A 72,089-nucleotide genomic window follows, 5' to 3' on the forward strand; every position below is an offset into this window, starting at 1 on the left:
CGCACCGCCGCTTCTGTTTCTCCCTGTTGTCAGGGGGGAGCAGCCAATGGCAGGCGGGGAAAGGGACGAGCCTCCCTAGCGTCACCTGCGTTGCTAGGGAGGCTCATCCATGTCCCTGCCTTACATTGGCTGCTCCCCCCCCCCCCACCCCCGACGTTTTCATCCATGTACAGGGAGAAGCAGCAGCGCAGGGGGGGACCAGGACCAGCGCAGGGAGCGGGGTAAGTATATTATCTGTGAGGGGCCCGGCAATTGGGGGGGGCTGTTGGAGAAATTGGATGACCCCTTTAAATTTCTGAATTTTAGAGTTGATTGGCTCATCTCTACTTCTGACGCATACCTCAGGTAAAAACAAAAAACAAGGCCTGCATAGAGACTAACAATGTTTTCTTTTTCCTGGTATTTTTTTTTACAGTTTTTAAAAATTCTACATCTGAAAATGTTCATTTGAACAGTGATATTGTTATTTTAGTTACTATTGTATTGTGTCCTTACGAAGCACACAACAGAAATGTTCAATACAGTTTACACAAAGTAGGAGAGGCTTACAGAAGAAAGTGGAAGACGGCCAGCTGGACAGTTTACAGTAATACCACAAGATGGCAGCCCTGCATCTTATCACATTGGCAAGTGTAATGATGAATAGCAAAAAATAGCGTGGTCCTGCGTTAGATAGAAAAATCTATAATAATAATCTTTATTTATAGAGCGCCGACATATTCCGGACTGCTTTACAATCAGGGGGTTCATGTACAAAACAAAAGACATCCCAAAGTTACTGGCTAATATACAACTGACACACTAGGGGTGAAGGCCTCGTGATGTTAAAGGGGTCACCAGGGGTAGGCTTGGCATTTCTGGGGCCCCAAGCAAAGTTATGTCTGGGGCTCTAATCGGGACAGCCAGCCAGGAATCACTATTGCCAGAAGCAGTTCCCTATATGTCCACAACTGTATCTGTGAAAGTTGAAAGTTATGGCCTGGTCTAATTCCAGCTTTCTGCTGCCTGAGGTAAAAATTCAAATGGTGACCCCTACCCCCAGGCAAAATTCTCAATTCAACCCCTCCCCCAGCCCTACTGTTAAAGGCATATTTGAATTGGACATTACATACAGCACTACTTACCTCTTACATTCAAAGATGTTTCCTCTCATGCAGAAGTTCTCTTTCCTCATCTTCTCCATCTGGACCAGACCTCCATGATGAATTATTACATAGACTTATTATATTCCTCAGTTTTCCATAAGCATCTCCCTCCTGGTGCTTCATACTGCTGCTACTCCCAACACTGTGACTACTGTGCTCCCCAATATCCCCAAATACTATTCATATGTTAGTAATAGTGCCCCCTACAGTGACAATATGCCTGCAGTGTGTCCTATCAGTAGTACTCACCCTCATGGTAAACCCCCCCCCCCCCCATTGATTGTCTATCTTAGGATAGGCCATCAATGTGTGATCAATATGGATCTAAGGGAGCAGAGCAAAGGGACTTTTCAATGTTCCGACCCCATCTGGTATTTGACTCTGTGTTTGTATCTTGTCTTGGTTCTATAACAATTAAAAATCAGAGTAAGCAGCACTACATACCCCACATTATAGAAAAGTCCAATTCATCTGGTACCAGCAATAACCAGGCATGGTGCTCGCAGGTCGAGATCCAGGTTTGATAAAGACTTATTATAGTCGAAACGTCGCAATTGTATGGTGCTTTGTTAAATAAAGTCACTGGAATTTTCTATCAAAACGGAGGAGTGCTCCGGATTTTTCCAAGTAATGTCTTGGTCTTTTCCTTCTGGATTCCGATCCAGTCCTGGTTTTGCCTGTCTGTCATTACATTTATTTTCTCCATTTGTATTTTCCCTCATAGGGCCCAGCACCTAGGCAGGAAGGGACTGTCGTCCAGTTGTGGACCATTTCTTTAGGACGGATTGTGCAATTAGGTAGGGACAGTGCTGCTTATGAGTTCAGGAGGCCACCATTCCCTAACTTGACACACAATAGGTCAGAGCTTATCTATTCCTTCCTTGTACAATGACCTCGTCACAGAGCATACCTAGAAAATCCTCCCATAGAAGTCAATGAGGTTCCCTCCTGACCATTGTGTCTATGGCCCATGGGGCTGCCATTTCTTAATATTTTCTAAATTTTTTCCGATACATGATTGATAAAAGGAAACTAAAACAAGGAATTACCAAATTAAAAACAAAAGAAGGAAGGTATATGGAAGAAGATAAAGAACTAGCTGACTGCCTCAATGAATACTTCTGTTCAGTTTTTACAAAGGAAAATGAAGGAAAAGGACCTCATTTAGGAAAGAAGACTAATGAATCTTTTGATGCGTGTGTCTTTACAGAGGAAGAGGTTCTAAGTCAGCTGTCTAAAATTAATACAAATAAGTCACAGCGGCCTGATGGGATACACCCAAAGCTATTAAAAGAGCTCAGCGGTGAACTAGCAAAACCATTAACAGATTTATTCAACCAATCACTGGTAACAGGAGTCGTCCCAGAAGATTGGAAATTAGCAAATATTGTGCCCATTCACAAGAAAGGTAGTAGGGAGGAATCGGGCAACTATAGGCCAGTAAGCCTGACATCAATAGTGGGGAAATTAATGGAAACCATACTTAAGGAGAGGATTGTGGAACATCTAAAAGCCCATGGATTGAAAGATGAAAAACAGCATGGGTTTACTTCAGGGAGATCATGTCAAACTAATCCTATAGATTTTTTTGAAATTGCAGAAGGCCTCGATGGTAAGGTGTGTCTTTTTGCTGATGACACAAAGATTTGTAACAGGGTTGATGTTCCTGGAGGGATACACCAAATGGAAAAGGATTTAGGAAAACTAGAGGAATGGTCAAAAATTTGGCAACTAAAATTTTATGTTGATAAGTGCAAGATAATGCACCTGGGGCGTTAAAACCCAAGAGCAGAATATAAAATCAGTGATACAGTCCTAACCTCAGTATCTGAGGAAAGGGATTTAGGGATCATTATTTCAGAAGACTTAAAGGTAGGCAGACAATGTCACAGAGCAGCAGGAAATGCTAGCAGAATGCTTGGGAGTATAGGGGGAGGCATTACCAGTAGACAGAGGGAGGTGCTCATGCCGCTCTACAGAGCACTAGTGAGACCTCATTTGGAGTATTGTGCTCAGTACTGGAGACCATATCTCCAGAAGGATATTGATCCTTTGGAGAGAGTTCAGAGAAGAGCTACTAAACTGGTACATGGATTGCAGGATAAAACTTACCAGGAAAGATTAAAGGACCTTAACATGTATAGCTTGGAAGAAAGACGAGACAGAGGGGATATGATAGAAACTTTTAAATACATAAAGGGAATCAACAAGGTAAAAGAGGAGAGAATATTTAAAAGAAGAAAAACTGCTACAAGAGGACATAGTTTTAAATTAGAGGGGCAAAGGTTTAAAAGTAATATCAGGAAGTATTACTTTACTGAGAGAGTAGTGGATGCATGGAATAGCCTTCCTGCAGAAGTGGTAGCTGCAAATACAGTGAAGGAGTTTAAGCATGCATGGGATAGGCATAAGGCCATCCTTCATATAAGATAGGGCCAGGGGCTATTCATAGTATTCAGTACACTGCGTGCAGAATTATTAGGCAAATGAGTATTTTGACCACATCATCCTCTTTATGCATGTTGTCTTACTCCAAGCTGTATAGGCTCGAAAGCCTACTACCAATTAAGCATATTAGGTGATGTGCATCTCTGTAATGAGAAGGGGTGTGGTCTAATGACATCAACACCCTATATTAGGTGTGCATAATTATTAGGCAACTTCCTTTCCTTTGGCAAAATGGGTCAAAAGAAGGACTTGACAGGCTCAGAAAAGTCAAAAATAGTGAGATATCTTGCAGAGGGATGCAGCACTCTTAAAATTGCAAAGCTTCTGAAGCGTGATCATCGAACAATCAAGCGTTTCATTCAAAATAGTCAACAGGGTCGCAAGAAGCGTGTGGAAAAACCAAGGCGCAAAATAACTGCCCATGAACTGAGAAAAGTCAAGCGTGCAGCTGCCAAGATGCCACTTGCCACCAGTTTGGCCATATTTCAGAGCTGCAACATCACTGGAGTGCCCAAAAGCACAAGGTGTGCAATACTCAGAGACATGGCCAAGGTAAGAAAGGCTGAAAGACGACCACCACTGAACAAGACACACAAGCTGAAACGTCAAGACTGGGCCAAGAAATATCTCAAGACTGATTTTTCTAAGGTTTTATGGACTGATGAAATGAGAGTGAGTCTTGATGGGCCAGATAGATGGGCCCGTGGCTGGATTGGTAAAGGGCAGAGAGCTCCAGTCCGACTCAGACGCCAGCAAGGTGGAGGTGGAGTACTGGTTTGGGCTGGTATCATCAAAGATGAGCTTGTGGGGCCTTTTCGGGTTGAGGATGGAGTCAAGCTCAACTCCCAGTCCTACTGCCAGTTTCTGGAAGACACCTTCTTCAAGCAGTGGTACAGGAAGAAGTCTGTATCCTTCAAGAAAAACATGATTTTCATGCAGGAAAATGCTCCATCACACGCGTCCAAGTACTCCACAGCGTGGCTGGCAAGAAATGGTATAAAAGAAGAAAATCTAATGACATGGCCTCCTTGTTCACCTGATCTGAACCCCATTGAGAACCTGTGGTCCATCATCAAATGTGAGATTAAACAAGGAGGGAAAACAGTACACCTCTCTGAACAGTGTCTGGGAGGCTGTGGTTGCTGCTGCACGCAATGTTGATGGTGAACAGATCAAAACACTGACAGAATCCATGGATGGCAGGCTTTTGAGTGTCCTTGCAAAGAAAGGTGGCTATATTGGTCACTGATTTGATTTTGTTTTGTTTTTGAATGTCAGAAATGTATATTTGTGAATGTTGAGATGTTATATTGGTTTCACTGGTAAAAATAAATAATTGAAATGGGTATATATTTGTTTTTTGTTAAGTTGCCTAATAATTATGCACAGTAATAGTCACCTGCACACACAGATATCCCCCTAAAATAGCTAAAACTAAAAACAAACTAAAAACTACTTCCAAAAATATTCAGCTTTGATATTAATGAGTTTTTTGGGTTCATTGAGAACATGGTTGTTGTTCAATAATAAAATTAATCCTCAAAAATACAACTTGCCTAATAATTCTGCACTCCCTGTATATTGGGCAGACTAGATGGGCCAAATGGTTCTTATCTGCCGACACATTCTATGTTTCTATATTTCTAAATGCCTAAGGCCCCTTTCACACGAGCGTGACGGATTGGCTCCAGATGCGTTCAGTGAAGCTGACACCATTTTGCAAGCAAGTTCAGTCAGTTTTGTCTGCGATTGCGTTCAGTTGTTCAGTTTTTTCTGCGCGGGTGCAATGCGTTTTGATGCGTTTTTCACGCGCGTGATAAAAAACTGAAGGTTTACAAACAACATCTCTTAGCAACCATCAGTGAAAAACGCATCGCACCCCCACTTGCTTGCAGATGCAATGCGTTTTTCACTGAAGCCCCATTACCTTCTATGGGGCCAGGGCTGGGTGAAAAACGCACAATATAGAACATGCTGCGTTTTTCACGCAATGCAGAACTGATGCGTGAAAAAAAAAGCTCATGTTCACACAACCATTGAAATGAATGGGTCTGGATTCAGTGTGGGTGCTATGCGTTCACGTTACGCATTGCACCCGCGATTAAAACTAGCTCGTGTGAAAAGGGCCTAAATGTCTCTTTTACTTAAGTGCAAAATAGGAGTTGTAGTTCATCCAATTACAGCAGACACAGTTCCAACTGTACACAATGCAATTCTCTCCCAGATAGAAGTGTATGGATTTAGGCAAGGATGGGAGTTATGGCACTCTTTATACTGTCCACTATCTTGCTAAAGCCTCTCTCAGCAGAGCCTATGGCTGGCAACAGCACCTTGTCAATAATGGCTGTAGTGTGCACTGCGGGATACAGGGGTTTGACATGTCCAAATGTGAAGAATGTCTTAACTGTGTTCCCCACAGCAGCAAAGTCTGAATGGCTGTCGTGGCAGATCACCTTACTGTCTCATGTGCTTGGCCAAGCAGATTGTAAGTTGTTCTCCTTTTCTATTTCTGTTAATCTTGCAGTAAATCACACAGAAATCTGGTCTGAGGACCACAAACTCTAATTCTCCACTCTTTCAAGCTAGAGGTGGAGCCAGTTAAAACAGACTCCTACAAGGATTGTTAACCTAGGCTATGCTATCCTTCCATAGCTGTACTGGGCACAATACATAACATGACATTATATAACAAACTATTTGCAGATAACCCCTGCTCTGGGGTACTTCACATGTCCCCAGTTGGCACACGACCTGCAGCGTCCCACTCAGGACACGTGGGAACTGCAAAATTGATGTAACCATGTTGCACATCATTCTGCATTTCTACACCTGTTGTATCCCTGTTCATAGGCTGGTTAGGTGCATTATATACATCCCACCACTAGATGGGGGTAGCATTTAGTCTATATAAATACTTAGGTCAGGCCTAGTGTGGTGAGGAGAGAGGAGAAGGTAGAGAGTAGAATGTGGTTGTTGAGAGGAGTAGAGTCAGTTGTTAAGCTGGGGCTACACACCACAGAGTAGTGAGTGAAGTCAGATGCAGCAATGAGGTAGAGCCAAGGTATGAGGGGCAGGAGAGCATTTTCCTCCTGTGGTCCTCTTAGTTCCTACATCCTACAACCAGAGGATAGAGTTTGCGTCCCTGGAAGAAAACCAAGCTAAAAGAGAGACATCGGTGATAACAGCCACTACCTAAGGATTACTGGGCACCTTTGCACATGGTGGAGGACAATCTAGCTACAGGCAGCCTCACCATACATTGAAGAATACAGATTAGCTACCTGTTCAAGGGCTTGGAAGATACAGAAACAATAGGACTAAGCATACCAGTAAGTACTACAGGCAACCTCACCAAATTACGCTGGTTTAAAAGGGACCTTCAAGCTAAGTTAAAACCCAGCCAAACCTATTAACAGTGGATCAACAGAATTCCTCTAAAGAACAAAAGACTGTATTCTGTCTGGATGTATATGCCGCAACTGGAACCAACTTCAGTAAAAGTTGTGAGTTGTATCCTACCACTGTCTACTTCATTCTTCAATTTAATTACAACTGGTTGTACCACCATTAACGGTACTGGCGTCACGACAAATACCACCAAGGGACCCAGCCGCCACAATCACCCTAAACACCGCCGTCATCAAGGGCACCTCAACCTCCATCTAGGCTGGTGCTCCACTACCACAGAGCGTGCCCCAGAGGATTTCGTGCTGTCCACCTCAACACTGTGCTGCTGGCCCAGGGAGGCTTTCTGCTAACCGTGAGTAAACCGATGAACTGTATTATTGCTGGCCCCTCATCGGCCCACCGTGCACCTCACGTGTAGCCCCTGCGGTACTGCCACGCCAAAGACCCAGTAGTGACATGCCACTTGGGGACACATCATCACTGAGGCCAGTCATTCGTCTTTGCAGAAACTTTACATATGGGAACATGAAGTACAATGAAGACAGCCAGGAGCCATTGAGCCTGAACAGAGCGGCAAGAAGTAGGTGAGTATATTTTCTTCACAGATTCCACTGGGAAGGGTCATTTGATTTTTTTTAACAATCTATAGAACCTCCAATAACACATTTCACAATGAATGTATAATTGACAATTTTTTGCTCCAGTATATGTGGAAATCTTTCCTTCACTATTTACAAGGGTGCACAAGTCGGTTCACGCTCATACCTGTCATATCTTTCTTTCCTAAAATGATCCTGCATGCTTCTCTTGTTTAATTTCAAGGTTCACATAGAAGAATGTTTGCCCCGAGGCCTCTGAAATTCCGGAACAAAAGAGTAAAAAAATGTAGCCTGCAGGCTCATGTCATTCCAAGAAATGTGTGCCAGGAAGAGAGTTGCGCAAACGCTCCAGTCATGTTTACATTGTACCTGAAGAAATCACATTAATTAAAAGAAGCAAAACAGAAATGTTCATGCGAAAACTGACATTTATGAGAAGGCAGCATGGTTCTCCTGTGGTTCTTCAGTTTCCTAGTAGTGAAGGTCTACATTGTTGAGCTGGTACCTGTGACAGGAGTGGTCTATGATCCAGCAGACTCTAAAGACCTCACTAAGGAGGACTTAATAAAGGCTCAGGTAAGTGCTTGAATGTATTGATAAGTAGTTATTATAGTGTATTATACGATTACTCCAGAATACAATTCAAAACTTTGGTCCTCACCTACAAAGTTTTTCACAGTGTTCCCCTTCTTACATTTACATCTTATATCTTTCACTCCTGGCTCCTCATTGTTCTTGACTCAAACTCAAACTTGTAATATGTCTCCAAGTGTATTATATTTATGTATGAAAAATATATCAACCTGATTTGGTAATCCTCTCCAAATCTAGTGTATGCTTATTTGGAGTAAAGAACACCCAGAGGACTCATCACCAGGATTCAACAAGAATCATATAAAAAATTAATAATGTGATTTATTTTCAGTCTTCATAAGAGTTGATTACTTACAGAAATAGTTTAGGAAAAGTCTTAATGTCCTTGAAGTCAGAGGCGGCTCTAGACTTTGTGAGGCCTTAGGCGAAACTCAAACATGAGGCCCCCACGAAGATCGTTGGGATGCCCGTGTTCTCCCATACGGCACCCCGGCTCAGTCCAAAAGAAATAAGCTGTGTCAACCACCGCATGGAGCAGTGGTGTGGTCAACACTCCCCCTCCATGTACCTCTATGGAAGACTCGGAGATACACAAGTGCTGTATCTGCGGCTCTCCCATAGATACATGGAGGGGGAGTGTTGACCACCTCCGGGCACAAGGAGATCCGGAGTACCATACAGGAGATCGTGGGGGATCCCAACGGCCAGACCCCCCCCCCCCCCGCCCCCCCTGATCAGACACTTATCTCCTATCCTTTGGATAGGGGATTTATTTTCCTATCCCGGAGTACCCCTTTAATATGAAGTGACATCACAGTAAAGGGTTAATATGCACAGTGACAACACAGTACAGTGCTTATATTCACAGTGTATATTAACACTTTGCATTAACCCTGGCCCAGTTCTCTAAATCGACCCTCCCCCCACACACCGCATTTTGCTGTATTTGCTATACAGCAGCACATACCTGTCACAGCCAGGGCCTCCCAGGTGACGTCTTCTCGGATGTAGATCTTCTCTGTCATCATCTTCTGCATTCAGTCCGGACACTTCTCTCAGCCGCCTTGTCTCTGCAGAGTGTGACACACGGACATCTTAGCTTCCTCACATTTCTATCATCATCCCCCAACCTGGAGTCCCCACAGTGTTATCCTGCTGCTCGCTGTGCCCCCCAATACCCCCAAATACTATCCTGAAGAAACAGGCCCGTCGCTAACAGACAGGCAAAACAAGCAATTGCTTGGGGCCCCGAGCTGGCCCGGGATGGTATATTCTAACCCCCAGGCGTTCCCATGGTGACGGGGACGCTTGCCTGCGGGTTAGAATATACCATCGGATCTGAGTTTTACGAGCTCAGTGAGATCGTAAAAACTCAAATCCGATGGTATATTCTAACCCCCAGGCATTCCCATGGTGACAGGGACGCTTGCCTGGGGGTTAGAATATACAGGGCCACGCCGCTCACAGCAGTATATTTATAAACTAATCAGTAACTACTTTAACTTTAATCATTGCTCATTGCTGAGCTCTTTACTTGGATTATTTGGATATCTTATCTTACTTTGTCTTAGCTCCGGTAATAGCAGGCAGTGCGGGGGGCGGCGCTCACTCACTGATGTCACGCGCCTGCTCCTCCCACTAGGCGGCGCAGGCGCGTGACGTCAGTGAGTGAGCGCCGCCCCCCGCACTGCCTGCTATTACCGGAGCTAAGACAAAGTAAGATAAGATATCCAAATAATCCAAGTAAAGAGCTCAGCAATGAGCAATGATTAAAGTTAAAGTAGTTACTGATTAGTTTATAAATATACTGCTGTGAGCGTCGGGGAGGGGGATCTGTGGATGGCACTGTAGGGGGATCTGTGGATGGCAGTGCCATCCACAGAACCCCCTACAGTGCCATCCACAGATCCCCCCTCCCCTAAACAGTGCCATCCACAGATCTCCCCCCTAAACAGTGCCATCCACAGATCCCCCCTAAACAGTGCCATCCACAGATCCCCCTAAACAGTGCCATCCACAGATCCCCCCTCCCCTAAACAGTGCCATCATGGCACTGTTTAGGGGAGGGGGGATCTGTGGATGGCACTGTTTAGGGGGGATCTGTGGATGGCATTGTTTAGGGGGGATCTGTGGATGGCACTGTTTAGGGGGGATCTGTGGATGGCACTGTTTAGGGGGATCTGTGGATGGCACTGTTTAGGGGAGGGGGGATCTGTGGATGGCACTGTTTAGGGGGGATCTGTGGATGGCACTGTTAAGGGGAGGGGGGGTCTGTGGATGGCACTGTTTAGGGGGGATTTGTGGATGGCACTGTTTAGGGGGATCTGTGGATGGCACTGTTTAGGGGGGATCTGTGGATGGCACTGTTTAGGGGGGAGATCTGTGGATGGCACTGTTTAGGGGGGAGATCTGTGGATGGCACTGTTTAGGGGGGGGATCTGTGGATGGCACTGTTTAGGGGAGGGGGGATCTGTGGCTGGCACTGTTTAGGGGGGATCTGTGGATGGCACTGTTTAGGGGGGGGATCTGTGGATGGCACTGTTTAGGGGAGGAGGGATCTGTGGATGGCACTGTTTAGGGGAGGGGGATCTATGGATGGCACTGTTTAGGGGGGAGATCTGTGGATGGCACTGTTTAGGGGGGAGATCTGTGGATGGCACTGTTTAGGGGAAGGGGATCTGTGGATGGCACTGTTCAAATTTCATGCACATTAAATGCAACAGCAGTATTTGCACTGTAAACCTCCTTTTTTATTTATATAAAGTGTGGGTGAACTTAAACTGTATGGCTATACTGTGGTTCCTGTAGGCTTTGCGTGGGGAGGGCATGGAGGGGGGGGGGGGCCTCCATGTCTATTTTGCTTGGGGCCCCCAAATTCCTTCAAACGGCCCTGTGAAGAAATAATAGTGCCCCCCATAGTAATAGTGCTCCTCATAGTCCCACCAATAGTAATTCCCTGCTAGAATGCCCTCATTAGTAATACTGCCCCCTACAGTGCCCCCATTATGTAATCTGCCCCACACTATGTAATTTGCCCCCATTAAGTAATTGGTCCGCCACACTGCCCCATCATGTAATTTGCCTCCCACACTGCCCCATTAAGTAATTTGCCCGCCACACTGCCCCATTAAGTAATTTGCCCGCCACACTGCCCCCATTAAGTAATTTGCCCCCCACACTGCCCCCATTAAGTAATTTGCCCCCCACACTGCCCCCATTAAGTAATTTGCCCCCCACACTGCCCCCATTAAGTAATTTGCCCGCCACACTGCCTCACAAATTGCCCACACACTAGTGCCTCATATTATGTAATTTGCCGCCCACCTTGTACTCGGCAAGGACATCCAGGAACATCCTGGCAGAGATACATCTGGACCTGCTAGACGTTTTAAGTCATCCGGTGGTCTGCAAGTAGTTAAAGTAAAACTTCAGAGCGCAACCCCGTCCTGCTGCGCGTAATCCTGCGAGACCCGTGACCTCCCGCGAGACTCGCGGGATTATGCGCCGCAGGACGGGGTTGCGCAGTGCTCTGAAGTGACTGAATTCATGAGTGCGCAGCAGCCTGGCCCTGGCAGATCAGTGGACAAGTACCGGGGCGGGGGGGGGGAATAGCATTCGGGGCACTGGAGCTCAAGTCCAGAATGTTTTGACCTAAGGATGCTCCCACCCTACATCGCCACAAGTACAATTTGTACTTGCGCCGATTTCGGGTGGGAGCCAGAGCGAGGCCCCCACCAGCGCGAGGCCTTAGGCGGCGGCCTAAGTGGCCTAATGGAAGAGCCGCCTCTGCTTGAAGTATCATTGTTGAAGGTTAGGAATCTTTAGGCTCCATGTGTCTTCATCTCTAGCCAGAGTGAGTGTAAGAAGACCCCCCCTTGTCTGTCCCTGTCAGTTATTTATACCATAGATACAGGCGTGTCTTTACTAATGTATGGGCTTATACAGTCGTGGCCAAAAGTTTTGAGAATTACATAAATATTGGAAATTGGAAAAGTTGCTGCTTAAGTTTTTATAATAGCAATTTGCATATACTCCAGAATGTTCTGAAAAGTGATCAGATGAATTGCATAGTCCTTCTTTGCCATGAAAATTAACTTAATCCCAAAAAAACCTTTCCACTGCATTTCATTGCTGTCATTAAAGGACCTGCTGAGATCATTTCAGTAATCGTCTTGTTAACTCAGGTGAGAATGTTGACGAGCACAAGGCTGGAGATCATTATGTCAGGCTGATTGGGTTAAAATGGCAGACTTGACATGTTAAAAGGAGGGTGATGCTTGAAATCATTGTTCTTCCATTGTTAACCATGGTGACCTGCAAAGAAACGCGTGCAGCCATCATTGCGTTGCATAAAAATGGCTTCACAGGCAAGGATATTGTGGCTACTAAGATTGCACCTCAATCAACAATTTATAGGATCATTAAAAACTTCAAGGAAAGAGGTTCAATTCTTGTTAAGAAGGCTTCAGGGCGTCCAAGAAAGTCCAGCAAGCGCCAGGATCGTCTCCTAAAGAGGATTCAGCTGCGGGATCGGAGTCCCACCAGTGCAGAGCTTGCTCAGGAATGGTAGCAGGCAGGTGTGAGCGCATCTGCACGCACAGTGAGGCGAAGACTTTTGGAAGATGGCCTGGTGTCAAGAAGGCCAGCAAAGAAGCCACTTCTCTCCAAAAAAAACATCAGGGACAGATTGATCTTCTGCAGAAAGTATGGTGAATGGACTGCTGAGGACTGGGGCAAAGTCATATTCTCCGATGAAGCCTCTTTCCGATTGTTTGAGGCATCTGGAAAAAGGCTTGTCCGGAGAAGAAAAGGTGAGCGCTACCATCAGTCCTGTGTCATGCCAACAGTAAAGCATCCTGAGACCATTCATGTGTGGGGTTGCTTCTCATCCAAGGGAGTGGGCTCACTCACAATTTTGCCCAAAAACACAGCCATGAATAAAGAATGGTATCAAAACACCCTCCAACAGCAACTTCTTCCAACAATCCAACAACAGTTTGGTGAAGAACAATGCATTTTCCAGCACGATGGAGCACCGTGCCATAAGGCAAAAGTGATAACTAAGTGGCTCGGGGACCAAAACGTTGACATTTTGGGTCCATGGCCTGGAAACTCCCCAGATCTTAATCCCATTGAGAACTTGTGGTCAATCCTGAAGAGGCGGGTGGACAAACAAAAACCCACTAATTCTGACAAACTCCAAGAAGTGATGAAAGAATGGGTTGCTATCAGTCAGGAATTGGCCCAGAAGTTCATTGAGAGCATGCCCAGTCGAATTGCAGAGGTCCTGAAAAAGAAGGGCCAACACTGCAAATACTGACTCTTTGCATAAATGTCATGTAATTGTCGATAAAAGCCTTTGAAACGCATGAAGTGCGTGTAATTATATTTCACTACATCACAGAAACCACTGAAACAAAGATCTAAAAGCAGTTTAGCAGCAAACTTTGTGAAAACTAATATTTGTGTCATTCTCAAAACTTTTGGCCACGACTGTACACTGTCATATATAGAAGACTTCAAATATAGGTCTTGACGTTCCCATATAGACCTCCCATCACCCTTGTGTATCACTATAAATGGTGTCACTGTGTAGTGTAATACATACTTTATATTAAATACCAATTAATATTATATCACATATTATTTAACAAAACTTTAAACCCAGAGTGTGAATATACATAAGAAAAATCTGCAGTTATTGCCTCCAAACCCACCCATTAATAGCCATACTTGTGTGGGACGAAAGATGAAAAGAGTAGGACTGGATCATAAACATTTGTGAGTTATTGTACGTGTAGTTACAAAAAGTAACACCTGTAGATTAAAAGGGGTTATCCAACCTCTATAATGACCCCTCTAATGCCTGGACCGCTCATATAGGTTATACTTACCCTGCTCCCCGGCATCTACATTGCTCCTGATCCCTGCATGGCCGCTGCTCCATATCCCCGTCCCGTGATGCTAGGGAGGCTCGTCACAGCCTCCTATTGGCTGTTGACGGATGTTTTGATCCACGCGACAGGGAGCTGCAGCGGCGGCTGATCAGAAGCAACGCGGGTGCTCGGGTGCGGGGTAAGTATAACCTATATGAGGTGTTAGGGCATTGGTGGGGTCATTATAGGGGTTAAATAAGGCCTTTAGGCTCAGTTCAGACCTGAGCGTTTTGAAAGGAGCGCTCTGTATGCGCGATTGTACAGGCGTTTACAAGCGCGCATACAGAGACAAGCGTACACACAGTGTCGCGCGTTCCCGAAAGTCTATGTACGGGAACGCGCGACAAGCGCCCAAAAAAACGCTCCTGTACTTGTTTGAGCGTCGGGCGTTTTACAGCGCGATCGTACGCGCTGTAAAACGCCCAGGTGAGAACCATTCCCATAGGGAAGCATTGGTTTCTCCTTGTTGAGCGTTTTACAGCGCGTAGGAACGCGCTGTAAAACGCTCAGGTCTGAACTGAGCCTTAAGGAATGAGATATTAGCAGTTACATAGTAATGTGTGTAGGTTAATTTGTATATGCTGCTAATCATTTAAAACTGCTAAAAAGGTAAGAACACTATAATAACAATCTATTTCTTTAAGAGATGGGCAAATCGATTCTAAACTAATCAAATTCAACCCAAATTTTAAAAACATTTTGGTCAAATATGAAGCTGTACTTTTGAAGATTCAGTTTGAGCAAATTTCTCAAAAAGGCATCAGCAAATTATCAGATCAGAAGGCAGGAAAGATGAAGAAGCAGGAACACGTGACCCCAGGAGGTTTGTGTACACACACAGCAGGCATTTGCCATCCAAGAGCGAACATTTTTTTGGACTGTTTTTTTTTTTAATGTAAAAGATTTTACAGTGCAGTTTGTTTTTAAAAAGGCTGTTTGTAACCACCAGCAGCCCTGCTTTTATCCATAGCCATATACAGTATGTCACTGTCAATTTAAGATTACTAATGCAGTCTTGAAATGAGTTGCATAAAGAACTAGGAGACCCCAGAATGTCATTCACATCTTCTGAGGGCAATTGGAACACTTTTGATTCAGGTCAAATATATTTGAACCCGAATTGAATCACCCAACCGATTCTGCCAAATCGAATCCAAATCAAATTTCAAGAAATTCGCTCATCAGTAATTTCTTTATTTAAAGGGAACCTGTCATCCCCACATTGCAGTCAAATCATGCTTTTTATAAATTATTTGTTGCACCGTGATGGCAGAGCTGTGAGGCAGTAGTGCAATGGACTCATGAGATGTAGGTTCTCCTACCCACCCCCGATACTGATTGACAGCTTCTCCCTATTATGGTGCACAGGGAGAAAGCTGTCAATCAGCAGCAGGGGCAGGTGAGCCTGCATCTAAAAAATACACAGGATTCCTGCTGGCATTTTACTGCGATTAATAAACTGTATGCTCTCTAAACCTCCTGCACATTCACACATAATTGGCAGATCGATGAAATTAGCATGTCCGTCATTATGCTTAAAGGGGTTGAGCAAGAATCGGAGGGTTTGGCGAGACCCCCACCCACTCGCCCAGAGCTGTAAAGTGAAGATTACTTACCTGCTTCCCGGCGCTGGCTCCACGCTCCTTCCCCTCCCGGTGTCACGGATGATGTTGCAGATAGCTGGAAGTTATGGATAAACATCCGACTGGCTTGATCCCAAACTAAGGAGCATATGGGTGAGCCCTATAAAACCCTAAGAGCTCACCCTGACTGCTAAGGACATACAAGGGTCTCAAAGGTAGACGATTGCATGCCCTCGTACCTAGACTGTGTGACACCTGAAAACCCTATAATAGTGAGGGGACACGGCCACCGGCTCCCTGCACTTAATACGGAGGGAGTCAGGGTCACCTAGAATCAAGCCAGCAAGGAAATATAATACATGAAAGCACTTATCTGAACAAGCAGCCACAGAAGTCTCCAGCAGTGGACACTTCAATCCAGGAAGTAGTATAAACCGCAAAGTGAGGCAGTATGGGAGGAAATATAAAGGAAAGAGGATTAGTCTAAATAGGTGACACCTGGGAGAAGGAAATGAGATGACAAAGTGAAACCAAAACAAAGAACATCATGCAAGAGGTAAAAAAGGACGTCTGTCAGAACTTCTCACAGAAGTGGCGGTGACCCCCGGCCTGCGATGCTCCGCTGGGCTTCCTCTCCTTGACACCACCTGCAGCCAATCACAGGCAGCGGTGATGACCAGATCCTCTTGCGTCATATGACCATTTGTCGTGACGCTGGTTGGACTAGAAAGTATGAGACACCATATATTGTAACTACATCATCCTAGGAGTTTACATCCAGACCTGGGACAGATCGATGTAAAATTGTAATGAATGTTTTAAAATCAGAAACTATCAATTAAATGCATCTGTTGTATCAGGAATACATAGATCGATTCTACAATGCATCTACTAAGTCAAGAAAGGTGACCAATCTAACTGAAGACAAAATCAAGGCCATGCAAACGTTTTTTGGACTTCATGTCACCGGAAAAATAAACCAGGAAACTCTGGAAGTTATGAAGAAACCCAGATGTGGAGTCCCTGACGTCCAGAGGTTCAGCCATTTTCCTGGGAAGCCTAAATGGGAAAAAACATCCCTGACCTACAGGTAGCTTCATTGTTCTTGCTTCAATACTTTGCCAATATCAAACTATCATTTCATGTATGCAGCTTCTAAGCAGATCTTTGTGTTTCCATGGTTACAGACTTGCGTACTCATACTACAGTGATGCGTTATCCCTTGACTTGTAACCCTTACATATCCCCCCATATCTGTTGCGCTGGGGCCCTGTGCCCACTACTGTCTGCTCCTCCTCGCAGGCACGGGCGCTACACTACTCACCCAGCTACTGTCTGGGTCTGTCCATCCTGCTCCTTTAGCCTGCGGTGGTCCAACAGTTACTTCTGTGCTTTCTGCATGCTGCAGCCCAGTGTGAAGACCCTAGTCTTGTTCCACAGGGTGTCCGCTCGCCCTTGGCCTCTTGAAGGGCCAGCACACGCATGCCTAATTTCTTCTGCTGCCTATGGCTAGCTGTTGCTGGATATATAAGGCACCATCCCCAGTGGGAGAGTGCCTGAGCTTTAGGTTTTCTAGTCTCTAGTAACCAGCAAAGGTGCATACTTTGTCTGACTACTCGTGTACCCCACTCAAGCCTGACTACCAACTCTGACTTCTTGCCACTTGCCCTGACCTTTGCCTGTTTCTTAGATTGCCCTACTGCCATCTGCCCTGACCTTGGACTTGTCTCTTGGATACTCTTGTATGCTGCCTGCCCTAATCTTTGTCCGTCTCCAGAATATCAATGCCTGATCATTTGGTGCTTCACACTAGTGTCTCTGAGTCCCATTAATCAACCGCCAACCACACCAGGACTATCTCAAGAGGTAGCAGCCTGGTGTGTCATCCACACTGAAGTCCAGATCCCTGTATAGAGGCTAAAGGGTGAATATCGGAGAATTGCCAGAATAATGCCCTTAGAGTTAGCTCTAAGCCAAACCAGTTGGTTGATGCAGTGGGTCTACACCCACTGCACGTAATAATAATATCTAAGCTACAGACATAGAAGTGGGGGTGGATTATGCAGAGGGACTGTTTAGAGACACATATTTTTGCATAGGAGCTGCCTGCAGAAAACGGTTCATTATTTTTAATCAAGACTATTTCCTAAAAAAATTTAGATACATTGGCACAATTTAAAATAATCTTGATATGGTTTTTAAACCTCTACACAGAATTGTCAACTACTCTCCAGATATCCCCAACTCAGAAGTTGATTATGCAATTGCACAGGCCCTCAGGCTATGGAGTGAGGTTACACCTTTAAAGTTTCGCCAGATTTATAGTGGTGAAGGGGATATTATGATATCTTTTGGATTCAGAGGTATGTATCACATTACATTATCTTTGTGATAATTGGATTTCATTAGTAACAACAAGAATTGCATTATTTGTGCAGACCATGGGGATTTCTTTCCATTTGATGGACCACTTGGAATCTTGGCACATGCTTTTGCACCAGGTAATGGGATTGGAGGAGATGCTCACTTTGATGAAGAAGAGACATGGACATTGGGTCCCCAAGGTAAGACTAGAACTTCAAGAATCCTAACATGTTCTCATTTTAAAGGTAGCTTGAATTAGTTCTGGACATTTATGGCATATCAATAGGACATAAATGTCCAATAGGTTGGGGTCCCACTCTTGGGACCCACTCCTGTCTCAAGAATGGGGCCCTACCGTGTATGAAGAACAAGCTAATGGACTTGCGAAAATAGCCAGGCGAGTGTGCTTGGCTATTTTTGAAAGTCTCATTGCAGTGAATGGTGACCATAGTAGTGAATGTAGAAACTTGTGCATAAGCAGCTCTCTCTCCTTTCACAACAGGACTCTGTACTTGAGATAGGAGCAGATCCCAGAGGTGGTACGCACACCCATCATATATATATGGCATATTCTATCGATATGCCATAAATGTCCAGATGGGAATACCCCTTCAATTCTCCTCCTACTTTGGACCATATACAAATTAAGGGAGTCATTTATTAAACAGCAATACGCCTAAATTAGGTGTACTTCTGGCGCAGATTGCGGCGCGAAAGTTTGCAACTTCTCCCCGCTCACGCCAGGTCTAATAATGTGGGTGTGGCGGGGAAGAGTCGGCAGGCCCGTCTCATTTACCATTTCCTACGCCTGTTTTAGGTGTAGAAAATGGTCAAAATGTAAGACAGCTAGGAAACTGCTAGGAAATATTTAGAAGCCGCAGTGAACCCACCGAAGTTATGTAGAGGTTGGCACCTCTACATAATTGCGGTGGATCCACCGCTAGAGGAGGGCTTTATTAAGACCGGTGTCTAAAGCGCCGGTCTTAATAAATGTGCCCCTATGTATAATCTGCAAGTGACTGAAACCTAAGGATAGATTCTTAACTGTGTACATTTTTATTAATTTTAGAATTATGGGTGTTCCGTGCTATTTATTAGGTTCATCTACTTGCTAGCAACACACGCTGGAATTACAAGCTGTGAGCATGTCTGTTGAGAGAACTAGTTAGCTAATAAAATCCTGTGATCACAGCAGCATCAGCAAGTCGGATTCAAGCAGACCATCTCTCTAATATAAGAGAGGAGGGGAAATGTAATATGAGCTAGTAGGAATGTAGAAACAGTGAGTGGGCCCAAGCTCTGTGAGGTTTAGCTTTTTCACTGCATGTGTTCTTTAGATAAGGGTTGTCTTCTCAAAGAGGGTGTCAAGAGATATACTATTACATGGCAAAGAAAGATGTCATTTTTTAAAATTAGTAATAACTAGAATTATTTTTTATTTATTTTGCTTTTCAGGTATCAGCATTTTCTTAGTCGCGCTTCATGAACTGGGCCATGCTTTGGGACTGGAGCACTCAAGATATGAGCAGGCCATAATGTATCCAACTCTATCACAAAATTCATTTGTGGACCCAACCAAGTTTAAATTATTTAAAGATGACATTGAAGGCATCCAAGCTCTCTATGGTATAACTATTTATTTTTACCATATTTGGCAGGTTCAGGACCAAAGGGGTTCACTTGAGCGTGGGCTTTTCCCAGCCATTGACATTTTAAATAAAAAGTGTCCTACATGTCTTTGAGGCATTCCACTTGAGAGATTACATAGGCACAAACCATGCTGCTCTGTGATTGCCTCTTACTACTCTAGACTACCAAGAATATTGGGATGGGCCACTCTGGTAACTTAGGCCACCTGGGATATTGCTATAAAGCTTCCTCATTACCCTAGACCACATGGACATTAGGAATTAACTGTTAATCAACCATAGACAAGAAGGGATAATAGGCGTTTACTCTTAAACGCCAGTAAAGCATCAGATGTATTACGTATGAACCTATAAACCATGTTAGACCACCAGATACTTTAGCTATTCACCACTGTACAACCTTATGCTACCTGAACTATTACCTATTATTAGCTTAAAGGCAGAGGAAAGACAACATTTTTGCCCTTGGTGACCTTTGGCAAACCAGTTGGTTCTTTATGATTATGCACTATTACTGGTTTAAAGTGAAAGCTAATGCTATAGATATCAATAGTAATCATATGAAAAATTAGTAAATGAGATCTAATAGCCATGTCCACCAGTTAAAAACAATAGTTGAATATTCATTGATGAATGACTGTATTTTTTGTTTAGTCATTCTTGTAAATGTGAGACGGGTGTATGGTAGTATGCTTTCCCTGGCACACCATTGGGAAGAGGCACCACACACTTTTTTTTTGTAGAAGTCCTCTGTTTTGTGTCCCCCTTTTAAAAATACTTTACTTAATACAAACCGGATTCCAAAAAAGTTGGGACACTAAACAAATTGTGAATAAAAACTAAATGCAATGATGTGGAGATGGCAAATGAAAATATTTTATTTGTAATAGAACGTAGATGACAGATCAAACGTTTAATCCGAGTAAATGTATCATTTTAAAGGAAAAATCCGTTGATTCAAAATTTCACGGTGTCAACAAATCCCCAAAAAGTTGGGACAAGTAGCAATAAGAGGCTGGAAAAAGTAAATTTGAGCATAACGAAGAGCTGGAAGACCAATTAACACTAATTAGGTCAATTGGCAACATGATTGGGTATAAAAAGTGCTTCTCAGAATGGCAGTGTCTCTCAGAAGCCAAGATGGGTAGAGGATCACCAATTCCCACAATGTTGCGCAGAAAGATAGTGGAGCAATATCAGAAAGGTGTTACCCAGCGAAAAATTGCAAAGACTTTGCATCTGTCATCGTCAACTGTGCATAACATCATCCGAAGATTCTGAGAATCTGGAACAATCTCTGTGCGTAAGGGTCAAGGCCGTAAAACCATACTGGATGCCCGTGATCTCCGGGCCCTTAAACGACACTGCACCACAAACAGGAATGCTACTGTAAAGGAAATCACAGAATGGGCTCAGGAATACTTCCAGAAACCATTGTCAGTCAACACAATCCACCGTGCCATCCGCCGTTGCCAGCTGAAACTCTACAGTGCAAAGAAGAAGCCATTTCTAAGCAAGATCCACAAGCTCAGGCGTTTTCACTGGGCCAGGGATCATTTAAAATGGAGTGTGGCAAAATGGAAGACTGTTCTGTGGTCAGACGAGTCACGATTCGAAGTTCTTCCTGGAAATCTGGGACGCCATGTCATCCGGACCAAAGAGGACAAGGACAACCCAAGTTGTTATCAACGCTCAGTTCAGAAACCTGCATCTCTGATGGTATGGGGTTGCATGAGTGCGTGTGGCATGGGCAGCTTGCATGTCTGGAAAGACACCATCAATGCAGAAAAATATATTCAGGTTCTAGAACAACATATGCTCCCATCCAGACGTCATCTCTTTCAGGGAAGACCCTGCATTTTTCAACAAGATAATGCCAGACCACATTCTGCATCACCACAACATCATGGCTGCGTAGGAGAAGGATCCAGATACTGAAATGGCCAGTCTGCAGTCCAGATCTTTCACCTATAGAGAACATTTGGCGCATCATAAAGAGGAAGGTGCAACAAAGAAGGCCCAAGACGATTGAACAGTTAGAGGCCTGTATTAGACAAGAATGGGAGAGCATTCCTATTTCTAAACTTGAGAAACTGGTCTCCTCGGTCCCCAGACGTCTGTTGAGTGTTGTAAGAAGAAGGGGAGATGCCACACAGTGGTGAAAATGGCCTTGTCCCAACTTTTTTGGGATTTGTTGACACCATGAAATTCTGATTCAACATATTTTTCCCTTAAAATGGTACATTTTCTCAGTTTAAACTTTTGTTCCGTGATTTATGTTCTATTCTGAATAAAATATTAGAAGTTGGCACCTCCACATCATTGCATTCAGTTTTTATTCACGATTTGTATAGTGTCCCAACTTTTTTGGAATCCGGTTTGTACTTGTATTGGTCCTTTCTACACTTTCACCTACTGTATATTTAAAGCAGAATAATACATTTATTTTATTTTATAAACAGGACCAAGAATTCCCAATGTGCAAAAACCAACAGTGAAACCCCAGCCTAAACCACCAAAGGAACCCCAGCCTAAACCACCAAAGGAACCCCAGCCTAAACCACCAAAGGAACCCCAGCCTAAACCACCAAAGGAACCTCAGCCTAAACCACCAAAGGAACCTCAGCCTAAACCACCAAAGGAACCCCAGCCTAAACCACCAAAGGAACCCCAGCCTAAACCACCAAAGGAACCTCAGCCTAAACCACCAAAGGAACCTCAGCCTAAACCACCAAAGCTACCTCAGCCTAAACCACCAAAGCTACCTCAGCCTAAACCACCAAATAAACCGGTTCCTAAGCCTACAAAGCAACCTCTACCGCAGCCTCCAAAGAAACCTAAACCGACAAAGAAACCTGAATCTAAACCAACAAGGAAGCCAGAGGGAAAACCAACCAAGGCATCAAAGCCAGCTGATGTCCCACGAAACCCAACAGCACCCAGAAAATGTGACCGAGAACTAAAGTTTGATGCAATAACTAGCATGAGAGGAGATCTGCTGTTTTTTAAGGAAGGGTACTTGTCAACTGATATTTTACCTGATAGTATAATACAGACAGGGGCTGACTTGGAGCTTAATGTAGCCCTGGAAAAAAACCTAAAAGAAGCCTCATATTGTAGATGGGTCCAGATTGACAAAAGACCTGGCAACACAGGTAGACAGGGACAATAGAAGAAGGCAGGATCGGCAATACTGTAGTGTAGTACAAAATGTCAAACCAGCAGAACCAAATACTACAGTGCAGGACAAAATACTGCCACTCCCGCTTCAGCATTCAACTGTATGCACATCTTGAAGGCAGCAATACAGTTGAATTTAGGTGGGCAACTACAGCCACCGGCCAGGTGCATAAGTACCTGGTGATCCTAGCATTAAAGGGGTTATCTAAGAGTATAAAATTCCCCCCATGTGCCTGGGCCCCCCCCCCCCCCCACACTGAATATACTTACCCTGCTCCCCGCTCCTGGTCCCTGCACCGCCACTGCTTCTTCTCCCCGTGCGCAGATGAAAACATCCAGTGTCGGGGGGGGGGGGAAGAGCAGCCAATGGCAGGCGGGGATGGGGATGAGGATGAGCCTTCCTAGAATCACGGGTGACACTAGGGAGGCTCGTCCCCGCCTGCCATTGGCTGCTCCGCCCCAACAGATGTTTTCATCCATGCATGGGGAGAACCAGCAGCGGTAGTGCGGGGACCAGGAGCGGTGCCGGGAGCGGGGTAAGTATATTCAGTGTTGGGGGCCCAGGCATATGGGGGGAATTTTATACTCCCAGATAATCCCTTTAATCACTACTGAGAACATCAGATCATTAGGTATCCAGCTGGCAGCCATGAGAAGGGCTCGGATAGACCCCTGGGCATTAGCCCACTGGGAAATTTCCCTCTAGGATCTATGGTCACTCACCGATGATTAGCTGCTTGCTGTGGGTCTTGCAGCTGCACTCACCAGTATTCAACTGCTATTGCTGGGGGAAGCAAAAGGTGTCCAAACAGTTCTGCTGCAGTGGCATTATGCAGTGTCTTACATTGCACATGTTAAAATGAACAGGGGCCATGCAACACAGTTACGGTGTACAGTATCTGCCAGAGCAGATGCTGCTCACTGCAGCAGCTCTCTCCTTTAGCTTATAGAGTAGTGTCCTAATTTGGAGGACTACCTTTCTTTGGCATCCCTTTATTCTCTAATAAGGCCTTTTGCACACGACCGTATGGCTTTTTCAGTATTCTGCGGTCCACAAAAAACGGATCCGCAAAAAATACGGATGTCGTCCGTGTGCATTCCGTTTTTTGCGGAAAACAAAACAGCTGGCCCCTGATAGAACAGTACTATCCTTGTCCGTTATGTGGACAATAATAGGACATGTTCTATCTTTGAATGGAACGGAAATACGGAAACGGAATACATACGGAGTACCTTCTATTTTTTGCGGATCCATTGAAATTAATGGTTCCGTATACGGTCAGTATACGGAAGGCAAAAAACGGAACATAAATGGAAAAAAAAAAAGTTTGTGTACAAGAGGCCTAAGACACATGAAAAGGTGGTGTCCAAATTGGGTAACCCCTTTTATTTGACATGTATCCCCTAGCTGGTGTAGCTTCACTTTAGAAGCTTACACAGTTTTAGCATCCATTCACACGTCCGCAATTTTTTTCTGGATCCGTTCCGGATTTTGCGGACCCATCCATTTTTAATGGGGCCGGAACAGATGCTATGTGCTGTCCTACACTTCCGGATCCGCAATTCCATTCCCAAAAAAAAATAGAACATGTCCTATTCTTGTCTGCAACTGCGGACAAGAAAAGGCATTTTCTATTATAGTGCCGGCGATGTGCGGTCTGCGAAATGCTCTGAAAAAGCTTTTATGCACACGGATCTGCGGATCCGTCTGTGTGAAAGTAGCCTACGGCCACGGAGCACGGACGTGGATGTCAATCTTGTGTGCATCTGTGTTTTTCACGGACCCATTGACTTGAATGGGTCCGTGAACCGTTGTCCGTCAAAAAAATAGGACAGGTCCTATTTTTTTGACGGACAGGAAACACGGATCACGGCCGCGGATGAACAACGGTGCATTTTCTGAGTTTTCAACGGACCCATTGAATGTCAATGGGTCCACAGAAAATCACGGTAAACGGAACAACGGACACGGATGCACACAACGGTCGTGTGCATGAGGCCTTAATAAAATGGGAATGGTTGGTGATATTAACTTCCTGTTTGTGGCACATTAGTATATGTGAGGGGGGAAACTTTTCAAGATGGGTGGTGACCATGGTGACCATTTTGAAGTCGGCCATTTTGAATCCAACTTTTGTTTTTTCAATAGGAAGAGGGTATGTGACACATCAAACTTATTGGGAATTTCACAAGAAAAACAATGGTGTGCTTGGTTTTAACGTAACTTTATTCTTTCATGAGTTATTTACAAGTTTCTGACCACTTATAAAATGTGTTAAATGTGCTGCCCATTGTGTTGGATTGTCAATGCAACCCTCTTCTCCCACTCTTCACACACTGATAGCAACACCGCAGGAGAAATGCTAGCACAGGCTTCCAGTATCCGTAGTTTCAGGTGCTGCACATCTCGTATCTTCACAGCATAGACAATTGCCTTCAGATGACCCCAAAGATAAAAGTCTAAGGGGGTCAGATCGGGAGACCTTGAAGGCCATTCAACTGGCCCACGATGACCAATCCACTTTCCAGGAAACTGTTCATCTAGGAATGCTCGGACCTGACACCCATAATGTGGTGGTGCACCATCTTGCTGGAAAAACTCAGGAAACGTGTCAGCTTCAGTGCATAAAGAGGGAAAACATCATCATGTAGCAATTTCGCATATCCAGTGGCCTTGAGGTTTCCATTGATGAAGAATGGCCCCACTATCTTTGTACCCCATATACCACACCATACCATCAATTTTTTTGTTCCAACAGTCTTGGAGGGATCTATCCAATGTGGGTTAGTGTCAGACCAATAGCGGTGGTTTTGTTTGTTAACTTCACCATTCACATAAAAGTTTGCCTCATCACTGAACAAAATCTTCTGCGTAAACTGAGGGTCCTGTTCAAATTTTTGTTTTGCCCATTCTGCAAATTCAGTGCGCCGATCTGGGTCATCCTCGTTGAGATGCTGCAGTAGCTGGAGTTTGTAAGAGTGCCATTTGTGAGTAGCTAATATCCGCCGAAGGGATGTTCGACTAATGCCACACTCCAGTGACATGCGGCGAGTGCTACGCTGTGGGCTCTTGCTGAATGAAGCTAGGACAGCCACTGATGCTTCTTCATTAGAGACAGATTTCATGCGTCCACATTTTGGCAAATCCAACACTGAACCAGTTTCACGAAACTTAGCAAGCAGTTTGCCAACTGTAGCATGGGAGATGGGTGGTCTCGTAGGGTGTCTTGCATTGAAATCTGCTGCAATGACCCGGTTACTGCATTCACCAGACATCAACACAATTTCTATCCGCTCCTCACGTGTTAACCTCGGCGACATGTCAATGGCTGTAAACAAAGAGAAACTTGTAAATAACTCATGAAAGAATAAAGTTACGTTAAAACCAAGCACACCACTGTTTTTCATGTGAAATTCCCAATAAGTTTGGTGTGTCACATGACCCTCTTCCTATTGAAAAAACAAAAGTTGGATTCAAAATGGCCGACTTCAAAATGGCCACCATGGTCACCATCCATCTTGAAAAGTTTCCCCCCTCACATATACTAATGTGCCACAAACAGGAAGTTAATATCACCAACCATTCCCATTTTATTAAGGTGTATCCGTATAAATGGCCCACCCTGTACTATGTTACTATGTAATAGTGGTTTACTTTTGCTAAAGTTCTTTTTCATTTAGAGCACTTATCCTTGGGACAGATCATCAATATGGTGGACCAACTCCAGTCACCCCCACCAATCAGCAGTAGCTGCTATGTACTGGAACCAGGCACGAAATGGTGCAGCTCCTGTGCCTGTTTACTGCAGCGCTGCTCCTGTGAAATGCCTTTAAGATGAGATATTTCAGGTCCTGAATTGGTGTTTTAGCGTTGTCAGTGGTGAGGTGGGGGCTGATATGACAAATGTTGTTTAAGAGAAGGAATAAATCTCTGTGAATATATCTTAAAGCTGGCTTAAAAATATTTTTATTTTATTATATATTATATATTATTTTTATATTTAATTTTTTTATTTAGGATAATATGGAGGAAAAGTGCAACAAAAAGCAATATTGATACCCTCTTACTTAACGCTACTTGGCCAAGATTACAAAGTGTGGATGCAGCCTATGAGGTTCCACAGAGAGACATTGTCTACCTTTTCAAAGGTTAGTTATCTGTTATGTTTATTGGCTATTAATTTAATCCCAAGGAGAACTGCACAATGGGGCAGATTTACTACAGGGGAAAGATTATAATTATCTGATCGCCGGGGGTCCGACATCCAGGACTCCTGCTGATCAGCTGTTTGAAGAGACCACGGCACTCTGGTGAGTGCTGCTGCCTCCTCACAGCTTACCAAGCACAGCTCCGTACATTGTATAACGGCTGTGCTTGGTATCATGGAGATGGGGATTTGCATTGTATTGTAAATTGTCTTAGTAAATCCCCCACATTATAACTAAAAGAAATGTTTGCCTTTAACAAATCAAACGGAACATTAAACTCTTTGTTTTGCGCAGGCCGACACTTTTGGATTACGAGAGGTTTTAGCATGGTCCTGGACTATCCCCAAGATATCTCCCAGTTTGGTTTCCCAAGTTCTGTTAAGAAAATAGATGCTGCATTGTTCTTAAAAGAAGAAAGGAAAACCATTTTTTTTGTGCGAGATAAGTACTGGAGGTAAGTGGACTTTTGTCAAGTACTTTGGGTCGACATCAGTTAATCCCAAAACTAATTATACCTATGAGCATATGGGGTACAGCGTAACGATGAGGGAATTGTCACGTCATTAGAGTAGATATGAACAAGGACAGTGAGGCCCTGGACTGCAACCCCACACTATCCCTACCTGCTTGCAGTACAAGCCCTAGGTGGCTAGCCCGCATCTGGACAACGGTCCCTACACTACTTAAGTGCAGAGACACACAAACAAACACAGACAGACAAATACAATACCAGAGTTAACAGAAATGGGTTAGAACCAGAATGGAACGGGAACAGGAGACGGAGAGTTGTCAGAAGACAAGCCGAGGTCAGAAACACAGGATATCAATAAGTGAAACAGGAACGAGGATCAAGGAACCTAGCTAGTGAGCCAAACAAGACTATCACTGGCAACGGTGTATGGCAAGGAAGGGATTTAAATAGAGAGCGGTGTCCCTGGATCAGAACCTGATAGGTCCATTGACTCGACATTCCATTAGTCAGAAACAAGTAGACAGTAATAGAGCAGCTGAGCTAATCAGCCAACTGCTAGTCCCCTAGCACATGCCCGTTGCGGGGAGACACAGAGCATTGTATCCTGTTACTAAGGATGCGGTCACGTCACAAGGGGGAGTGACTCAGCAGTGCGCCTCATGCCATGACAAGGCTGAGGATCGCGCCGCTGAAGCCCGGATAGGTAAGTTTATTACTGAAATTCTTGAAATTTGTTTTGGGTGCGATTCACTGAATTTTTCAAAAAATTCACTTTGGGAACAAATCAAAAGTACTATATGAGAGTGCAAGTCTATACACATGACAGCTGCCCCAACACACCCAGCACTGCTATATCTCTATATGACAGCTGTCCCAGCACACTCAGTTCTGCTATATCTCTATATATGATAGCTGCCCCAGCACACCCAGCTCTGCTACATCTAATACACATGACAGCTGCACCAGCACACTCAGCTCTACTATATCTCTATATATGACAGCTGCCCCAGCACACCCAGCTCTGCTACATCTATATATCTCTAAGTATTGCTATACAGTAGATAGATATATAGAGATATAGCAAAGCTGAGTGTGCTGGGGCAGCTGTCATGTGTATAGATGTAGCAGAGCTGGGTGTGTTTGGGCAGCTGTCATGTGTATAGATGTAGCAGAGCTGGGTTTGCTGGGGCAGCTGTCATATATAGAGATATAGTAGAGCTGAGTGTGCTGGTGCAGCTGTCATGTGTATTAGATGTAGCAGAGCTGGGTGTGCTGGGGCAGCTATCATATATAGAGATATAGCAGAGCTGAGTGTGCTGGGACAGCTGTCATATAGAGATAAAGCAGTGCTGGGTGTGTTGGGGCAGCTGTCATGTGTATAGATGTACACTTAGCCAGCTATAACAGTAGAAGTCTCATATTTTTTCAGTCAGTGGCAAGGCAGCCTTTATGGCTGTGTGGGTAAATGCTTTGCCTCTGATACATGAAGGTTGTGGGTTCAAATCCCAGACACATCAGGAGACTTCAGGAAATAGTAAGATTAGATAACATTATCGAGGGGCCCCTTAGACAAGAATCGATCATATTTAACTAACTTGAAAATAAACTGTCACACACGCTGCCGGGCGTCGGGCCCCGAAGCAGCTGCTTCCCTGGTAGTTACGCCACTGGCTCCAGATAATCCTGCTCTGTGTTTCTGGGAAAAATATAGGCAAATTAGCATATCTTACTTGTACTGGCATCAGATAGGCTTAAAGGGGTTGTCTCACTTCAGTAAGTGGCATTTATCATGTAGAGAAAGTTAATACAAGCCATTTACTAATGTATGGTGATTTTCCATATTGCCTCCTTTGCTGGCTGGATTTATTTTTCCATCACATTATACACTGCTCGTTTCCATGGTTAGAGACCACCCTGCAATCCATCAGTGGTGGACGTGCTTGCACACTATAGGAAAAAGAGTCGGCCTCTCTGGTGGCCAGGACCATGGGAGCGCATTTACTGTTTTTTCCTAAATTGTGCAAGCAAGTGGCTTATATTAACTTTCTCTACATGATAAATGCCTCTTACTGAAGTGAGACCACCCCTTCAATGTTCTTTTCTTTTTGTAAGAAAAGCTAATTTTAATATCTTTCCCAGAAACCTAATGGTATGTAAATTAACTTTCCTTTATGAAAAAGCACTGATTAAACAGTTCGAGGCTACCACCAGGGGAAAATCTTATTATGAAAAAGCACTGATTGAACAGTTAGGGTTAGTCTCTTCCTCCCTCATATTCACTCGAAAAGAACGACAAAAAATTGTAGGAATCCAAATTTTGGAGGGAAATTGGGGATGAATTCTGAATCAGTAGAATCAATTTGCTCATCTCTAAAGCAAAAGTTTTGCACTGGGGTCTATAAGCTGAGGTGGCACAGTGTAACTACAACTGCTCCTCCCATTCACTTTGAGTGTTTTGCACAAATTGTAGAATCAATTCGTTCGTGTCTTGTCATTGCATCTCCTGCACCTATTCGCCACACTGACAGGAGCAGATCTGCATTGAGAGATCTGCTCCTTTTATTGTGGTATATGGCCACGTAAGTTTTCATTTTGTAGACACTAAAGGGACACCATGTTGTGTTTGGGGCAAATAAGGGGGCAATGATTAATGTTAGGGGCACCATACTGTGTTGGGGGTACATGAGGGGGCATATTACTCTGCAAGAGACAGATAAGGGGCATTATACTATGTGGGGGCAAATAAAAGATCAGCAGATTAGCGGTGAACAGGGCAGAGTTTAGCAGTGCTAAGGGGACCCCCAAAAATGCCAAGTCTGCCCCTGCCAATAGTATGTGAGGAAGATTCATGATTAGGTACGTTTAGAACAGCAATGGAGTTATGTGGTGTGTGCTCAATGCATCTAAGCTGAAAAATTAATGAACTTCGCAAACTTTTTGAAATATCGTACTATTTTGTGTATACGGCTCCTTTACAAACTTGTGTATCTCCATGGTCCCAGACTACAATGTCTATGTAGTCAGATTCTGCACTCATGTGATCATCCAGGCCCTCATTTTGATAATTGAGATACAATAGAATGAAGGCCGATGGGACAGAGTAACACATGATGGCTGGTTCTGACTATACAGATAGCATGTATGGATTAGATACACGGGTCTGCCTAGGAGCCATATACACAAAACAGTGCGGCCCATGGTCTTCTATAGGTGTCGTAATACACTTCAGCAAAGTCTGTACAGGGACCTAATGGCTGCCTCACATTGCTATTTATTTCAACTTAGATTGTGAGCCCCATTGGGGGCCAGCTTGATGTTGAGGTCTGTAAAGTGCTGCGGAAACATAGCAGTGCTATATAAGTGCATAAAATAAATAAATCTAATAATTTATAGTGGATTTTATAAGTATTTTATAATATCTTTATTTATTTTCCAGCTATGATTACTTCAGTCTCAAAATGGACTCCAAATCTCCAAGGAAAATTAAAAATGGCTTTCCTGGAATTGGGAAAAGGGTGGAGGTGGCTTTTCAGGATAATGGTGTGTTCATGTGCAATTTCGTATTTGCTCCAAGAATGTTTTAATTGTTAGTTTTTGATGATTAATTAACAAAATGACTAAAGGGCTTGGCTCATCTCAGACATTGATGCTATAATGCTGGGATATGCCAGATAGGTGTGGGTCCCACCTCTGGGACCTGCTCCTATTTCCAGAACGGTGCCCCAAAAGTGAACGGAGATCAGCCATGCATGCACAGCCAACCTCGATTTTTTGTGGGAGTTTCGAAAATGCTATTCAAAAAAGCGCTTGGCTATTTCCTGCAGTCCCATGCTTGCTTGGTGTGCCCTCTATTCACTGCTATGGGACTTAGTTGGGAAAATAGTTGAGTGCGCTCGTTCGGCTATTTTCGGAACACCTGTAGCGATGAATAGAGAGTACGCTGCACAACACCTTTTTGACATCAGTGGAATATCCTAGCAATATATGCCATTAATGTGTGAGATGAGCCTACCCCTTTATGGGTACATTCCAACGGAAGGTATTTAGCAGCAAAAAAAAAATCCTCAAGGAATCCGCAGCAAAATCCACAGCACAACATGCAGATTTGTTATGGATTTAGTAGCAGATTTTTGTGGATTTCCTTTTTGCATTGCAAAGGGTTTAATCTGCAGTGGAAATCAGCAGCATACCCTACATCAACGCTCTGCGGATTTAAAATCCATACAAGTGAATTTCTGGATGGACTTTTTCCACAGTGTGAGGCCTCATGCACACGACCGTTGTGTGCATCCGTGGCCGTTGTGCCGTTTTCCGTTTTTTTTTTCGCGGACCCATTGACTTTCAATGGGTCAGTGGAAAAATCGGAAAATGCACCGTTTTGCAGCCGCATCCGTGATCCGTGTTTCTTGTCCGTCAAAAAAATATGACCTGTCCTATTTTTTTGACGGACAACGGTTCACGGACCCATTCAAGTCAATGGGTCCGTGAAAGAACACGGATGCACACAAGATTGGCATCCGCGTCCGTGATTCGTGGCCGTAGGTTACTTTCATACAGACGGATCCGAAGATCCGCCAGTGTGCGGCCTCCCCTCTCCCCCCCCCCCCCCCGATCATTGGTGGCAGCGGAGAGTTCCGATCGGAGTCCCAGTTTAATCGCTGGGGCTCCGATCGGTAACCATGCCAACCAGGACGCTACTGCAGGCCTGGTTGCCATGGTTACTTAGCAATATTACAATATTAGAAGCATCATACCTGCTGCGCTGTCTGTGACCGGCCGGGAGCTCCTCCTACTGGTAAGTGACAGATCATTAAGCAATGCGCCGCACAGACCTGTCACTTACCAGTAGGAGGAGCTCCCGGCCGGTCACAGACAGCGCAGCAGGTAAGTATGATGCTTCTAATATTGTAATATTGCTAAGTAACCATGGCAACCAGGCCTGCAGTAGCGTCCTGGTTGCCATGGTTACCGATCGGAGCCCCAGCGATTAAACTGGGACTCCGATCGGAACTCTCCGCTGCCACCAATGATCGGGCAGGGGGGGGAGAGGGGAGGCCGCACACTGGCCACCAATGATATTACAATAGAGGGAGGGAGGGGGGGCCGACGGAGGCCGCACACTGGCCACCAATGATATTACAATAAAGGGAGGGAGGGGGGGCCGGGGGAGGCCGCACACTGGCCACCAATAATATTACAATAGAGGGAGGGAGGGGGGGCCGGGGGAGGCCGCACACTGGCCACCAATGATATTACAATGGAGGGAGGGGGGACCGGGGGGCCGCACACTGGCCACCAATGATATTCAAAATGGGGAGGGAGGGGGGGTCTGCCCCCTGCTGCCTGGCAGCCCCTGATCTCTTACAGGGGGCTATGATACGCACAATTAACCCCTTCAGGTGCGGCACCTGAAGGGTTAATTGTGCTGATCAGCCCCCTGTAAAAGATCGGGTGCTGCCAGGCAGCATGGGGCAGTCATGTACACAGTTCGTAGTATATTCTAACTAGAAGCGTCCCCATCACTATGGGAACGCCTCTGTGTTAGAATATACTGTCGGATCTGAGTTTCACGATGTAACTCAAATCCGATGGTATATTCTAACATAGAGGCGTTCCCATGGTGATGGGGACGCTTCAAGTTAAAATATACCATCGGATTGGAGAAAACTCCGATCCTATGGTATATTAACGGTTTGTAGAGTGAAACTAAATCGCACCTCCTCATTCCTATACTATTGACTACTGTATGTAATAAGCAGCATTTCTTATGATAAAACATGGCTATACAGCGGTTATATCAAGCATTTGCTGTGCACTATTAAGAGGCATTTAGTATACAGTTTGATCAAAGAGCATAGGCCCACTTACCGCGACAAGGTCGCCTCTTGTTAAGTGGGAACCTACTCTAACCATAGCGCAGTGCCGTGTGGCGACCACCGCGTCTCCACACTGCTCCAGCAGGCAATGGGATCCAGCAGCCAACCAGTTACCCCGCTGTACAGCGGAGCCACCTAGGCCTCGGATCCCACAGCTCTACCAGCACAGCACAGAAACAGCGACGGCCGCCATCCAGCGCCGCATGTGAACTGGTGCTAAAGGATCACCTGTTCACAGCTTCTCAGGAACTCCAACTGAGATGTGGTAGGAATTAAAACCCTGTGCAGACTACTGCTAATTTAAGTAAAGAGCACCTGTGTCACATGGGGAGGAGTGCTGACATAGTATGGGGGAAAAAAGGACTATAGAGAATAAAATAATGGTTTGTAGAGTGAAACTAAATGCCTCTTAATAGTGCACAGCAAATGATTGATATAACCGCTGTATAGCCATGTTTTATCATAAGAAATGCTGCTTATTACATACAGTAGTCAATAGTATAGGAATGAGGAGGTGCGATTTAGTTTCACTCTACAAACCATTATTCTATGGTATATTAACTCCTGACTTTACATTGAAAGTCAATGGGGGACGGATCCGTTTGCAATTGCACCATATTGTGTCAACGTCAAACGGATCCGTCCACATTGACTTGCATTGTAAGTCAGGACGGATCCGTTTGGCTCCGCACGGCCAGGCGGACACCAAAACGACTTTTTTTTCATGTCCGTGGATCCTCCAAAAATCAAGAAAGACCCACGGACGAAAAAACGGTCACGGATCACGGAAAAACGGAACCCGTTTTTGCGGACCGCAAAAAAAAAACGGTCGTGTGCATGAGGCCTGAGGGTGAGATTTCGCTAGGTAAGCATATCCATCCTGTGAGAACTTACCATAAAAATGTTTTACAAGGTTCTAACACTGAAGGCTTAAAGAGGTTGTCCCATTTGAACAGTTATGGCATATTGACAGGATAAGCCATAAAGGTCCACTAGGTATGGGTCCTATCTCTGGGACCCACTTGTCTGGTACCCTGCTGTGGGTGAATGATGGTCGGACATGTACAGCTTACTCTCCATTCATAGTGGGGTCCTTTTCTTGATATAGGAGTGGGTCCCAGATGAGAGACCTGCACCTATAGACATTTTTGGCGTATCCTATAAATATTCCATAAATGTCAAGAAGGGAATACGCTTTTAACCTTAGGATAGACCATTTCCAGTTCATAGATGAGCGGCCCTAATTAGGAACTCCATTAATTAGCTTTAGCGAGAAGTGATTACAAAAAGTGTGTCTACTTGGACTACCCAAGAGGTGTAATGCCTAAATTTACATAAGTACCTCTGCTGATGTGACTTGCTGCCAGCGCTAATCACTGGCCGCTATGTACGTGTCTCTGTACAGGAAGAGAGCAGAACATGTCTTCCAGCGCTTAGAGATGACGGTAAGTATACGGTAGCACAGGGCACTTACTGTCAGCGCAGAACGCTGCTGCCACGCTCTTCTCCCCATCTTTCCAGTGTGTCTCTTAGTGCTGGTAAGATAGGCATAGGTGCGGGGGGGTTCTACGCTGACAGTACATGCGCTGTTACTATATACCTAATGTCAGTTTCAAGCGCTGGCAGTCCTGGTCTCCGCTCTCCTCCCTGCACTTACTAGAAAGGAGCAGGGAACATGTACAGAGCTATCGGTGGTCAGCACTGGCAGCAAGTCAGTTAGGCAGAGACTCATATAGTAGGACAGGGGCTGAGGTAGTGACAAGAGGCAGGCTGGAAGCCTCTGTATGTACACAGTCATTATCCACGCTCATTAGATGCTGAAGCCGGACTCTCCCTAGCAATGCACTCATGGCTCATTCACACAGTCAGTGTTCGGTCAGTGATTTCCAGTGATTGTGAGACCAAAACCAGGCGCGGCTAAACACAGAACAGGTGCAGATCTTTCCCTTATACCTGTGTCTGTGGAGGCTCCAATCCTGGTTTTGGTTCACAATCGATGACCAAAACACTGACATGTGACTGAGGCTTTTGGGATGTTTCGCGTGACCGTGCTCTGTCTGGGATGTCGTCCTCCTCTCCAGGACTGTCTCCCCTGACCTGAACTGACTGCATCATAGTATTTTATGACACAGTCAGTTCCTATCTGATCATGCGTCTATTGTACTATATTCCCATGATGAGGTAAGTACAGGACAATCATTATGTGAGTACAGTACAATACAGCCACTATGATGCAGTGAGTTCGCGTCAGGGGAGCCTCGGTCCGGGAGATGCGGGTGACACATGGGCCATGTTTCCCAGCCTGAGCACAGTCATGTGAATCAGCCCTTAGCGTTTTGCTAAGGAGACCCTTTACACCCTGCTTTTTTCACTAATAAAGTATATTGCAAAAATGTTTATCATCCCAGTCCATACACTATCTATCTTCTATACAGTGAGGAACAGAAGTATTTGAACACCCTGCGATTTTGTTCTCCCACTTAGAAATCATGGAGGGGTCTGAAATTCACATTGTAGGTGCATTCCTACTCTGAGAGACAGAATAAAAAATGTTTTTTCAGGAAATCACATTGTATGATTTTTAAAGAATGTATTTGTCTTGCACTGCTGAACATAAGTATTTGAACACCTAAGAAACAGCAAGAATTCTGGCTCTCAAAGACCTGTTACTGTGCCTTTAAAAAGTCCACCTCTACGCCACTCATTAATCTAACTTAGTAGCACCTGCCTGAGCGCTTTAAAGAGACCTGCCCACCCCACAGTCAGACGCCAACTACTGCCATGGGCAAGACCAAAGAGCTGTCAAAAGAAACCAGAGACAAAATCGTGGACCTCCACAAGGCTGGAAAGGGCTATGGGGCAATTGCCAAGCAGCTTGGTGAAAATAGATCAACTGTTGGAGCAATTGTTAGAAAATGGAAGAGGCTAAAGACGACTGTCAGTCTCCCTCAGACTGGGGCTCCATGCAAGATCTCACCTCGTGGGGTATCACTGATGATAAGAAAGGTGAGGAATCAGCCCAGAACTACAAGGGAGGAACTGGTCAATGACATGAAGAGAGCTGGGACCACAGTTTCAAAGGTTACTGTCGGTAGAACACTATGCCATCATGGTTTCAAATCATGCATTGCACATAAGGTTCCCCTGCTCAAGTCATCACATGTCCAGGCCCATCTGAAGTTTGGCAATGACCATCTGGATGATCCAGAGGAGGCATGGGGGAAAGTAATGTGGTCAGATGAGACCAAAGTAGAACTTTTTGGTCTAAACTTCACTCGTCGTGTTTGGAGGAAAAAGAAGGATGAGTTGCATCCCAAGAACACCATCCCTACTGTGAAGCATAGGGGTGGTAACATCATGCTTTGGGGGTGCTTTTCTGCGAAGGGGACAGGACGACTGCACTGTATTAAGGAGAGGATGAATGGGGCCATTTATTGTGAGATTTTGAGCAGCAACCTCCTTCCCTCCGTTAGAGCATTGAAGATGGGTCGTGGCTGGGTCTTCCAACATGACAACGACCTGAAGCACACAGCCAGGATAACCAAGGAGTGGCTCCGTAAGAAGCATATCAAGGTTCTGGAGTGGCCTAGCCAGTCTCCAGACCTAAATCCAATAGAACATCTTTGGAAGGAGCTGAAACTCCGTGTTGCTCAGCGACAGTCCCGAAATCTGACAGATCTTGAGGAGATCTGTGTGGAGGAGTGGGCCAAAAACCCTGTTGCAGTGTGTGCAAACCTGGTCAAGAACTACAGGAAACGTTTGACCTCTGTAATTGCATACAAAGGCTTCTGTACCAAATATTAACACAGATTTTCTCAGGTGTTCAAATACTTATGTTCAGCAGTCCAAGACAAATAAATTCTTTAAAAATCATACAATGTGATTTTCTAATTTTTATTTTTTTATTCTGTCTCTCAGAGTGGGAATGCACCCACAATGTGAATTTCAGACCCCTCCATGATTTCTAAGTGGGAGAACTTGCAAAATCGCCGGGTGTTCAAATACTGTTCCTCACTGTATATATAAAGAAGGATGTATATATGTGCGTGTGTATGTATGTTCCACGATCAGTCAAAAACACAACCATCGATTTCAACGAAACTTGGTATACACATCCTTTGCCACCTGGGAAGAAATCTTGTGTGGGTCATACGCCCCTACACAGCAGCTGCATGGAGTTTGTATGCTCCAACTGTTTTTGCTACACACATATTTCTCTGTAACTCATTGATCAATTTCTACTAAACTTGGTACACATATCACTTACTATCTGGGAAAGAATACTGTGGAGGTGGCATGCCGGTGCACAATGAGTTTCTGTCTGTCCCGACGTCTGTCTGTTCTTTATGCGCGACCAAACGACTGGACCGATCTTCACCATATTTGGCACACAGGTAAATCAGGTGTCCGGGAAGGTTTTAGATCGGGTCTCAGCTCTCTAGAATGTACTATTCCTGATATATTCCCAAAAATGACCTGCATTAGCCAATACAAGCCTGCAAGTTTTTCTCTTCATATCCCAACTGCCATACACACGGTCACATGTCCCTTATCAGCCAAAAGAAGCTCGCAGGCCCTTAGTCTCCACATACACACAGTTTTACTCCAGGTTTCCATAACAACCCAGCCATTTTTCTTCACTGCTGTAGGTCAGCTTTAGGCTAGGGCTTCACGACGACAATAAGTCGCACGACACATAGGGCACAACTACACTGCTACATGTGTCGCGCGACATTGATGTCGCACCAATGTCTCGCAACAATTTTTACAATGATAGTCTATGGTGTTGCACTGCGACATGTGACATGCCACTGCGATACGACAGTCGCAAAAAATCCATCTTGAATGGATTTTTTGCGACTGTCGTGTCACAGTCGCAGCATGTCACATGTCGCAGTGCGACACCATAGCCTATCATTATAAATATTGTTGAGACAAAATGTCGCGTGACACATGTCGTGTAACCCTAGCATTAAAGGGGCAGGGCGCTGTGGAGGTCACTGTTAAAGGGGTGGGCACTGTGGAGGTCACTGTTAGGGCAGCAGGGTACTGTGAGATCACTGTTAATGGGGCGGACACTGTGGAGGTCACTGTTAAGGGTACAGGGGCCACTATTAAAGGGGCAACTGCTGTGGAGGTCACTGTTAAGGCAGCAGGGTACTGTGAGGTCACTGTCAAGGGAGTGGGGTGCTGTGAAACTCACTTTAACGGTGCGAACTGCTGTGTAGGTAAAGGTTAAGGGGATGGGCTGATGTGGAGGGCCCATTTTAAAGTGACAGGGCACTGTGTGGGGTTCAGTGTTAAGGAGTGGGGGACTGTGGAGTTCACTGTTAAAGGGGCGGGATGCTGTAGAGGTCACTGTTATGGGGAATACTGTCGATATCTTTTAACGACACACACAAACATTAAATGAAATAGATGAAATATACTGGTGTGAAGCCGGGTCCTTCTGCTAGTATTAAAAATAATCTGAAATGACAGTTACACTTTAAGGCCTCATGCTCAGCCGTGCTGGTGTTGCGACCTGCAAACTGCGGGCGCGCAATATGCGGGCACCGACCGTGTGCTCACCACACCACGTTTGCAGACCCATTCACTTGAATGGGTGCACAATCCTGAAGGTGCGGAACCGAGGCACGAAACCGAGGCCCCTCTCCTCGCCTCCGCATCTCAAAAAAATAGAACATGGTCTATTTTTTTGCGGTGCAGACGGATCACGGACACATTCAAGTTGAATGGGTCTGGATCCATCTGCGGAATCCGCACGGATGTTGCCGTGCATTGGGGACCGCACCACGGAACGGCTGAGTATATGAGGCCTAAAGGGGTTGTGCAAGAATGGGGGGGGGGGGGGTTTGCCAAAACCGGATGCTTACAGTGAGGGAGCCCAGAGGAGCATTGCAAGTCGGGAAAAGAAGGAGCGGGGAGCCGGCGCCGGGAAGCAGGTAAGTAATCTTCACTTTACAGGTCTGGCCAAGTGGCGGTGGTGGTGGGGGGCATTGAGAATCCCTCCCCCTATTCTTGCACAACCCCTTTTACCAGTTTACCCCTGGTGAAATAAACATAAGGGTGAGTGAGCCCAGTGCCGGCCCAGGCTACAGCGACCCCATGTCGCTTACCAGAAATTGTTGTGCTTACTGCCATGGTAAGAGTAACCCGCGAGCGATTGTCACGGGATGTGCACCACTGTGATAGGATATCCTTCTTTCACTTTCTTGCTTTTTATCCTTTTTCTGTATGGACAAGGGAAACTTCCAGAATAGATAGGTAGGGAGTATATACCGTGTATGAATAACTCTACTTGATTCTCCTTTTTGTCTCAGATCACCTGTATTTCTCCAGTGGAGCCAACCAGATTGAATATAGCCCTAGGAGGAAACATGTCATCCGCAAGATCCCAAATTATCAATGGCTGAACTGCAAATGAAGATATCTGCTCTCTCAGATTTATGATAACATACAGCATGCATGTCAATGTGAAATAAATCTCTAAACACCTTTATTAGACCCGTTTCATACACGAAACTAAAAATAACATTTAGATATTGATGCTTTTGGACTGGCAGAGATGCCACTTAAAGTTTCGGGGGGCCCCAATGCAAAAATGTGTTAATGTGCATGTTTTAGGAGAGGGGGAACTCTTTTATATAAATTTTTTTCTCATTTAATTTTTTACATTTTATTATATTTATTTGTTAGTTAGTTTTTTTTTTCACAATGTGGATGCAGATCAGGGAATAATGGCAGCTGTAGAAGATGAGTGATCTGATCTTGTGGGATTCTGATTCTACTAGAAAGGATAGGGCTGTATGTGACGGAGGTAATAAAGCATCTAACCAATAAGATCATGGGACAGATCAAAGCAGTGGGTTGAGGTTGACGGCTGCAGTGCAGTGATGGGAAGAGGAAAGTGGTGCAAGAGATATCCACTGTTTTTGGTTGCTTTCCACCTGGCCCTTGGTTCCAAACAAAGCAAAGAGGGACAACCACTGTGACGTGCCCCCACATAATGCCCTCTTTGTGTGGCACACAGTAAGGCCTCCTTCACACAACCGTATGGCTTTTTCAGTGTTTTAATGGATCAGTTTTTCCGTTTCTTTGTATCAGTAGTGTTTCCGGTTCCGTTCTGTTTTTCCGTTTGGTTTCCGCTCTTTGCGGATCGCAAACGGAAACGGAAGCATGGCATATACAGTATACAGTAATTACATAGAAAAATTGGGCTGGGCATAAAATTTTCAATAAATGGTTCCGCAAAAACGGAACGGATACGGATGCATTCCGTATGCATTCAGGTTTTTTTGCAGACCCATTGACTTGATTGGTGCCACAGAACGTGATTTGCGGGCAATATTAGGACTTGTTCTATCTTTAAACGGAACGGAAAAACTGAAACGGAATGCATATGGAGCACATTCCGTTTGTTTTTTTGCGGAACCATTGAAATGAATGCTTCCGTATACGGAACGCAAAAAACAGCCCTTAAACGGAAAAAAAAAAACGTTTGTGTGAAGGAGGCCTAAGGCCTCTTGCCAACGACCATATGGCTTTTTCAGTATTTTTGCGGACCCATTGACTTGAATGGGGTCACGGAACGTGATTTGCGGGCAATAATAGGACATGTTCTATATTTGCACAGAATGGAAAAACGGAAATACGGAAATGGAAGGCATACGGAGTACCTTCGGGTTTTTTGGCGGATCCATTGAAATAAATGGTTCTGTATAGGGTCCGTATAAGGAACGCAAAAAAAGGAACGTAAACGAAAAAGAGGCCTAATAGAGCAGTCACACAGTGATGGTGCCTCTTTTGTGTCCCCTCAAACAAATTAGTGATACCCCTTCACAGTGGTGAAGCCTCCATCATAGTACAAAATAAGGTTGCCCCCATACAGTAAGAAAACCCTCTTAGTGCCTCCTCACAAATTAAGGATATACCCCTAACATTAGTGATGCCTCTTTGCTATCCCCCTCACTGTAGTGATGCCCCTTTGGTGGCAACCTAACAGTAAGAATGCCCTTTCTGTGCCCTCCATGGAGTACTGAAGCCCCTATAGTGCATCCTGACAAAGGTTATGCTCCCATACTGCCTCTTATGGCTTATATAGTGTCCCTCACAATGGTGTCCGTGTACAATAGCGATGCCCCCTTAGGCCTCATGCACACAAAAGTATATTCTTGTCAGTTTGATAAGAGTTTAGCTATAATGAGTGTTTATGAGGTCAGAAGATTAGCAATAAGGCTTCACATGAGCCATCAGCTGAAAGAACTCAGGAGCGACAGTCTTCAAATAGACAGCCCTTGTGTCTAAAAAATGGCTGAACATTTTTAATAAAAACAAAATATTTTTTTTTTAGCCCAAAATGAGTAATGCAATTGCAATAATAAAGAACTGCCCCGAAGGTGTCCATAGCCTTTAACCCCTTTGCGGCCTCCGTATACAGTGAAAAGTTGTCACTTTAAAGATTGAACCTGCTCGTGACTGAGATGTGGCAGAATTGCGATTTTTTAAAATGCTGGTGATAGCTCGGAGCCTAAAAAAGTAAAAAAAAAAAAAAAAAGGTAAAAAATGTTTTAAAAAATATATAAAAATAAAAAAAATATAAAAGATCAAATCACGCCTCCTTTCTCCAAATTCTAAATAAACAATTTAAGGCTACTTTCACACTTGCGTTCAGAGCAGATCCGTCTGGTGTCTGTACAGACGGATCTGCTCCTATAATGCAAACGTTGGGATCCGTTCAGAACGGATCCGTCTGCATTATAATTCAGAAAAAAATCTTAGGCCTTATGCACACGACAGTATTTTTCACGGTCCGCAAAACGGGTATCCGTTGGTCCGTGATCCGTGACCGTTTTTTCGTCCGTGGGTCTTCCTTGATTTTTGGAGGATCCACGGACATGAAAAAAATGTCGTTTTGGTGTCCGCCTGGCCGTGCGAAGCCAAAGGATCCGTCCTGAATTACAATGCAAGTCAATGGGTGACGGATCCATTTGACGTTGACACAATATGGTGCAATTTTAAACTGATCCGTCCCCCATTGACTTTCAATGTAAAGTCAGGAGTTAATATACCATAGGATCGGAGTTTTCTCCAATCCGATGGTATATTTTAACTTGAAGCGTCCCCATCACCATGGGAACGCCTCTATGTTAGAATATACCATCGGATTTGAGTTAGATCGTGAAACTCAGATCCGACAGTATATTTTAACACAGAGGCGATCCCATGGTGATGGGGACGCTTCAAGTTAGAATATACTGAGAACTGTGTACATGACTGCCCCCTGCTGCCTGGCAGCACCCGATCTCTTACAGGGGGCTGTGATCCGCACAATTAACCCCTCAGGTGCTGCACCTGAAGGGGTTAATTGTGCATATCATAGCCCCCTATTAGAGATCAGGGGCTGCCAGGCAGCAGGGAGCAGACCCCCCTCCCTCCCCAGTTTTAATTTCATTGGTGGCCAGTGCGGCCCCCCCCCGCCCCCCCTCCCTCTATTGTATTATTTTCATTGGTGGCACAGTGTACGCCCCCCCCGCCCCCCCCCCTCCCTCTATTGTATTATCATTGGTGGCCAGTGTGCACCCGGCCCCCCCTCTATTGTATTAATATCGTTGGTGGCCAGTGTGCGGCCTCCCCCCCCCCCCCCCCCCCCCCGATCATTGGTGGCAGCGGAGAGTTAGAAGCATCATACTTACCTGCGAGCTGCGATGTCTGTGACCGGCCGGGAGCTCCTCCTACTGGTAAGTGACAGGTCTGTGCGGCGCATTGCTTAATGACCTGTCACTTACCAGTAGGAGGAGCTCCCGGCCGGTCACAGACATCGCAGCTCGCAGGTAAGTATGATGCTTCTAACTCTCCGCTGCCACCAATGATGGGGGGGGGGGGGGGGGGGGGGAGTCCGCACACTGGCCACCAATGATATTAATTCAATAGAGGGGGGGCCGGGGGGGGCGCACACTGGCCACCAATGATAGTACAATAGAGTGGGGGCCGGGGTGGCCGCACTGGCCACCAATGAAATTAAAACTGGGGAGGAGGGAGGGGGGTCTGCCCCCTGCTGCCTGGCAGCCCCTGATCTCTTATAGGGGGCTATGATATGCACAATTAACCCCTTCAGGTGCAGCACCTGAGGGGTTAATTGTGCGGATCACAGCCCCCTGTAAGAGATCGGGTGCTGCCAGGCAACAGGGGGCAGTCATGTACACAGTTCTCAGTATATTCTAACTAGAAGCGTCCCCATCACTAAAAAGCTTTCATACAGATCTTCGGATTCGTCTGTATGAAAGTAACCTACGGCCACGGATCAAGGACGCGGATGACAATCTTGTGTGCATCCATGTTCTTTCACGGACCCATTGACTTGAATGGGTCCGTGAACCGTTGTCCGTCAAAAAAATAGGACAGGTCTTATTTTTTTGACGGACAGGAAACATGGATCACGGATGCGGCTGCAAAACGGTGCATTTTCCGATTTTTCCACGGACCCATTGAAAGTCAATAGGGGACCCATTGAAAGTGCATGAGGCCTTAGGCACACAAACGTTTTTTTTTTTCCGTTTACGTTCAGTTTTTTGCGTTCCATATACGGACCATATATGGAACCATTCATTTCAATGGATCCGCAAAAAAACGGAAGTTACTCCGTATGCCTTCCGTTTCTGTATTTCCGTTCCGTTCAAAGATAGAACATGTCCTATTATTGTCCGCATAACGGACAAGAATAGTACTGTTCTATCAGGGGCCAGCTGTTCCGTTCCGCCAAAAAACGGAATGCACACGCGTATTTTTTGCGGATCCGTTTTTTGTGGACGGCAAAATACTGAAAAAGCCATACGGTCGTGTGCAAGAGGCCTAAGTCATAGGCATCGACGCATCCGAAAACACCTGTACTATTAAAATATAAAGAAATATTCATCCTATACAGGGAATGGCATAATGAAAAAAAAATCTAAATGACCAATTCACCTTTTTTTTGTCATTTCACCTACCCCAATTTTTTTTTAAAAAAGTGATTAAAAAGTCACAAACACTTATTAGGCCTCTTTCACACTACCGTTTTTTTTTTTCCGTTTTGCGGGCCGTTTTTTTGCGTTCCATATACGGTCCGTATATGGAACCATTCATTTCAATTGTTCCGCAAAAAAAAACGGGATGTGTTCCGTATACATTCAGTTTCCGTATTTCCGTTTTTCTGTTCCGTTGAAAGATAGAACATGTCCTATATTTGGCCGCAAATCACGTTCTGTGGCTCCATTCAAGTCAATGGGTCCGCAAAAAAAAACGGAACACATACGGAAATGCATCCGTATGTCTTCAGTATCCGTTCCGTTCTATTGAAAATGTTATGCCCAGCCCAATTTTTTCTATGTAATTACTGTATACTGTACACTGCGTGCAGAATTATTAGGCAAATGAGTATTTTGACCACATCATCCTCTTTATGCATGTTGTCTTACTCCAAGCTGTATAGGCTCGAAAGCCTACTACCAATTAAGCATATTAGGTGATGTGCATCTCTGTAATGAGAAGGGGTGTGGTCTAATGACATCAACACCCTATATTAGGTGTGCATAATTATTAGGCAACTTCCTTTCCTTTGGCAAAATGGATCAAAAGATGGACTTGACAGGCTCAGAAAAGTCAAAAATAGTGAGATATCTTGCAGATGGATGCCGCACTCTTAAAATTGCAAAGCTTCTGAAGCGTGATCATCGAACAATCAAGCGTTTCATTCAAAATAGTCAACAGGGTCGCAAGAAGCGTGTGGAAAAACCAAGGCGCAAAATAACTGCCCATGAACTGAGAAAAGTCAAGCGTGCAGCTGCCAAGATGCCACTTGCCACTAGTTTGGCCATATTTCAGAGCTGCAACATCACTGGAGTGCCCAAAAGCACAAGGTGTGCAATACTCAGAGACATGGCCAAGGTAAGAAAGGCTGAAAGACGACCACCACTGAACAAGACACACAAGCTGAAACGTCAAGACTGGGCCAAGAAATATCTCAAGACTGATTTCTCTAAGGTTTTATGGACTGATGAAATGAGAGTGAGTCTTGATGGGCCAGATGGATGGGCCCGTGGCTGGATTGGTAAAGGGCAGAGAGCTCCAGTCCGACTCAGACGCCAGCAAGGTGGAGGTGGAGTACTGGTTTGGGCTGGTATCATCAAAGATGAGCTTGTGGGGCCTTTTCGGGTTGAGGATGGAGTCAAGCTCAACTCCCAGTCCTACTGCCAGTTTCTGGAAGACACCTTCTTCAAGCAGTGGTACAGGAAGAAGTCTGCATCCTTCAAGTAAAACATGATTTTCATGCAGGACAATGCTCCATCACACGCGTCCAAGTGCTCCACAGCGTGGCTGGCAAGAAAGGGTATAAAAGAAGAAAATCTAATGACATGGCCTCCTTGTTCACCTGATCTGAACCCCATTGAGAACCTGTGATCCATCATCAAATGTGAGATTTACAAGGAGGAAAAACAGTACACCTCTCTGAACAGTGTCTGGGAGGCTGTGATTGCTGCTGCACGCAATGTTGATGGTGAACAGAACAAAACACTGACAGAATCCATGGATGGCAGGCTTTTGAGTGTCCTTGCAAAGAAAGGTGGCTATATTGGTCACTGATTTGTTTTTGTTTTGTTTTTGAATGTCAGAAATGTATATTTGTGAATGTTGAGATGTTATATTGGTTTCACTGGTAAAAATAAATAATTGAAATGGGTATATATTTGTTTTTTGTTAAGTTGCATAATAATTATGCACAGTAATAGTCACCTGCACACACAGATATCCCCCTAAAATAGCTAAAACTAAAAACAAACTAAAAACTACTTCCAAAAATATTCAGCTTTGATATTAATGAGTTTTTTGGGTTCATTGAGAACATGGTTGTTGTTCAATAATAAAATTAATCCTCAAAAATACAACTTGCCTAATAATTCTGCACTCCCTGTATATGCCATACGGAAGAACGGAACGGAAAAACGGAACGGAAACGGAAACACAACGGAAACAAAAAAACGGAACAACGGATCCAGGGAAAAACGGAACGCAAAACACTGAAATCGACATACTGTAGTGTGAAAGAGGCCTAAATCGTATTATTGAAAAGTACAGATTGCCCTGTAAAAAATGAGTCCTCACACAGCTCAATAGCTTTTTAATTGTTTTTCAGCATTAGGCCTCATGCACACGGCCATTGTTTGGGTCCGCATCCGAGACGCCGTTTTTGCGGCTCAGATGCGGACCCATTCACTTCAATGAGGCCACAAAAGATGCAGACAGCACTCCGTTGCTCCGTTCCGTGGCCCCGCAAAAAAAAATAGAACATGTCCTATTCTTGTCCGTTTTGCGGACAAGAATAGGCATTTCTACAATGGGCCGCCCGTTCCGTTCCGCAAATTGCGGAAGGCACACGGACGGCTTTCGTTTTTATGGACCGCAAAAAAAAACGGAACGGTCGTGGGCATGAGGCCTTAAAACACAAGAGAAACTATATAAATGTGGTATCGTTGTAATTGTACTGACCCGGAGAATGGTTGTAATCGTACTTCCGTACAGAATGAAGGTAACCAGTCAATTTTACCACATAGGGAATGGCGTTAAAAAAAAAACTGTGCTGGAACTGCATTTTTTATTTCCAATTCCACCCAATTTTGAAAAAGAAATTCCAGCACCCCACTACATTGTATGCAATTTTAAATGGTGCCATTAGAAAGTACAACTCCAATCCATAAAAATAAAATAGTTATGTCTCTGGGAAGGCAAGGAGTGAAAAATGAAAACGCAAAAATGGAAAATCCCAGGGTCCTCTAAGGGTTAAAGTGCCCTCCACTCCACAGGTATAGTGACATCCTCCTACAAAGTAACGATGCTCCCATAGTTTCACTAAAATTATGACATGCAGTTACCGTCAGAGGACATCAGTGGAAAATGAAAACTGTCCTACTGGATCCAGGACATTCGACAGAATATGGTCAACTTCATATTCAGGTTGATGAGGTTTCTATTTCTAAAGTTAATAACTTCTGTACAGATTGGATAAAACAACGGAGATTAGAAAGTCGATATCAACAAATGCACAATAGTGAAGAGAAGACAAGAGTTCTCAGAGGAATCGCATGCTTTGATGATCTTCTTAGGCCTCTTGCACACGACCGTATGCCCTCCGAGACACACAGGTCATATGTCCCGGAGCGGCATTGATCGCGCGCACAGGAGCGCACAGCATCATAGATTACAATGATGCTGTGCACGTCGGGCCACCCGCGGGGCTATTGTCCTGCACTTATAAGGTCATATAGGACAATAGCCCCGCGGGCGGCCCGACGTGCACAGCATCATTGTAATCTATGATGCTGTGCGCTCCTGTGCGCACGATCAATGCTGCTCCGGGACATATGACCCGCTCACGGACTGTGTGTCTCGGAGGGCATACGGTCGTGTGCAAGAGGCCTCAGAGGGAGTTTCCCTGAGTAGATGTGTAGGCTGGAGGTCATGGAATTAATTTTCAGTCTTAGCAGCAGCTTTTCATGAATAGAAACTCATTATTTAGTACACACATGGCTAGCCAAACAAGACAAAAAAATACCGTCAATTTAAAAGTAATGTAGATGTTAGTCCTTAGTGGGCCACCAGAGGGCAATGCTGAGACAAGAAAATTAAACCAATTCTATAAAGCATATACATTTTAAGGGGATAAGTTTTATATCCTACAAGCAGTATAAGGCCTCATGCACACGCTCATGTTTCCGGTCCGATATATATAGATCCTTAAAAAAAACATTCACTTTTGTGTGCATTAGGCCTCGTGCACACGACCGTTGTTTTGGTCCGCTCCCGAGCAGCAGTATTTGCGGCTCGGATGCGGACCCATTCACTTCAATGGGGCCGCAAAAAATGCGGACAGCACTCCGTGTGCTTTCCGCATCCGTTGCTCCGTTCTGTGGTCCGCAAAAAAATATATAACCTGTCCTATTCTTGTCCGTTTTGCGGACAAGAATAGGCAGTTATATTAATGGCTGTCTGCGCCGTTCCGCAAATTGCGGAACGCACATGGACGCCATCCGTGTTTTGCGGACCGCAAAACACACAACGGTCGTGTGCATTTGGCCTTACATATAATTTTCTCACTCCCATCAACAAAAATGGCTATTCTCATCTGCAAAAACGTACGAGAATAGGACCTGCTGTGTGATTTTTGGATCGAACACATGGATCTGTGAAGAAAACGGATGTGTGAGCTGCCCTATTAACTTGAATGGGTCAATGTGCTATCTGTATTAAAAATGGATAGCACACGGAAGAAAAATACGGTCCAATCGCAGCTCAAAGCCAGGGAGGTTTTTTTTCTCCCTCGCTCTGTGCTGTGATTGGACAACGCTGCTGTCGGGGAGAAGGAGAGACACTGGCGTCTCCTCCTTGCTCTGAATGTTGAAAATACCGGGGGCCACAGTGGGCGAACGGAGTGGCGCCCAGGAATAATAGTAAGTGCACTTAGATCCCTGGGCGCCGCTCTATGCAGCCTGCTACTAAGTTTATATTCTTTGGACCCACGAAAGGTCCTCTTTAACTCCTTTATACAAATGTCGGCAGCGGTATCACAGACCCGTCACCAGGCCTCAATAACAGGGCATGCGATCCGCGGCAATTAACCCCTCAGATGTGGCACCTGAGGGGTTAATTGCCACGTATCACATGCCCTGTTATTGAGGCCGGGTGCCGGGTCTGTGATACCGCTGCCTATACTTATGTTTCACATTCATTGGTGGCGCAGTGGCGACAGCTCCTCCCCTCCTCCTCCCTGCTATCTCCCCATTGGTGGTAGTGGCGGTTGCGTCACAATGGAGAGGGAGGGAGGGAGGGACTCCCTCCTTCTCCACTGTGCTACTGAATAAAACGTAGGCTGCGCAGGAGAGCGGCCGTCAAGTCGCAAATGGTGACAAGACTAAGAAGTCTTGTCGCCATTTGCAAATTTGAAGGCGTATTGGCGACCGTTTTGGTCGCCATCTGGAGCCCTGAAGGGGGTTCCTAGTGCCGGGAAACCTCCCTCCTAGTAGTTAATGTTAAAACATGGTTTCTCATAATTTCTGCTGCCAATAGGGGGAGCCGCATGTATTATAAAATTCAATCAGAGCTGTATAAAGCTCTGCTGTGAGCTCCCCCTAGTGGTGGCAGCAAACACATTTTATTTTATATAAGGATGTTATATGGCTGTGTGAAGGGGGATTTGAGACTGTTTATAATAGAAACAGAGTTCTGACCTCCCTAAATTTTCCCACTTAAAAGGGGTTGTCCGTGCTACAGGTATTGGGGACCTATCCTCAGAAAAGGTCAGCAGTATCAAATTGGTGGTGGTCCCACACCCCCAATCAGCTGTATTGCCAGAACCTATCCAGTGAATGGAGCAGAAGGTTCCACACACTGCGTAGCTTCAGGTATCAGTGTATTGCAGCTTAGCGCCTATTCACCTGGATTGGCGCTGAGCTCCAGTACCCCAGCACAGTCACTTCACAGTATACGGAGCGGTCTGCCTGCAGCAGTACACTGTATAGTTTCTGACACTGCGGCTGCCCAAAAAAGCTAATCATGGAGGTGCTGGGTGTCAGACCCCAGCGATCTGATATTGTTGGCCTGTCCCGAGGATAGGTCACTAAGATCTGTAGCCTGGAGAATCCCTTTAAGGCTAGGTTGACAACACAAGTCTGTCGTACAGCAGAAGTACTGTATACATTTTTCTTTTTAGGAACATAGTAAGAGAAAAAAATATGCCACAGGATTCCTATTAACTTCCATTTATAAAAAATAAAAAGCGCTCATCTGACCCATAGCAGGATCCTTTAGCTGTCATTCTGAATACGGTTGCAGGCCATTATACCGCTCCATACAAGAACAGGTGTGCCTCCACAAATACAGAAGTGGAAGAGATACTGAGAACTACAGCTGACACTGGTCAAGTATCATGGGACTACAGATACACATGTAATAGTAACTACCTCTTACTAATGCAAATTTAGACAGGTACTACTGAAACCGGAGGGACGAGGCACTGTGTATGTGTGCAGAGAAACGAGTAGACTCCAGGGACTGCACAAATCTAACAATAGGAAACTTTGCATGTAACTTATTTCGGGACCCGTGCCTTTGGGATTGGTTTGGCAATGTCAAATTCACAAACTCACCCCACAAAAAGCAATGGGTGTCAGAATATGACAACACAAGCAAATGTATTTATTTTATTGCTTATTTATTTTATCTACTTACGGCATATTTATGTATTCTTGTTTTCCTTTAACCCCTTCTACCCCGGGCCAGTTTTCACCTTCCTGCCCAGGCCATTTTTTGCAAATCTGACATGCGTCACTTTATGTGGTAATAGAACACTTTTACTTATCCAAGCCATTCTGAGATCGTTTTCTCGTGACACATTGTACTTCATGACAAAATATCCAAACTTTACCCAAAATTTAGAAAAATTCCAAATTTTCTAAATTTTTATTTCTCTGCTTTTAAAACAGAAAGTGACACCTCATAAAATATTTATTACTTAACATTCCCCATATCTCTACTTTATGTTGGCATCATTTTGTAAATGTCATTTCATTTTTTTAGGATGTTAGGTTTAGAATTTTAGAAGCAATTCTTAAATTTTTTGAGAACATTTGCAAAACCTACTGTTTAAGGACCAGTTCAGCTATGAAGTCACTTTGTGGGGCTTATATAAGAGAAACCACTCATAAATTATCCCATTTTATAAACTACATCCCTCAAGTTATTTTAATGATTTTAAAAACTTTGTTAACCCTTTAGGTGTTCCACAATAATTTAAGGATAATTGAGATAAAATTTCTAAATTTAACTTTTTTGGTAGATTTTCCATTTTAATCCATTTTTTTCTGTAACACATCAAGGGTTAACAGCCAAACAAAACTCAATATCTATTACCCTGATTCTGAAGTTTACAGAAACACCCCATATGTGGTGGTAAACTGCTGTAAGGGCACATGGCAGGGCGCAGAAGGAAAGGAGCGCCGTATGGTTTTTGTAAGGCAGATTTTGCTGGACTGGTTCTTAGACACCATTTGAAGCCTCCCTGATGCACCTTACAGTAGAAACTCTCAAAAAGTGACCCAATTTTGGAAACTACGGGATAATGTAACAGTTGTATTGGTATTATTTTGGGGTACATATGATTTTTGATCACTCTATATTATGTTTTTTGTAAAGCAAGGTAACCAAAAAATGGCTGTTCTAGCATAGTTTTCATTTTTAGTTTTTTTTTACAATGTTCATCTGACAGGTTAGATCATGTGTGTGACGAATACCAGACCTCGTGCCCACTTGACGTCACCTATGTCAAGCTCACGAGACGCGGTATGGTAATGGGTTACCAAAGCGTGACGTTACGCCCTCCAGAGGAGCAGGTAAGGTCAGCTTGGTACAGTTTACACAGACACCTCCTGTCCACGCGGGTACAGAGAGGCAACAAGCTGAGAGAGCCTTTTCACTGCCACCGTGAAACAGCGCCTTCTCAGCCCGAGTATACTGCCACCACCAGTTTGATATAAGCCCGGTCCGCTAATGGGATTATATAGGGTGAGAAACCAACCCGCGGTAGCTTATAACTAGGCTGAAACACGGACGTGGGGATTCGTGATCAAGATACAAGACAGCACAAGATTAAATTATATATTTAATCACCTTAAGGGCACACTAGATATAACACTATACACACAGAATATATACCGTGGTCTGAGGTTACAGATACAGGTGATATGGGTACAACAGGGTTAAGCAGACCAAAAGTCAGTTACCGGGTAAGATGAAAGTTGCTTTGGGTTATAATGGTGGAATAGTCCTTGGCTGCAGTCACGTGGGGGCAGTGAGGTCAGCTGGTTCCCGGTCTCTCCAAACACATTGGCACGATGTGACCCCCTTCAGAAAAGACCCCGCCCGCTAGCTTACATGGGCTTATGACCTGTAGCTGACCGCAACCCTTCCCGCCTAGGGGTAGGGTCCCCTCCTCCTTCTCTAGTGCTGGCAGCAAATGACCCATAAAACCCCTTAGGGCTCATATCCCCAGACCAGAATGTTGCAGGAAGATGGTTCCAGGCCCAATTGATCCGCCTGGGTTCCGGCTGCAACTAGAGTCCAAGCATGGTACCGTTATTTGGTTTCTGTGGGGAGATATGTATATCTCCCCTCCCGGGCATCCTAGCATCAAGCCAGGATCACGTGGATGTTTGGCTTTGCTCCAGGATCGCAAAAAGATAACCAAATTATGCCTGGGATTCATAATTCCGTATAAAAAAATGTAGGTGCCAAGATGTCTGGGAGGTATCATTGATCCTGGGCAAAGGCTTAGACCTTCTGCTGGGGGTTTTCCTGCAGGATTAGCTTACCTCCAAACTGGCTGGTTGAGGTGTGACTTTATCCACCTGGGGCTTTCTTGAAGCCTGGACCCTTGGGGCTTTCTCCTTTGCTAGCTGACAGCCGATGGCTGGGGGTTGAGAACATATTTTGCATGTACACTGACTGTGTACATGCCAAAAGGTCAATCGAATGACAATCAGGGCTGCCAGTAAATAATAATCCATATTCCTCACAATGTGCTATTATTTTTGGAGGAGGTACGGATGCGACGATATGAAATATGTCTACTTTCTTTGTTTGTTTCAGTTTTACATAATAAAGCATTTTGGAAAAACAATTACGGTATGTTTTTGTGTCTCCATTTTCTGGACACCATATTTAATATTTTTTTCTGCCGATCGTCTTGTGCAGGGGCTCTTTTTTTGCAGGTAGAGTTGACATTTTTATTGGTACCATTTTTCGGTACATATGATTTTTTGATCATTCATTATTGCACTTTATGGGGCAAGGTGACCAAGAAATTGGTTGTTTTGGCACAGTTTTTATTATTTTTTACAGCTTTCATCTGAGGGGTTAGGTCATGTAATATTTTTATAGAGCAGGTCATTACAGACGTGGCGATACCTAATATGCATACTTTTATTTATTTATTTATTTAAGTTTTACACAATAAAAGCATTTTTGAAATAAAAAAATGATGTTTTAGTGTCTCCATAGTCTGAGAACCATAGCTTTTTTAATTTTTGGCCGATTGTCTTATGTAGGGGCAAATTTTTTTGCAGGATGAGGTGATGGTTTGATTGGTACTATTTTGGGGTGCATATGACATTTTGATTGCTTGGTGTTGCACCTTTTGTGATGTAAGGTGACGTTTGGCACTTTTTCTTTTTATGGTTCTTAACTGACGGGTAGATTGTGTGATTTGTTTTATAGAGCCGATCGTGGCGATACTTAATATGTGTGTTTTTTCTTTTTTTTATATTTTTTATTATAAAATCAGGGGAAACTGGAATTTTTTTTTTTACTTGAAACTTTCTTTTTTATTATAAAAAACACTTTTTTTTTCCTTTTTTTCCCCCCTTTATTTCTGTCCCACTCTGGGGTTCTGAGTTTTATTCCGGCCGCCTCTCAGCATGTTTGCCGTGCTGCGGCCAGACCTCCGGTCAGCTCCCATTATAGTGAATTGGGCCGGAGTGGACTTCAGGCGGCATGCGTGCACTAGCGGCAGCACGGATCCGGCAGGCTGTTTACCTGCTGGAGAAGGCTGCCGCTAATGTGAAAGTAGCCTTACAAAGCTAGAACCAGCCCTGTACCTCACATGGGTCCAGGGATCTCCCCATTCATTGCTACAATTGCTCTGCTAGATTTATTTCAAGCCAGCAGCTCAGGGGGCATGTCCTTTCTTAGGTGGTGTGTCCTTTCTACTGCAGCTCTCTCCCTATGACAGCTTAGGGGATGTGTCCTTTCTGCTGCAGCTCTCTCCCTATGACAGCTCAGGGGGTGTTTCCTTTCTCAGGGGCATGTCCTTCTCTCCCTTTAACGGTCATAGCTTCTAACAGAAGAACAGAAGAGTAGTAGCTGAAGGATAGAACTGAGAAACAACGAAAAGGACAAACATCAGTTGGGGCTATACAGATACATTTTATTGATCTCATTGGCTATATAGTGTTGAGCAAAGCAAAGTATTCGGTCCAAAGTTTATGAAAACTTCAACTCAAAATGAATCCAAATTTTCTCGCGCTTGGTGGTAATGATTCAGGTTTTCTTAAAATGGCGACTATACGTGTTACAAAGCAAAACTAAGTGTAGGGAAGACAAGCCCTGGAACACGAGATCACCCATAATGTTGAGCAGTCAGCCAATCCGCAGATAGCCATCCCCTGTGATGTTACAGCGCTATAAAACCTTCATCCCGCGCAGTCTCCACCATAGTCCTGTGAGCTGAGCATAGGGAGAGACGTGGCAGGCGCTCATGCGCTAGGAGAGTGTTGCTGAAAACGAATAATAGAAGAATTCCATATCAATTAGATGGGAGCCCTTATTATTCCGGTGCCAGCGTGCCAACCAATACCATCAGAGCGAGGAGGGAGAGTGCAGGGACAATGCAGGGAGATCGTAGGGATAGTGCAGGGAGATCGTAGGGAGATCGTAGGGAGATTTATGCTGTGTCAGTTTTATTTATTCCTACATTTACTTATTCCTACATCAGCCATAAATGTAATTGAATATAAATAAGATGGAAGCCTTTATTATTCCACTGCCAGTGTGCCAGCCAATACCATCCAGTCTGCACCCCTTAGGGGGGCCAGGTCTTAATGATAACCATCCTCATCTTTTGCTGGCTTTACTTCTTCCAAATCATCCTTCAAAGTCTCCATGAACTAGAAAAATCAGCAAAATGCAGAGAGAGGAGGAACTGGATGTTCCTGATGACATATTCTCATCGATGTTAGATGATGTGAAAAAGGAGGAAAAGCAGATGGCAGAAGAAGGGCAACCACCTGTAGGGCAGTAGAGCGCTGGGGATGTAGAAGTGGGTATGCCAGATCTGATTAAAATTCTGTGTGTACTGTTAAATAACCTGATTGCAGGCCAGAACAGCAATAATATGCATATTGTGCCCCCACCTATCCAGCCAAACCCCATACCAGCAACAGCCCATTTAAAGGTGCTGTGCGGCCACTTGCTCAAGTGAGACAACCCCTTTAACAATGAAGAAGGACTATACAGTGAGGTCTTCATTATTAAATGAAAGGCAGCTGCGGGCTAACTGGTCACACGGTTCTTCACCATAGCTTGGCCGCAACCCGCCCCGTGTGGCCGTACCCAAAAGGCCTGGCTATACCTGATTTATAGCAATTTGTGACAAATTAATTTGGAATGAATCGAATTTCTTGGTGAACATCAGCAAAGTTTCCAAATTGAATTTTTCAAAACTTCATTCATCTCTAATTGGCTATATAACATTTTTAATTAAAGGGCTTCTCTCACCCCCCAAAAGTCATTTTTCATTTTTGGGCTAATTAAAATCCTTATAGTGAGATTATTCAATATATAGTGCTCTTACCCTTATCTGTTGTCTAGTTTCTTTAAAAACCGCACTTTTATAATATGTTAATTACCTGGCTACCAGCAAGTAGGGCGGTTACTTGCTGGTAGCCCCCGCATCCTCCTTTCAAAAAAACGCCCCCTCCTCTTGTTGATTGACAGGGCCAGCGAGCGCTCTCCTCCTCTGGCTGGCCCTGTCTGCGTTCTAAATCTCGCGCCCGCACCGTACCGGTCTTCAGTCGGCGCAGGCGCACTGATAGGAGGACGCTCGCTCGGCCGCTCCTTCCTCAGTGCGCCTGCACCAGGTGTAGATGCGCAGGGGTCCCATGTTCATATGTGCCCGCAATGCTGAGAAAGAAAGTTTTAATATATGCAAATGAGCCTTGAGGAGCAATGGGGGCGTTGTCTTAGATGGCACAGCAATTCCAGGGAGAGCTAAGCCTCTGTGTGCTTCTAGAGGCTGATTTGCAAATAATAATATTCATTTTTTCTCAGGAATGCGGGCTCATATGAACATGGGACCAACACAGATGTCTTCAGCTGCCAAGCGCACATGTAACAGGTCATCCAGTGTTATAGGTACAAAACTGCTGACTGATTCCACTGTTATAGCACGGAACAACTCCTTCACCCGAATTAGGAGAAATACGGTACAAGAAATCCAGGTACAAGAAATCCAGGACCTGCATTCTTGTACCTGGATTTTATATTGATTATCGAATAAAAGCCTTTGGATTACCACAACCACAAGCTGGACAAAACCTCTTTTTCTTCATACTTTCTGTATCAATTACTCACGATTTTCAGGAACTCTGCTTGCAGTCATTGTTGACAACCCGCAGATACAAACCTGTCCTGGACACGGGATGAACACACAGGTGCACGGCTCTTCACAGTAAGGGCTCATGGGTTGCGGTAGCGGCAGTGATGCAGCTTTTCCCTTGTCTTTCTGAAATCTGCTACATTTTACGGAGGTGCGTCACTATGATTACAGCAATGTCAAATTTCTAAAGCCTTTGTCATGTTTTACTACTTTTTATAAAATAAAAACCTTCCAAACGAATTCCTTGCAGCAGCATCTTCTGACAGTCATAACTTTTTAAACATTTTCATCTACACAGCTACTGTTTTGCGGGTCAATGCTGTTGTTTTTATTGGTGCCATTTTGGGGTACCTATGGCTTTTTGATTACTTTGCATTCTTTTTTTGGTGGGAAGAGGTGTTTTTATATATATATATATATATATATATATATATATATTTGTGCTTGGAATTTAATATGTAATGGATGATGTCAGAGATAAAAGTTGGTTGTGGTGTGCCGAAACCAACGTCCTGTAAATAAAAGAGGGCCCACCAAGGAGAATTGTATGTACTAAGGGTGCCGGTGGGTGGGAACACTGGAACTCGAACGTCAGAGGTGAGTAGGGGCTGGGCGTTTAAGTAGGGGACTAACTCCTCCCACAAATTCAGGCCTAATGGCCTTTCTACTTGTGCTCGGAATTTAATATGTAATGGATGATGTCAGAGATAGAAGTTGGCTGTGGTGTGCCGAAACCAACGTCCGAGTGGGCCTGTAAATAAAAGAGGGCAAAGAGAAGTTCAAAACCCACACTTTATTGCATTTGTTTACATGACTAAATTCCTGAAGGCTTGGCAAAGTTCTCTTTCTGGTTGTGGAATATACGTATTGTATATGGAGGACTTCCAGCGACCCAGTCTCTTTATGATGTGGATCGGGGTGTTAGTGCTAGAGGCTGATGAATCGGCTCCTATACGAAAGGAATGCCCGGAGAATGAAGTTGGGTTGTGACCCAATTTTCGCAATAAGGTTCTAACTTGCGTGGTGAATTTTGCTGTAGTGAGTGGGTGGCCTTGTAGTTTTTAAGAGAGGTGAGTCTGATAAGTGCGTGCTATAGGTTGACCGTAAGAGGTCTAGTGTCTTAACTGGGCACCAAGCATTGTCTGTTGGAAAGAGAGGAATGATAGTGGGGTGTAGGGACTGGTTAGTTTTGGTAGATGGGATTGTGAGAATGTAATGGTCGTCTACTTTAGTGAGTTGTGAGATTTTAAGGCTGTGAGTGGTATCTCCTTGACAAACAACAGTAAATTCCCTAGGTCTTAAGAACCCATAAAAAGCCAAATAGATAGCAGATTTGATCACCAGGTTAGTGTTGGGATCAAAAGGGGATTCGTCGAGGAGGTTGCTAAGTGCTCTAAAGATAGGCCCATCTATAGGTAGTCTGGTGGTGATAGGTGGAACCGATACTTTAGAGATCCCCTTTAAGATTTTCTTGATGGGGTATGATGACAAAAAGGGGGTATTGTTAGGGAAATTTGTGAGGCTGTGATGCTGCACCCCCGTGAGGTATAATTTAATTGTGTTGTGGGAAAGTTTTAAGTGTAAGTGGCAAAAAGAGGCAAAAGCCACCATAGTTTGGGTTGAGAAATCACCTTGTAATCCGAATTCAGCTGTAAATTTGTTGAAAATGGTAAGTGCCCTACTGTAGGTGATAGTAGTGTTTAGTGATAGTGCTTGGTGCGTAAGAGTCCTAGCATGGTGCATAAGTGTGTTCAATCCAAGATTAACTCGTGAAAATTCGGCGTTCTGGATGGTTGATGATGGGCTGACGGGAGTGCCTGGAAAAACACCTGAAATTGAGATCGAGACAGAGCGTCAGCAGCCGTGTTGTGAATGCCCGGGATGTGAAGGCAAATTAAGTGGAACTGGACGGTTGCCGCCAACAAGGTCAGCTTGCGAATCAGCCGCATGATGGTAAGAGAGGAAGAGCGCCCTTTGTTAATGATGTCGCAAGCTGACGAGTTGTCGGAATAACATTTTACTGCCTTGCCGGACCAGAGGTGACCCCAAGTGTGTGCGGCCGCCACAATGGGGTAAATCTCAAACAGAGCTGAAGTTTCTCTAAACCCCGGCAAGGCATCCGTCTCCGCTGGCCAGTGACCCCTAAACCAGTGATTACCAAATATAGCTGCAAAACCCGTGTTGGCTGCAGCGTCAGTGTAAATGCAGGGAGAGGAATCGGAGAGAGGGGGAATAAACATGGAGATGCCGTTCCATTGAGTCAAAAACTTCCCCCACATGAGTAGGTCAGCTTTGGCGTGATGGTCCAACGCGATTGGGCAGGCGTCTGGAACCCCGTGAAGCAGACAGAGGAGCCTGGACCCTGCGGAACGATGCGCATCGCGAAATTCAGGGACCCCAATAAGGACTGAAGTTCTTTCCTGGTGCATACATCATTCCGCAGGCGGACCAGTTTCTCAGGGGGAAGGCTGGCGCGGAGGGTACCAGAGTCCAGCTCTATCCCCAAGAAAGTGAGTTTAGTAGTGGGGCCAATTGTTTTAGCGGGAGACAAAGGTACCCCGAGGGTGGCGAAAAGTGCAGAGGTGCTGAGGATATCTGTGGGTGTGCGTGGTTCTATGATGAGGAAGTCATCCAAGTAGTGAATGATGGCGTGACACCTAATAATGTTCAGGAGCAGCCAGCATAGAGTTTCCGCGAAAATATCAAACAGTTTAGGGCTGCTTCTGGACCCAAAAGTGAGTCGCGTGGAAAAATAGTATCTGTTTCGCCATTTAACACCGTGCAAGTGCCAAAGTGATGGGTGCATGGGCAGTAATTTGAATGCGTTGGTAATGTCTGTTTTACTAAGCCAAGCGTTGCTACCAGTTGAAATGATGGTTTGTATAGCGTCATCTATTTTTATGTATTGCAGTGAGAATTCGTCTGCGGGAATGAGTGCGTTGATGCTAGGGACGAACGAAGAGTGCGGTGCAGATAAATCAATAATCATGCGCTTTTTATTTAAATATTTGTGTACAGCTATACCAATAGGGTTAGTGCGCCAGGAGGAAAACGGTGAGGAGGTGAAGGGGCCGATCATGAAACCTTGTGCTATTTCTGTGGAGAGGAGAACGTCCGTGGCCTCCGGGTCTAGGCAGGCTGATAGGAGATTGGGGCATTCCAGTATCCCTGAGGGAATGGCCACGAGACCCGCGAGAAAACCCTGGGTAAAACCTGTTATCAAATACTCCACCAGATGTTTACTTGGATGATTTTTTAAGTAAAAAAACAGGTTGTCGATATTAACGTCGGTTAGTCATTTGTTGGGGGACAACCTGGCCGGGCACATGGTCTTAGTGTGTGCCCTGAAACGGATAGAGCAGATGTGCAACAAGCGCTGAAGCTGCAGGAACCTGCATTGAAGTTGTTGCACACCTGAAAAAAGGAGATGGGCCTCCCCAGTTTATCCCGCTGTCCGCCTTCCTGTTTAAGGTGAGGAGTGGAAGAGGATTGAGGGGTGGATGTGGGGGTGGATGGGTCGGCCATAGAAGGGCACAAATCGGCCAAGTGGGTTGAGGAATTGCATATGGCGCAGGACGGGGGCCTCAGACCAGCGAAGTGGCGACAGAATAGTTCTGTATCCATTTGACACCAGTTAATTCTAACATTAAACTGTTTCAAATGTGTCGCCGCTTTCGCTGATATCGATTTATGATAATCATAAAAAGATGAGCCCCCGTACTTGACGCCCAAATCCACAACTTTATGGAGATAGAGGTCCAGTTCCTCTCTCCTGGGGGGATATACAGAGCAGATGACATCACGGTATATCCCGAAGGCTAACACGAAATTGGTAATCGACAATTTTTTGTTCAGCCTTGGGTCTCTGGTTTTAAGAACCACCGAGATATCGCCAAAATTATAAGCCCTGTTCTCCAGTACGTCTTGGGAGGCAATGAGAAATGACACCAGACACACGTCCTTCCCATCTAGGATTTCTTTCCTAATGGAGTCGGGGACGGAGTGAGTCGGCAACACGAAAGGCGACGTGACTGGAGCAGGAGCTGGAGGGGGAAGTGTGGGGACGGGTGTTGGTGCCGTAGGTACCGCCGGGACAGGGGCTGAAGGATCAGGAAGGTTACCTGGGGAGGCTATGGCACTTTCCACCTTGCTTAACCTGCTGTTCAAGGTCTATAGGATGGCCAGGATTGCCGCAAGGGTGTCCTGGGTGAAAATGCCAGCGCCAGAAGGTTGACTTTGAGAGCTTGCGCCTGGCCTAGGCTTAGGGGCTTGGTTGGTTAACAGTCTGTATAATTCCGCAGGAAAGGGGATGCCCCTAAGCCTAAGTTCGGTCGTGATTTTGGGTATAGTCCATGCTCTCAAAGACATAGGGGTAGAAGGGGCGAGAGATACTCCTTGGGGATACTGGTCTGATAGGAGTGGATATTATATCCTCATCAGGCACCTCATTCATGGGAGACGTATCTTGCGACATTCTAGAAAATGAATTAAATGAGTTGGATTTAGTAGGGGCGTCTGAGAAAAATAATTTCAAGAGGTGGGGGGCGGGGGAGATTGCTCCTGTGAACTGGACTGTAAGGTCAATGCCGAAGCGAAAAACTTAACTTAGACTAGTGACGGATGAGACCCTGCTAATGCCAAGTGGCGGTGAGAGGCTCTATCTATGATTTGGGCGAGGTGAACTACGTTGCCACAGATGTGGTGGCGGGATGTTGGCCTCTCGATGACAGTTAAAAGGTTCAAAACGTGTGGCCGTCAAAGGTGAGGCCCTGACTATGGCCCTATAGAAGAGCGAATGAGGCGTCTAACTATGATTTGGGCGTTGGGCCGTACCTCCGTGTTGAGGTGGGAGATGGTTAGTAAATGCCTCGGTGAGCTAGGTCTGACACCCAGACCCTGTGAGCCAGTTCACGTACCATCTATGGGATAAATTGGCAAATTTATGTGATGGTAGGATACTAACCTTGATAGTGATTATACCCGGGGATTTGATCTTTGAGTATATGGAAGACAGGCCCAGCGGTAGTTGATATCACCGAACAAGCCTAGGGGGTTTGAGACAGATGTAAATCTGTAAGCGTGGCGTATGAGCGCCTGATGAATACTGGGGGCATAAATGAGTGATACGCGAGCATGGCAAATGACAATGAAGGCTGACTGCGGCCTTGAAACAGAACTGAAGTAAATAAAATACTGAAGTGTGAAAACAAAAATACTATACCTGGATATAAGGGACGAGAACCAGGGTCTAGCGATTTATTAGGAGAGGCGAAGCTTGTTTGATGTTTTTATGATAGAAGAAACCTAAGGGTTTTAAGACAGATGTAAATCTGAGCGAGCGTGACGTATGGGCGTATTATGTGAAGAAAAGTGGGATAAAAATAAAAAACTATACCTGGATTACGAAGAAGAATCAGGGTTTGACATTTAGAATGAGCACACCGGTTGGTGCTATTGTAGAAAGAGAACCTGGATTTTTTTGAGGAGAAGAACCTCCTTTTTTTTGTATTACACAGTACGATCTGTGGAGATAAAAGAAAGCTTTTTTTACAGGGCTGAGCTTAACTTTGTACGTAAAGGCATAGTATAGTATTGTGCGAATAGTTATTGCGTGGTAACCTCCAAATAAGTGTTCTACTAGCTGCTGCTATAGTTTAGGTGCAGGGGAAATAAATTAATACAGAATAAGACGAAAATACCCTAAGAACCACTAGGTGGCGATGACAGGCCAAACTGGGTATGTGATTTAATACAATGAGCGGTGTGAATGAAAGTTTGTAGACAATAGTTTTGCTATATAGAACATGACTTTCCCACATGCAGTATAGTTTAGTTCAGCATGATTAACCCCCCAGGCGGGTGCACGGAAGGGCCGCCTAAATGCCGACGAGAGGGGGACCGCGGGTGGTCCCTGGTAAATTTCCGAAATGTGCGCTCCGGAAGTGACGCAACCCTTGATGAGACCACCGTGCGGTGTGGTGGGGACCGGAAGTAGTGCAGTAACTTACGATTAGGCTGGAAAGCCAAGACCGGACCGCCGAAAACGGAGGATTTCCGCCGTGCAGCCAAAACGTCAGACGCCCGAACCGGAAGTGACGCGAACCTGCAGATACACGCGAACTGGAAGTGGAACAAAGAACACTTGAACTCGAACGTCAGAGGTGAGTAGGGGCTGGGTGTTTAAGTAGGGGACTAACTCCTCCCACAAATTCAGGCCTAATGGCCTTTCTACATTTATATATATTTAAAATATTATTTTTTCAATTTATATTCCAGTTAGGGGACTTGAACATGCAATCACTTATTTCATAGCCTATATCATAGATTATATTAGTTTACTATTGCAGTCTATGGAGATTCTGCTGTTTGGGGGGGGGGGGAACTCTTCCACTCCTGCTTGCTCTGGGGTTGTCATGGTAACATCAACAGTTTAAAGGAGTTATTTCAGTATAAACCATTTTTTTGGAAACGCCTTTATTGAAAAGGCACTGTAAAGGATGAATTAAGCACCCCGGTCATGAAGACGATTGTCGGGAGGGAAGTGTTCCCTCCTGGCAATCGCTTGCTGAGGAGACAGCTGTTATTACATGCAGCTATCTCTTCTTTAGCATGGGGAGGAATGATCGCTATGTCATCACTCATCCCCATGCTGTACAGTGGTTTGCTGGCGGCATATCTTAATTAGACAGTATGATCTGCCGCCAGCAAATCCTGATCTCTCAGCATGCAGAAAGATCGGGATTGCCCGATGAACAAGCGTTTGCTCGCTTATCGGGCAATCGGCGACAGTATTACACTGCCAGATGATCTGCCCATCTAAAAGCCCTTTAGATATCATTAGACACTATATTTTGTTTTTCTGTTATTTTGGTCTTTGATCTGCCCTCTGCTTTGGTTCCGGTGAACATACGAGGAACGGACATTGAGGTGGTGGACTCTTATAAGTACCTGGGTGTTCACCTGAACAACAAACTGGACTGGAGCCATAACACTGATGGGTCAGAGCAGACTCTACCTGTTGAGGAGACTGAGGTCCTTTGGAGTGCAGGGGACCCTCCTAAAGACCTTCTTTGACTGAGTGGTGGCATCAGCCATATTCTATGGTGTGGTTTGTTGGGGGAGCAGCTCTGTCCTAGGTTGTCCCCTTGATCCAGTGCAGGAGGTGGGTGACAGAAGAACTCTAGCAAAATTACCATCATTGTTAGACAATGTCTCCCACCCCATGCACGAAGCTGGTGTGGAGCTGGAGCGCTCCTTCAGTGACAGACTGCTGTATCCTAGGTGCACGAAGGAACGTTATCGGAGGTCCTTCCTCCCAGGATTTATAGCCACCACTGTTCCCAAAAAAACTGTAGTGAATTTTTAAAGTAAATTCTGTGTTATGTTTTTCTTGTATTTTACTCTTTAATTTCTAATTACTCTTATTTTTGCTCCTGTTATGAATGTGATTGCTGCTGTTATGCCAAAATTTCCCCACTGAGGGACAATAAAGGGATTTTCTCCTTCTTTCTTCTTCATTGTGATTACTGTATGCCCCGTCCTGAATCTCCTCAGCGGTGTCACGTTGCAAGACAAATGGCGACCAAAGACAACGTCACAAGACGGCCTATTTAGACCAGGATCCAGCTCCTGGACCTCTCCTGCTTAGGTATGAATGCGAAACGGATGCGGACCCAATTTTGCGGAACGGGTGCAGACCCATTTATTTCAATGGGGATGCAAAAGATGTGGACAGCACACCATCTGTACTTCCGTTCCACAGCCCTGCAAAAAAGATAGAACATGTCCTATAGACATTTCTATCAGAGGGATGGTCAAATGCGGGACGCACATTGCTGGTATCCGTGTTTTGTGGATCATCAATTTGCGGACCGCAAAACACATACGGTCGTCTGAATGTAGCTTTATAGGCATCACCCAGCTGTTTCTCTATTCTGTATACGACCTTGAGCTTCCTTCTGACATCCAACCCATGGACTTCTGCCTGGTACTTGTTGTTCCACACAAATGCTAGCAGTCGTGTATACTGAGACTCCCTGGTTCAGCCAGCACAAATCAGATTGCAGTTTAGAGGGTCCATTAGCATTAAAGGGGTTATCTCATGCAGGGCCGGCGCCACCCATAAGCAGAGTAGGCCACCGCGTAGAGTGCCACTCTTGCTGGGGACGCCGGGGCGCTGGAGTCTGGCTGCCAGTGGTGTTGCGAGGTGGGTGCGGCGGGTGCGGGCCGCACCAGGTGACACCAGTCTGATGGGGTGTCACCCGCTGGAACCAAGTTCCCAACACCACTAGCACCCACCCCCTTGTACTTGTGTCGCTGATCTGATCCTGTACTTGCCTGCTGCGTGGGCATGAGTTCAGTCACTTCGGCGCGCAATCCCGCGACCTCCCCGAGGTGGGTCTCGCGGGACCATGCGCCGCAGGACGGGATTGCGCACCGAAGACACTGAACTTAACTGAACTCATGCTCACACAACCAGCAAGTACAGACTATACAGGATCAGCGCACAAGTACGGGGAAGGGGGGGGGGGGGTCGGTTGGGCAAACTACATAATGGAGGGCAGCCTGGGGGCAAAATTAACTTGTGTGGGGGCAAAATTACTTAGTGGGGGCAAAATTACATAATAGAGGGCAGTGTGGGGGCAAAATTACTTAGTGTGGGGGCAAAATTACTTAGTGTGGGGGCAAATTACATAATGGAGGGCAGTGTGGGGGGCAAATTAATGTGAGGCAGTGTGGGGGGCAAATTACATAATGTGGGGCAGTGTGGGGGGCAAATTACATAATGTGAGGCAGTGTGGGGGGCAAATTACATAATGTGAGGCAGTGTGGGGGGCAAATTACATCATGTGGGGCACTGTAGGGGGCAGTATTACTAATGAGGGCATTCTAGAAGGGAATTACTATTGGTGGGAGTATGAGGAGCACTATTACTATGGGGGGCACTATTACTTCTTCAGGATAAAACCAGGTTTTCAATTTAATGCTGCGAAAAAAGGCTAGTAAATCAACATTGAGATCATACCAATTGACGTGTATTGGGGCAAAATGAAAGTCCCTTACTCAAGACACTCACTTGCACTGTAGCAAGTTCCTTTGAAGAGAGATTGACCACAATCCATTTCCTCATGTCTGTCTGTTGTTTGTTGGTTGGGCCACATGCTTTGTTGTTCCGTAATCTTCCTAGATCGTTGGTGTCTGCGGCCACCACGTCTGGTTCGGCATTTTTTTTTCATCTGTGGTTGTGTACCATCTCCTATAAATCAATTTCAGTTAGGCTACATGCACACGAACGTTGTTTGTTTCCGTGTCCGTTCTGTTTTTTTTTTGCGGATAGGATGCGGACCCATTCATTTCAATAGGTCCGCAAAAAATGCGGACAGCACACCGTGTTTTTACAATTGACAGTAATGCCATGGCTCGTAATCGATTCTAAGCAATTCTGAAATGTTTGCATTACAACGATAATGCACAGTGCCCACCCCAGAATGACCCCACATTTGAACGTCTGTTCAAAATTAGGCCCATCCTAGACCACTTTAACGTAAAGTTCTCAGGAGTGTACACCTCAGAACAAAATGTCTGCATAGACGAACCCCTGTTACTTTTCAAAGGGAGGGTAAGATTCCGGCAGTACGTGCCCAGCAAGCGGGCAAGGTATGACATCAAAATGTATAAAGTCTGAGAGTAGCTCTGGGTACACTCACAAGTTCTGGGTTTACGAAGGGAGGGACACCCGAAAGAACCCTCAGAATGTCCCCCTGTCCTAGGAGTTAGTGGGAAGATAGTGTGGGTCTTACTGCACCCACTGCTGGATAAGGGTTACCATCTCTACGTGGATAATTACTACACCAGTCTACCACTGTTCCAGTTCCTAGCTTTCAGAGATACTGTGGCGTGCGGCATAGTACGCAAAAAATCAGAGAGGCCTCCCTAGATCCCTGGTAGGGCATCCATTAAGAAAAGGAGAAAGCCGCGCTCTCCTCAATCCGAACACGTTGGCGGTTAAGTACAAGGACAAGAGGGATGTCCTTTACTGACCACCATTCACAGTTTATATTACTGATCACCATTCACAGTAACACCAGCTCCCCTGCCGCTGTACGAGGTACCACAACCACTGTCCCCAAGCCAGACTGCATCTTGGACTACAATAAACACATAAGGGGGGTTGATCTTTCAAATCAAGTTCTGAAGCCCAACAATGCCACACGAAAAACCAAAATGTGGTACAATGCATTCGTGCTATTTAGATCTAGAGGCCATCCAAGAACATTCCTACAATTTCAACAGGTGGTGATAAAGGCGCAAATTTTTTACAACCAAGCAATGAAGGGTCACAATACTTCTGTAAGTTACCGTCCCGAGTTGTACCAGGGCAACATTTCCCTGGTGAAGTCCCCCAAACAGTGAGAACAGGAAGGACCAAAAAAAGGGGGATAAGGAAATACACCATTCACCATTGCGAAACCTGCCCTGGGGTGCATTTTCTCCTTTAACCCCTGGTGAAAGTGAAAAATTGGGGTTTGCTAGTAATTTTACATTTTCACAAATCTGTGTTTTGAAATCCTTTAACAAGTGTTTCTGCCTTCTGTGAGACACCTGTTTACTGAAAACTACCCTTTCCACCACTTAAAATGTTCGCACGGGGGTGCTCTTTCCAAAATGGGGTCACTTCTTGGGGTTTTTAATTTCTGGGGATCTCAGGAATTTTTTAACTTGCGGCATGGCACCTAAAATCCATGTCTGTTTATTCAATCCTGCAAAATCCATATTTTGCATTTTGCTTCTAGAGCCCTGCTATGCACCCATACGTCAGGCTACAAGCACATATGGGGTGTTGCCGTATTCTGGGGGAAATGGGGGTGCATTTTGTCATGCTACCCCTTGTGAAAGTGAAAAATGTAAAGCGACTTTTTCTGGAAAAATTTTTAGTTTTTCATTTTCACAGCCAAGCGTTTCCTAATTCTGTGAAATGCCTGATGGGTCAAAGTGCTTACTACACACCTGTACATAGGATGAAAATAAGTCGTACGCTCCATAGAGTTGAGCTTTATGGCAGAGTGGCCAGAAGAAAGACATTACTTTCAGCTAAAGACAAAAAGGCACGTTGTTAGTTTGCGAAAAGGCATGTGGGAGACGCCCAAAATGTATGGAGGAAGGTGCTCTGGTCTGATGAGACTAAAATTTTACTTTTCGGCCATCAAACAAAACGCTATGTCTGTCGCAAACCCAACACATCAAATCGCCCAAAGAACACCATCCCCACAGGGAGACATGGTGGTGGTGGCAGTATCATGTTGGGGGGATGGGACTGGGAAACTGGTCAGAGTTGAGAGAAAGATGGATGGTGCTAAATACAGGGATATTCTTGAGCAAAACCTGTACCACTCTGTGCGTGATCTGAGGCTAGGACGGAGGTTCACCTTCCAGCAGGACAATGACCCCAAACACACGGCTAAAGCAACACTTGACTGGTTTAAGGGGAAACATGTAAATGGGTTGGAATGGCCTAGTCACAGCCCAGATCTCAATCCAATAGAAAATATGTGGTCAGACTTAAAGATTGCTGGTCACAAGCGCAAACCATCCAACCTGAAGGAGCTGGAGCAGTTTTGCAAGGAGGAATGGGCAAAAATCCCAATGGTAAGATGTGGCAAGCTCATAGAGACTTATTCAAAGCGACTTGGAGCTGTGATTGTCGCAAAAGGTGGCTCTACAAAGTATTGACTTTAGGGGGGTGAATAGTTATGCACATTGACTTTTTCTGTTATTTTGTCCTATTTGTAGTTTGCTTCACAATAAAAAAAAACTAAAACATCTTCAAAGTTGTGGGCATGTTCTGTAAATGAAATGATGCAAATCCTTAAACGATCTATGTTAATTTCAGGTTGTGAGGCACCAAAATGCGAAAAAAGTCAAAGGGGATGAATATTTTGCAAGGCACTGTAGTACATGACAATCTCCTTCTAACAAAGCTAGAACCAGCCCTGTACCTCACATGGATCCAGAGATCTCCACATTCATTGCTCTGCTAGATTTATATCAAGCTGGCAGCTCAGGGGGCGTGTCTTTTCTGCTGCAGCTCAGGGGGCGTGTCTCAGCTCTCCCTATCACAGCTCAGGGGGGCGTGTCCATTCTGCTGCAGCTCTCTCCCTATCACAGCTCTTGGAGGCATTTGAAGGATGGAACTGAGCATGTGTGGCTATAGGACAGAAAGATTCGGAAAAAAAACAGACAGCAGGTGGCGCTATACAGATACAATTTAGGAAATAACTCTGTAGCTTTAATAGATTTTTAATGATATGCAATTGCAAAAGTAATCAGATCCAGGTGCTGGTTTTAAAAATGTAGAATGTTATTTATGGGACAACCCCTTTATCATATAACCTCATTGTCATGGCGACTTGTGATGAGTAAGGAATCCCACCGTGCAGGGAAACAATGGTTTATATGTGAAACAAATGCCATGTTATCAGATGAAGGTGATGCAGCGAGCATCAGAAAATTGACATCTTGTAACGTGTGCCTTATTTATGAAGGAGTTCTTCAATATTGTTTTTCAACATTTACAATTAAAAAAAATGGGGGGGGGGGGGGGGGCGGGGTGCACAAATGGGCATGGCTAAATAGCCTGCAAATGGTTACATCCCAGTTTTAAAATCAGAAAAATATTAATTAAAAAGTAATCAAAATGTGATACAAACCCCATAATGGTATCAATAAAAACTACAGATAGCCTTGTAAAAAATGAGCCCTCATACAGCTCTGTAGTACAAATACTAAAAAGTTATGAGGGTCAGAATATGGTGATGAAAAGAAGAAAGTGTATTTTTTTTTTTAAGCATTAACCCCTTCCCGACACATGATGTACTAGTACGTCATGAAAGTCGGTGACTTACCGCATCGTGACGTAATAGTACGTCATGGATAACGTCATGGATAAGACCTAATCGGCAGTCAGCCATCTTACATAGAGGTGGGTGAGGAGGAGTTTTTCCGCCCCCCTGCAGCCCCGATCGCTGCGATTGGCTGGCTAGTGAAGACCAGCCCATCGCAGCGCCGGCAATGAATGGAGCTGCAGGGGGGCTCGGCTAGAGGTGGGAGGGGGCTGATGACATCAGGCCATGTCTCCTCCTAGGTCAGGGAGGGGACACCAGACACAGGTGTCCCTTCCCAGCGCTGCGATTGGCTGGAGCAACGCTTCAGCCTATGGCAGTGCTATACAAGTATTATCCAATATGTGGTGCTGCTGGTGGATGGGACGGAGGTGATTGGGGCTGATTACATCAGCCCATGTCACCTCCGAGGTCAGGGAGGGGACATCAGACACTGATGTCCCCTCCCAGCGCTGCGATTGGCTGGAACAACGCTCCAGCCAATGGCATCGCTATGCAGCAGAAAGAACCGTTGGTGCCTCTCTGCAGGCAGCCATTCTAGCTTGGTGACTGCTTGCAGAGAGGACCTGTGCCCTTCTGTGCTGCTCGTTGTCGCCTGGGACTTGTGGTACTACCACATAATTCAGTGCTTTCCATTCAGTGCTTTGAAGAACAAGAAGAAGAAAAAGAACAACATCTGGAACAGCTGTAGTGATCTTTGGCCCTATTCCCTGTCCCTGTCCCCCTGACACTTTTCACTTTACATACACCAATAAAAATAAAAATGTCCAATTCATCCCAGAGAATGTACTCCGCTGAAGAGGCATACGCCATCCTTGCCTCTGAAACGGAGTCTGCAAGTGAGGGAGAAGAGGATGCCACATTCCTCTACTTCTCAACTCCATCATCATCGTCACCCGGTTATGAGGGACCCTGAAGGAGACGCCCCAGGAGAGATGAAGTAGCCCCCCCCCCAGCGATCCCCTATGGTCCACACCGCCTGAGGATTATGAGCCCCAAATTCCAGAGTTTGTGGGAAACTCGGGAATCCAGATTGACTGCACGGGCTTCACAGAAATAGATTTTTTCAAAATCTATTTCTCTGACGATCTCATAAATTTGATCGTGACCCAAACAAATTTGTACACCCAGCAGTTTATTTCTCAAAACCCAACATCCTCATATGCTAGACCCCTGTAAATGCAGCAGACATTATGAAGTTTTTGGGGCTGTTTCTGCATATGGGCCTTGTAAAAAAAAACTGAAATGAGACAATTTTGGAGTTCAGATGTCTTGTACCACACTCCAATTTACAATATGGCCATGTCCCGCTCAAGATTTTAATCCATTTTGAAATTCCTACATTACAATGATAACAGGGGTCGAGTGGAGGGGGAACGCGTGGGAACGGCGTTCCTGCACTTTTTTCATGGCAGGAACGCCGTTCCCTTTCAGCCTCAAGCCAGGAGAACGCGGCTGAAATCAGATTCACAGGGCACATGGGGCGGAGACGGAGCGGAGGCACTGTGCAGGGCAGGCTGAGGGAGGAGGGAGGAGGAGCGGCTTCAGTTGAGAAGACGGAAGTAGAGGAAGCTGTCTGAGCGGTGCAGCTGCCTGTGACTGCCTCACTGTGACTCCTCTCATGCGCCTGAGAGCTCCCCTCCTCCTATCCTGAGCCAGCCTGCGACGAGTGCGACTGTCTGGACCATCAAACTGGACCGGGGTCCTGGTGGTCCGGTCCAGACCAGTCTAGACTAAGTGTCTGTGGACTGTGACTCCCTGATCGATCAGCCAGGGCAGGATTAATGTGCACAGCCTGGTTGGGAGGCCCCCCTTACCCTGGCCTTAGGCAAGTGACAAACTGCCCCCCCCCCTCCTCAATCTTAGGCAAGTGACAAACCCAGCTCTGCTACAAACCCAGCTCTGTGATTGTGATGCCTTGGATAGCTTCCACTGGGCCCACAGCCAGGGTCCAGTGGAAGCTATCCAAGGCATCACATAGAGGAACTGCAGTTTGGCATTACAGATTTGTTGTAGTTGCTCATTGTAGATGTAGCAGAGCTGAGTTTGTCACTTGCCTAAGAATGAGGGGGGCAGTTTGTCACTTGCCTAAGGGAGGCAATAGCTAAGCCCCTGCTCACCACCACCTTCCTGGTCCTCAGCTATCGGCTGTGAGGGCTGCGCACAGGAGCCGAGTGAGTCGCTCTGTGACGTCACTCCGTGCGCAGCCTACAGCAGTAGAAGAGGAGCAGGAGAGGTAAGTTTATTTTTTTTATTTTATTTTATACTAAAGGCGTATAGGCTGAATGGAGAGGCACTGACTGGAGGCGCTAGTGAATGGGGCGGCACTGGAGGCACTAGTGAATGGGGCGGCACTGGAGGGGCTAGTGAATGGGGCGGCACTGGAGGCGCTAGTGAATGGGGCGGCACTGGAGGGGCTAGTGAATGGGGCGGCACTGGAGGCGCTAGTGAATGGGGCGGCACTGGAGGCGCTAGTGAATGGGGCGGC

At 45.2% G+C, this 72,089-nt stretch overlaps 1 protein-coding gene across 1 annotated transcript; it reads left to right on the forward strand.

Annotated features, from left to right (window-relative positions):
* Nucleotides 1-7,941: 7,941 nt before the first annotated feature.
* LOC120996398 (stromelysin-1-like) lies at nt 7,942-39,955 on the forward strand. The gene is made up of 10 exons (XM_040426286.1): nt 7,942-8,176; nt 16,574-16,803; nt 17,928-18,076; nt 18,152-18,277; nt 19,533-19,703; nt 22,189-22,741; nt 26,925-27,055; nt 27,410-27,569; nt 31,024-31,127; nt 39,787-39,955. The coding sequence occupies exons 1-10, from the start codon at nt 8,045-8,047 to the stop codon at nt 39,888-39,890; spliced, it is 1,860 nt and encodes a 619-aa protein (XP_040282220.1). The 5' UTR covers nt 7,942-8,044; the 3' UTR covers nt 39,891-39,955.
* The last annotated feature ends 32,134 nt before the right edge of the window (nt 39,956-72,089 follow it).

Source organism: Bufo bufo, chromosome 3 (assembly GCF_905171765.1).
Source record: "Bufo bufo chromosome 3, aBufBuf1.1, whole genome shotgun sequence".
In the NCBI taxonomy this organism is placed as follows: Eukaryota; Metazoa; Chordata; class Amphibia; order Anura; family Bufonidae; genus Bufo; species Bufo bufo.

Excerpts from the sequence above, each read along its gene's own strand:
- LOC120996398 (XM_040426286.1), top strand. The coding sequence starts at position 8,045 with ATGGTTCTCCTGTGGTTCTTCAGTTTCCTAGTAGTGAAGGTCTACATT. Across the intron at positions 16,804-17,927 it reads AAAACATCCCTGACCTACAG|AATTGTCAACTACTCTCCAG; the intron begins GTAGCTTCATTG and ends ACCTCTACACAG. Across the intron at positions 22,742-26,924 it reads CTGCTGTTTTTTAAGGAAGG|GATAATATGGAGGAAAAGTG; the intron begins GTACTTGTCAAC and ends TTTTTTATTTAG.